Raw genomic sequence first — 72,089 nt, forward strand, 5'->3', positions numbered from 1 at the left:
GGCTTCTGATAACAAAATCAATGTGAAAAGCTGGATACTTGGCATGCGAGGTTAATAATGTCTGATGTTGACTATATGTGAAGTCAACAAGAAATTTATTAATAGAAAGCCTGTAGTTATGTTTTCATTAGATCATGATTAAAAATAGGAATACTTAAATTTTAAATTAAATTGAATAATTGTGTGTAATAATAAATGTGTTTTTCTTTGCTTTTCCATTTGATTGATTCTCCTTGATACCGAAACTGATTTTATATTTTGACTGAAGAGCAAAATTTGAGAGCCAGAGCTAATTATGTGAGGTATGATTTTCCGGTCGTTTTCCATTTTAACGTATGCGGATTGCTGAGTGTGGTTTCCTGTTTTGTTGGCTTCTGATAACAAAATCAATGTGAAAAGCTGGATACTTCGCATGCGAGGTAAATAATGTCTGATATTGACTATATGTGAAGTCAACAAGAAATGGATTAATAGAAAGCCTGTAGTTATATTTTCATTACAGCATGATTAAAAATTGGAATATTTAAATTTGAAATTAAATTGAATAAATATGTGTAAAAATAAATGGGTTTTTCTTTGCTTTTCCGCTTGATTGATTCTCCTTGATCCCGAAACTGATTTTATATTTTGACTGAAGAGCAAAATTTCAGAGCCAGAGCTAATTACGTGAGGTATGATTTTCCGGTCGTTTTCCATTTTAACGTGTGCGGACTGCTGAGTGTGGTTTCATGTTTTGTTGGCTTCTGATAACAAACGCAATGTGAAAAGCTGGATACTTGGCATGCGAGGTTAATAATGTCTGATATTGACTATATGTGAAGTCAACAAGAAATCGATTAATAGAAAGCCTGTAGTTTTGTTTTCATTAGAGCATGATTAAAAATAGGAATACTTAAATTTTAAATTAAATTGAATAATTGTGTGTAATAATAAATGTGTTTTTCTTTGCTTTTCCATTTGATTGATTCTCCTTGATACCGAAACTGATTTTATATTTTGACTGAAGAGCAAAATTTGAGAGCCAGAGCTAATTATGTGAGGTATGATTTTCCGGTCGTTTTCCATTTTAACGTATGCGGATTGCTGAGTGTGGTTTCCTGTTTTGTTGGCTTCTGATAACAAAATCAATGTGAAAAGCTGGATACTTCGCATGCGAGGTAAATAATGTCTGATATTGACTATATGTGAAGTCAACAAGAAATGGATTAATAGAAAGCCTGTAGTTATATTTTCATTACAGCATGATTAAAAATTGGAATATTTAAATTTGAAATTAAATTGAATAAATATGTGTAATAATAAATGGGTTTTCCTTTGCTTTTCCGCTTGATTGATTCTCCTTGATCCCGAAACTGATTTTATATTTTGACTGAAGAGCAAAATTTGAGAGCCAGAGCTAATTACGTGAGGTATGATTTTCCGGTCGTTTTCCATTTTAACGTGTGAGGACTGCTGAGTGTGGTTTCCTGTTTTGTTGGCTTCTGATAACAAAAGCAATGTGAAAAGCTGGATACTTGGCATGCGAGGTTAATAATGTCTGAAATTGACTATATGTGAAGTCAACAAGAAATTGATTAATAGAAAGCCTGTAGTTATGTTTTCATTAGAGCATGATTCGAAATAGGAATATTTAAATTTTAAATTAAATTGAATAAATGTGTGTAATAATAAATGTGTTTTTCTTTGCTTTTCCATTTGATTGATTCTCCTTGATACCGAAACTGATTTTATATTTTGACTGAAGAACAAAATTTGAGAGCCAGAGCTAATTATGTGAGGTATGGTTTTTCGGTCGTTTTCCATTTTAACGTATGCGGACTACTGAGTGTGGTTTCCTGTTTTGTTGTCTTCTGATAACAAAATCAATGTGAAAAGCTGGATACTTAGCATGCGAGGTTAGTAATGTCTGATATTGACTATATGTGAAGTCAACAAGAGATGGATTAATAGAAAGCCTGTAGTTATGTTTTCATTACAGCATGATCAAAAATTGGAATATTTAAATTTTAAATTAAATTGAATAAATATGTGTAATAATAAATGTGTTTTTCTTTGCTTTTCCGCTTGATTGATTCTCCTTGATCCCGAAACTGATTTTATATTTTGACTGAAGAGCAAAATTTGAGAGCCAGAGCTAATTATGTGAGGTATGATTTTCCGGTCATTTTCCATTTTAACGTATGCGGACTACTGAGTGTGGTTTCCTGTTTTGTTGGGTTCTGATAACAAAAGCAATGTGAAAAGCTGGATACTTAGCATGCGAGGTTAATAATGTCTGATGTTGTCTGTATGTGAAGTCAACAAGAAATTGATTAATAGAAAGCCTGTAGTTATATTTTCATTACAGCATGATAAAAAATTGGAATATTTAAATTTGAAATTAAATTGAATAAATATATGTAATAATAAATGTGTTTTTCATTGCTTTTCCGCTTGATTGATTCTCCTTGATACCGAAAATGATATTATATTTTAACTGAAGAGCAAAATTTGAGAGCCAGAGCTAAATATGTAAGGTATGATTTTCCGGTCGTTTTCCATTTTAACGTATGCGGACTGCTGACTGTGGTTTCCTGTTTTGTTGTCTTCTGATAAGAAAATCAATGTGAAAAGCTGGATACTTGGCATGCGAGGTTAATAATGTCTGATATTGACTCTATGCAGTGGCGTAGGGAAGGGGGGGGCCCGGAGGGGCCGGGCCCCCCCCAAAGAGGTCCGACAATGTACTTTGGTACTTTGATGTTTGTAATTTTTTTATATATTTTTATGTTTATAAATTTTTTTGTTTGTAATTTTTCTATATGCACCTATAACAGCACTTGCCCCCCCCCCCAAACACACATCCTGGCTACGCTACTGACTCTATGTGAAGTCAACAAGAAATGGATTAATAGAAAGCCTGTAGTTATGTTTTTACTAGAGCATGATTCAAAATTGGAATATTTAAATTTTAAATTAAATTGAATAAATATGTGTAATAATAAATGGGTTTTTCATTGCTTTTCCACTTGATTGATTCTCCTTGATACCGAAACTGATTTTATATTTTGACTGAAGGGCAAAATTTGAGAGCCAGAGCTAATTATGTAAGGTATGATTTTTCGGTCGTTTTTCATTTTAACGTATGCGGAGTGCTGAGTGTGGTTTCCTGTTTTGTTGGCTTCTGATAACAAAATCAATGTGAAAAGCTGGATACTTAGTATGTGAGGTTAATAATGTCTGATATTGACTATATGTGAAGTCAACAAGAAATTGAATAATAGAAAGATTAATAATTTGCATATATTGGACATATTTTTTGATGATATAAAAAAGGATTAAAATATAAATTAGTAATTTAGAATTAGTATTGAGTTCTAGAAATTGTTGGAGTATGTACTTATTATTGTATGGTGTGTTTGCTATCATCAGGATTGATAATAAACTTAATTAAATAAGTATTAAACATTATTACGAAAGGGATATTTGAGATTTGATTATTTAGTTTTTGATCACTGCCACCCTGCTTATGTTTTCAACAACATATTTGTATCTTCCCTTCGGTGTGAAATTCTTATAATATTTCATTGCACAATGGCTGGTAAGGCGTCTGTTAAGTCGGAATTGATGTGCAAAGAAGAAATTGCCTATGACTTACCTAGTGATGATCCGCTCGAAGGGAGAGGGTGGACATACGAACTAATGAATGACAACAAAGAGTTAATATTATCTACAACGGAAGGAGATGTATCAGTGGACAAGGATAAAGCTATGTGCTCTTTGGATGTGAAACTAAACGTTGATAGGGTAAAACCAGAATTAGCACTAGAAGAAGATCCTGCATTTGAAAGTAATATAGAAACGCTAAGAAAAATTGTGGTTCAGGAGACTTGCGCGTCGTATTCTAATGACTCCCAACAATTAATAACAAAAAGTTTAAATTCAGTTCGGCCAGCAAGGTAATGTTCAATTTTTCATTAACTAATTGGCTCAGATTGATAATACGGTTACATGGTTTCGGAAATTTTGTTGGTTAAAAGCAATACTTCTCGAGAAATATTTAGGTATGGGAGACATCATGAACGTAAGTTAGTAGCCTACAATTTGGAAATGACATGGCACAGATAGACAAGCTGTATACCAAATAAAAATAATAACAAGATTGATACGATCCATACAATTCTTATGTAGTTCATATCTTGATAAATTAATCATTTCTTTATTATTGGTTACACATTTCTCACTAATTGTTCACATATTTAAAATATGGGTGCTCGACGATATTGTTTTATTTATAAAGAGACTTATGTAAAATACCAAATAATGAGAATGGTAATAATCCTAAAATTTTACAAATGTAAACCTGTAATGTATTATATTCGAACATAAACTATGGACGTTTGTGATTTTATTTTGATTTAGCTCAAATGGGTCTAGCTTGATTTTTCCGGCTGGCTTCGAAAGACATAAGTAAAATACAAGATAAAGAATATTTTAACCAACAATGGATGTTCGTTATTTGTAGAGGTCCATACAACAGTCCATTTCATAACTGCGCTCATTTTTTCAAGGAAGTCGACTTTTTACATTCCCAGGAATCTTTTTTAGGGTATGGACCTGCATTTTTCAATATGGGATCACTTCAGGGGCTTGATAGACGTACATAATATATGAATTATTGTAAAAACAACGCTAATCAGCATGTGCTAGATGACCGGTAAAAATAAGATTGCTATGCAGATTAGGGCATTACGCAGAATGTGGGTAAACATGGATAGCGCAAAATTCTGTATTTAGGATGACTTACATGTCTTACGTTTTGAATGTGTTCTTGTACATTCCTAAGTATTTTATAGGTAACATGCTGAAATGCTTTCTTTGCTTGTATATTTGTGTTCCATAGTAACACAATACTTTAGGGACGTAACTTCTTAATTATATGGATCCCTTCATTCCCAAACATTTTCATAGTTCCGTGTTATGATTTGCCACACTAAATTTTCATACTTCATTTCGCTTACAGTGGTTACTAGCTACCTTGACAAGGGGTTACTTTGCACATCGGGCATTACTTCGCACAAAATATGAAGAGAGTTTCACAGTCCTCCGTCGGTAAAACCATGAACTGTATACTCGAAGTTTAACTACCCCCTACGATAGAACATGTAACTTTATTATGGTGTTAATGTTGGGGTCAGCATCAGTTCCAATTACAGGGAGGCTTTGTTGTTGTAGTGGCGTGAAAAACAGTCACTGCCCACACAGCAATGAAATATTTTCAAAACGTTTCTAAAACGTGCCATCATTTTCCTTCAGAAAATGTATCCTACTTCCCTTAAGGAAATATATTCCATATGTTTTTGAAAACATTTTCCACATAATACTGAAAACATTATCTGAATATACTCAAAAAACGTTGTAGAAATATTTTATACGCCGTTAGAGAAGATTTCCAAAAAAATGTTTCCTGTACGATTTCCAAACATTACTGAAAATGTTTTTGAAACGTTTTATACAATGTTAACGGAATGGTTTTTAAAATGTTTCTCATGGAATATTTTAAAATTATTTACCAGTAACACAGACAATATTTTCCTACATATGCCAAAATATATTTAGTGAATATTTTTTGTACATCTCAGAAAATATTTAGAGAATAGTTTCTGTGCATGACAAAATATTTAGGGAATATTTTCTGTACATGACAAAATATTTACAGAATATTTTCTGTACATGATAGATTGCGAAGCCCATAGGCCAACCCGGTTACCATTGCAGATACGGAAACAAGGTAAGATATAGAAGGAAATTTTTAAAATGCAGCAAGTTTTGTATTTATATTAGTATACTGCCCAATAGTAACGTGAAGTACAAAGCTGCCACTGCTGGATAACACTGAATGAAAGAAAGTGTGGTTTGAATTTATTTGGACCAAAGGGAACGGAAAGACACAATGAAAAATATAGTGCAAGACCCAATTTCGCGTCCTTCGAATCTGCTCTTCCTCCCCCCCCCCCCTCCAACACCGTGGTTGCTACGCCACTGGCGTAGATATTGCATTTGCATGTTTATCCTTCACTGTGTCTCCTTTCAATTCTTCTCGGTGTAGCTAATTTTAAACCACACATTATTTCATTCGTGTAGCCCAACATGATGTATGGTAACGCATTTTCTTTATTGAGCGGTACAATAGTACAAAAACAAAAGTGTTGCTGGAATTTAAAAGTGTCCTTACATATCTAACCTTGTTTTCATATCTGCAATAGTAACCGAGTTGGCCTATGGGCTCCAGCCTTTTGCGTCATTGTGTATATATAATGGCTTCTTGCTGGGAACAAATAGTGGGTCGAAAACAAGGCGGCCATACTGTGACATAGCAGCTGGAAGAAAACATAATATTCTTCTGTCCAATTTTACCTGCTTAGACGCCTTTGCCTCACTCTGTCTTCATGACGAAAAACCATTGCGGCCCACAGACTCAGACAAAATAAATAAATAAATTAATAAGTAAAAATAAAATAAAAAAAATATTAATAATAATAATAATAATAATAATAAAGAGTGTAAATTGTAACTACAATAATGTTAGCTTGTTCTCATAATTTTAAGCATTATTTCTTACTGAAAATCTTATTTATACAAATGGTTTCTGGGTGTTCCACTGGTGCTACTGGTATATGGCCACGTCGTGCATATATGTTGGGGTGTCTTATGTGACTTACGAGATTCAAACTGGATATCAGTGTGTTCATAATCGTCGCCTGCCAGTTTTGAAAGCGGCTGTATTGGATCCAAAAAAAAAAAAAAAAAATGAGGTTTAGACATCCAATTCAAGAAACAATTGTTGGCAAACCTTTTCCTATCTTAAAAATAATAAATGCAATATAGCCGCTTTGAAAACTGGCACGCGATGATTGTGAAGACTAATTTGCAGTCTGAAACTCGCAATATGACATAAGACACCCCAACATACATACACGGCGTGGCCACATACCAGTAGTAGCAGTGGAACACCCAGAAACATTCTGTGCATAAATAAGATTTTGAGGACAAAAAAAATATGAGAGCAAGCTAATATTATGTAGTTATAATTTACACTGTCCACTATAATAAATATGCATATATATCAGTTTATATCGGTTAGTAGTTAAATAAAAATATAAATGTACACTATACTGGTTTTATTTATTTAAATTCTCTTCAGCAGAATCTTCATGCTGCTCGTATTATTTGTTTCTATACATTAAGAACAATCTTCTCAAATATCAGAAATTCACATTTTAACTTGTAAAAACTTGTTCCAGGAAATTATGTCACTGACACGCTAATTCAATAAAAATCAACAACAACAATATTTATGGATGTTGCAAAAAATATGTTCCTTAAATCTACGGCGCATGGGGAATAGATCTTTTCACGAAATGTCAGTTTTTTGCTACTTTCAAGAAATATCACATTGCTGAATAACAAGAAATACTCATTTGCTTCTGTATAATCTCACTTTTGATTACCACAACTAACTCTAATTTCGACGCTGGGAATTGTCACTCCAAGTTCTGTGGAACTGCAGCTGAATTCTTAACTGATTTTCTTGTTCGTCTCTGTATGGCATGTTGAAGCCAAATCCCAATAATCTACGCGATCTCATCGTTAGTTACGTTTCTCTCGTGTTGCAGTTTCTGAAAATAAAAACAATAGGCAGTGTTTAATAACATAATAACAGCAGGGAATGATTAGAGATCAATTATTACAATTTTTTTTTATACAATATTTTAAACATAGTGTATCCCTCTTCAAATGACAACTTCTATATTTTTTCAACTCAGAAAATGAGATTAAAGAACAGTAGGGAGAGTTTCTTACCTATTATTGTGTTAGTGGTTAACGAGGAAAGCTCTTTCCTTTTGCAACGTGCCAACTAAATTGCTCAGCTATTGCACTTGTCTTTTTCATGATGTTTCTTGTGATGGCTTCTAAGCTGTGGCCTCCCAGTTTTTCATTTCTTAGACCTGTAATGAAATACATATTAAGCACTCAAGTAATAGTAATGGAAATTTAGAGCATACAACTGATGCCCTTAAACAAATTACATTGATTTCAGACGACAGTCTCACCGAGTCAGTTGCAATTGGCGCATCCTCAAAAATTAATATTTGCACTGACGTTTTATTTTTCCAATAAAAGAAAAATTACATACTAATTTTCAAGCAGTTGTACAGGTTTGGCAAAAACCATGGTTTTTATTGAAAAAAAAGTTTTTTTTGTTTAAATAATTTACTCTATGTATTTATATTAGATATGGACAGAAATTAATTTGTTTCGTCTTGGTGTTATTATGCAACAACAAGGTTATGCTGAAAGGGAATCCAAACCGCTTCTCGGCTTACATCCAAGAGAAATTGTCCATTTCGACACGAAACCGGGATTAATTGGTCATAAGTGAGATTGTCGACTCACTCACGAAGGACTCCTGATAAAAAAGTACGTTATACTGATCTTTACATAGGCCTAGTTGTTAATATAATTGTCAAGAGTCATTTCGGAAGGACAAAAAGATAATTAGTTACAGAAGTAAAAACATTATACAGAATTACATATAAATCAAGAAACTCCCGCCTTAGCCATTGGGAAAATCCTATTATTAGTTTAAATGTATTTGTATGTAAAATTTTAAGTTCAACGTATCATATTAAATGACAAATTTATTATGTAGATAACATTCAACAAAATTAAAACAAAGTCGAATCCAAGCTGATTTTGGAAGCTACGTAGGCAGTTGATACATTTTGCCAATTTCTATCAATATATTTAAGCAACCTTGGCTTCTTTATAAAACAACAGGCATTCAGGCAAGTAGAAATATACAATTTGGTTTCGTTTCGTATGTTTAGACTTAACATCCTTATGAAATACAAAAGTTATCACGAAGAAGACTTTCGCTTAAAGGGACACCTAATCGCTACTTGGTTTACACTTGAAAGATGGGTTGTTGTTCGACCGAGAATTGAACACGGGACCCCTTGGTTAAAAGATGAAAAGTAGATAAACATAATGCAGTTGGTGTGATATGTGGAAACGTCACCATGAAGTTCACACGATTTAAAGCATTTTTCGTTCGTTCTTTCTTTTTTTGGTTTAAACCTGTTGGGTTTTTTGAAAAAAAAAACAGCTGTTTAAACCAGCCAACCCTGCCGTAGTAAATCAGAAATTGATGAAAGCAACGTTTCTATAAAAAATATTACGAAATCTACAGGAAGACGAGGAATAATTTAAGTTTTAGAATATACACGTTGGTTGTAAAGTCAATACCTATTTTTAATCTAGATTATCCTAGAAACTGGCATCAGCTTAGCTGGCCAGTTAACATTTTAGAAGTTGTAGAAAATGCGGGTGCATACGTTGCAATGTAACTTAATAACCAAATGGTGCACTCTAATAATGTATTCGATGAAAATAAAACTGTGATAAGTTGTTTAGTTTTAGAAATATTCATTGTTACAAATAAGAACTGACTTTACACCCACGCTGTATTCAGGGAGTAGTAATGCAGAAAACAAACTATTCGCGAACATGGATAAGAGATACTTTCTAGCATGCATTGTTTAACAAGTCACGTATTTCCAAACTACTTCCAAAGCAAAGCCTACACGAAGTTGTTCTATCAGAATTCATAAATATCAAATTCTGCGGAGAATTGTAGGTACTATAACGTCAGCAACCTTAAGTATCCCCACCTGTCACGCGGGAGACCGGGGTTCGATTCCCCGCCGGGGAGCCATATTACACAAATATTTAATTATATTGGATTATTACACAAATAGTAAATATGTTAACATGGATATAAATATAAATGTGATTACTACTAGTGAATAGATCACTATAATAAGTGAATTACCATGTCACGCGAGAGTGAGCGGGGATTTTTATTATTTACTACTGGTAAATAAAGATACTAGGAATCTAGTTTATTATTTATTTTTAATGAATTTGAATTGAAAGGATGAGCTTAATTGGCCCTCACAACTAAATCAATTTCTACATAAGACACGACGCGAATGTTGGCACAATACCTTGGACCAACAAGCTTATTAAACATTGACAATTATTTACAATGAAATTATATTTTTTTACTCCAGTCCATTATTTAAATAAATAACATTAGTTTGAACCATTAAGTTAAAATAGTTTTGGACATGAGTATTCAAAACCTGGATTAATTTTATATGCAAAATTAGTTAGAAAACAATGTTAAATTAAAATTACAGTCCTGGCACATGGGCCTAAGGTGCTTGAGGAATTAGTCTAGGATCTATGTTACCTCTGGTATTAATCTTATGCATGACAAGAAACAAATAAAGAACAATCCCAACTTACATGTTTCCAAATACATCCAACAGTTGAAAGGATAAACGGACAAAGTCTACGCGTGTACAGCGTACGGATACCGCGACTCGTATAGTTTTGTCCGATAATGATTTACTGACCAACTAAACGAACTGAACCCCTAGTAAATTTTTATTAGTGTTTTTGTACACAGTTTGTTTTTCTCTTTTATCTTCCTGTTCTCTATTCTTGAACTTTTTTAACCACAAAATTGTTATTTTCTGTGACGTCAATCAGGAAGTCCTTGTTTATCTCGTCACAGGTCTACCTTTCTATTGTCAGAAATAGTTCTTGTTTTTCCTTTCACTACACGTTGTTTGTTCAAATTAAGAGGATTGTTTCCGTGAATTTTTTCTAGGTATATTTTCAATCAATTGTTTTGATAAACAATAAAAAAATTTCATTTTAGTTTCTATTCACGTTACAATACACTAGTTTAGCACAGATTGAAAATATTATGTATAACTCACGAAGCAGGTATTGTACATGGAAATTAAGATGAAATGAAACATTTAGTTTAACGTCCCACGTTTATGCATCCAGGGTGAGACGCTGATGATGAGAAATGAATGAAATAGTGGAATAAAGTAAGTGGGAGGAAACGGGACAGCCCCGAGAAAACACACGCACACGGTTTGTCTACCACAAAGACCGCTTGGCGCTAGCTGGGATCGAACCAAGGACCCCATGCAGCAGAGATGAACTACGTACTTTCTAAACGTTTCAACTAGTTCTAAACGTACTCGCTTCACTGTCAGACCAACAATTGAGCCTCTTTCACTCTAATATACGGAATTTTCAAAAACTCCGGTCCGATACGGTTTAAAGTGTATATATATTTTTGCATATGTATAATGTAATGCTTTATTAACTGTTATATTTTGTCATATCGTTGTATGCAAATTAGAATAATGAAAAATTGTACCTCTCTTACTTAAATTGACGCTATTTTACTATCGAATGTAGATTTAAATGTATAAATATGTACACATTCAATGTTCTTGTGACGTGTCCAACTCATACGTTCATGTTGTGAACAATTTGTATGAAAACGTGTGAAAATAAATACAATACAATCAGTGTTTGAAAAACCCGGACTTTTTTGAAAAAGCCCAACACACCTGGACCCATATGGGGTTTTTCGGGATTAATTGTTTTTTCTTTGGGTTTGAGGTTTTTTTTAAAAAATATTCCAATGCCTTTAGGGTAAAAGTGTTAAAATGTGATTTATATTTCAAGATTATGATTGTCACAAATTGCAACAATTTCACTGCTGTTTTGAAAAATGACTGTCATTTTGAAATTTTACGTTGGATCGCCGCCAAAATATATACAGTTAATTTAGAGTGTCTTGTGCTTCTACTCTGAAAATTTCAACTTGAAGAACTGAAAATTGCGGCGTGGATACCCGCTATTTTGAAATTTTAGGTTGGTATGCCGCCAAAATCTGAACATGAGAAATTTAGTTTGTCTCGTACTTGTACCCTGAAAATTTAAACTTAAAAGACGGAAAGTGGTACCCTGTTGTACGCGTGGTACAGGCAGACGAACGAACAAATATAGAACGAATCAGCCTAATACCCTCACTGACATTCGCCAAATATATTAATTGAGAACAAATATATTAATTTAATTTAAACAAATCAATCTGTAACTCATGTTTAATAAAATAAAAGTTTCAAAATGTCTTAAATAAAATTAAATATTTTCTAGCGTAAAATAAATGGTTCTATTGTTGAAGTTCACTTCCGATACTTTGTGCGTTGAATTACGGGAATTTCCCGAGCACTTGTTGCAAGACCGTTCTCCCAGAAAATTAATTTAAAACAATTAACATATATGTAGGGTGTTTCAAAGCAACACCGACACCGGTTTGGGAGGTGATACCTGACACCAACGTAAGACAAAAAGTATAGATCAACCCAGGTGAACAAATGCTTCCTTTCGGAGTTATAAGCTGCCGAAAACATGAACAAGAGGTAGTTGGCCAGTACTCCAAATTATATGCCAGTAGCAAGGCTAGCTCTATAAAAATTGTTGCGTGAGTACCGCAGGATTCTGAAACGCATATTTTTTGAGAGTGTACATCCCAGTTTTTAAGTGAAGTCTCGACACGACTACGGTAGGTACCACAGTTTTGGCGCTATAGACCTTTAAAGTTTATCTTTTCATATTTTCGGCAGCCTACAAGTCCGAAAGGAAGCAATTGTGCACCCAGGTTGGTCTATACTTTTTGTCTTATTTTGCTGTCAGGAATCATCTCAAAAACGTTGTCGATGTTGTTTTGAAACACCCTGTATAATTCAATTTCATAAAGTAAATGTTTCAATATGTCTTAAATGAAACTAAATATCGTACAGCGTAAAATAAACAGTTTTATTAGGGACGCGGTGGCTCAGTGATAGAGCGTTCACCTCCGGTGCTTGGGGACCCTGGTTCGATTCCAGCTCGCGCCGTGTCGACTTCTTGGTGGATAAACACCGTGCTCGTGAGTTTTCTCGGGTTCTTCCGTTTCCTCTCACTTGGTTCATTCCACCATTTCATTCATTTCTCATAATCACGGTCTCCTTTAGCTTAACAGGCATAACCGTGGGACGTAAAACTGAAAGATTTCATTTCATTTTTTTCAAATAGTTTTATTGTTGAAGTATTCAGTTCCAATGCTTTGTGCGTTTAACTGCTGAAAATTCCCGAGCACTTCTTTCGCGACGAAGGTTTATTATTATTTTCCGAAAATGCAAGCTTTCTTTACTGTACATCGAAACTTCCACTAGTACAAAGTTTGAATTCAGGACTTGAAATAGTAAGCGTTACGCACCCTTCGAAACTCCGAGCACTAAGATTCTTAAATTTGACACGAATTTTTACGCTATTACTGCTGTTGATTCTACAGAAAGCTAGTTGAAAAGTAGCAACAAATAACTAAACTAAACTGTTGTTGGAAAACCAAACTCTACTGAAGATTACCAGTGTTACCATCAAAGATAATAAAAAATAATACTAATAGTTTTATTAATACACTACATATTTACTAGTACTACCAGCACCTATGGCACTAAATCCATCAGATGTATGAGGGATAATGTCCTTCGGCGTCGCTAAGTAAGCGAGCACACTATTCACGAAAAGTATTTTCTAAAATATAAAATTGCATATTTTACTTGAAATAGGATATAAGCACATTCCATAAATTAATTTGTTCTATAATTATCTCAATCTAAGGTACGGCTTTTTAAAATGCATTCAGTGCATTAAGAACTTTATAAAGGCCTCACTTTGGATGTTGTATACCTTAACCTGAAAGCACCTAATTTGCCCAAGGAAAGTCCAAAATCTGATAAGAATCACTTCCAATGTGATCACGTTAATTGCACCAATAATATACTAACGAAAATCTCAAAAACCCAGGTGGGTCCAACCCGAAAAAACCCGGTGTTTTTTTCCGGGCTGGACCCACTTGGGCAAACCCTGAATACAATACAATACAATACAAGAATAATTGTAATTTTTCGGCAAATCTAGTCTGATGGCCCCCTTTATGCTAGGTGACATATTTACATTTGCCTGCCGCAAATCACTTAAGAGACAATAACAAAATTAGCGAAAGAATTATAATTTTTCAACAAATATTTCGAGCGGCACGCCAATAGTAAATCTGCACACAGAATTAGGCAATACTCTAGCAGGCTGTTGTACCAAATTTTGACGCATTTCTTGCATCTTTCAGTTTCTTTTTGCAGAACATGCACTAAATGAAAAATCCTTAAGTTTCACGTCCCACGCTTATGCCGCTTAGGCTAAAGAAGACGGTGATAATGAGAAATGAAGAAAGTGGGGGGAAACGGGAGAACCCCGAGAAAACCCACGAGCACGACGTTTGTTCACCACAAAGTCGACACGGCGCGAGCTGGCATCGAACCAGGGACCCCAAGAACCGGAGGTGAACGCTCTAGCACTAAGCAACCGCGCCGCCTTATGCACTAAATGAGGAGCTCTAAAAGAAAAGGCGAAACAACTTGTGATAGGTGGCCAGTAAAAAAACAAGAACGCTATTTAACCGAGTCAAGGCAAAAGCACAGCAGGGAGGCCCGAGCGACAGCGTAGGGAGCAAAAACATCAGCGACAAAGGGGTGGGGGGTACGCATAAAAGAGGATGGTCATTCACAATATTTGTAATTATTCTTATCTTCAAAAACACTTAATTTCGATCCTTTAAAAAAAAAATTTCACAGCTATTACACGTGTGTTACACCCCCTTTCTTTCTCACCTTTACGACTGAAAATAGTGTATGCAGGGCTATTGCCTCTGTTCTGAATTTTTCTTCGTGAATACATCTTTTCCACACTTTGCGCAGTTGATTTTACGCGCTTCACCATACCATGACTCTGCATAAACTTTATAATCCTTCTCTCTTTACTACACAATTCTTTAAAAAAAAATCACATTACGGCCATCGCAGATGTTCACAGCTGACGTATGAACCTAAAATTCCCGTCGCTTACTCTTACCCTATTTGCATTCAAAATCCATTTCAATAAGCTGTGCAATGACAGAAATAACTTACATTCACACTCTTATTCCTTCACGAAAAATACTTCACATTTTACCTATAAATTTTGCTCTCGGTGTAAACGTCTGGTCGAATGAACCCCACAATTATTATAACCCAGTGGTGTATTTAAGGGGGGCTTCCGGGTTTAAGCCCATTGAAATTGTACTTACTATATTAAAGTAAATAAATTATCTTACAGAATTTTTTCATCTCCAGGAACAAAGTTAGCCAAGCGTCTGTCCCCTAAAAAAATCGAGAATACGTCATTAAAATGGTAATATACGCGCCATTATCCCTTGATCAAAATAGGAGAGTACGTGTCTGCTCCCTTCGGAAGCACCCCCTTGGGCCCCCGCCTTCACCCTCCATGACTCGGTTAGATGGTATTCGTGCTTTTTAGTAGCCCCCTAACACAGATTGATTTCTATTTTTTGTACTGTACTTCCTATCCACACATCAGGACTCAGTATAAATACGCAAATCGTAAAAGAATTGTAACTTTTCGACAATTAATTCTGACGGTCTCCTTGAATTTTATCTATGCCAAGTGAAAAATTTATACTTCGCTTGGCGAAAATCATTGAATACACAACAAGAAAGAAAGTGGCGAAAGAATTATATCTCAGAAAGTATTTCGAGCAGCGTTTCTTCCAGACCGGTTTTTCTGAGGGCAGTGCCCCCCGGAGCATCCAAAACAATACGTTTACAATAATAACTAGAATAGTATTAGCAATGCCCCCGGAACATTACTTCTGAAAGAAACAGAGATTTCGAGTGGCACGCCAGAAGTAAATCTACACGCAGAATTATTATAACCTGTCATTAAAATGGTAATATACGCCTGGTAACTCCTTACTTTGGGCAAGGTAGTAATATAAAATACAAATCGCCGAGCGAGCGTTAGCGATTGAAGGCGGATTAGAGCCCCGTAGGGCACGTTATCTTCTGTCTTTCCTTCTTGAGAACTGTAACTAACTGCAGGAACAGGTTCAGATGAATTGTTTATTGCCACTGCCTTGCCTAAATTAAAGACTTGCCCACATCTTTTCCCTTTGGAAAGCATCTACTTGCTCCTGTTGTCCTCCACTTTCGCCCTGTTCTGATTCAGATAGTATTGTTGCGGGAAGTTTCTAGAACACAGGTCCCCATATAGGTTAACAGATTTCTTTCTCTGTACCAAAGTAAAGTATTTAATTCACATAGTATTGCCGAGTGACCGTTAGCAAGTGAAAGCGGGTTAGAGCCCCGCAGGGCACGTTGATTTCTGTATATATTACATATAAATGGGAAGGGAGACCTGTGTTCTAGAGCCCTGCCTATTGGTGTTTTTTAGTGGCCACGTAGGCTGATTTGTATTTTTTGCACTATAGTTTTTACGTGATACATCCGGCCCCGTATATATATACGCAAATCATAAAATAATAACTGTAATTTTTCGACAATTACTTCTGACGCTCCCTTAGAATCTCATCCATGCCATGTGACGTATTTCAAATCGCCTATCGAAAATCACTTAGGAGACAATAAAAAGAAAGTTATTAAAATAATTCATTTTTCAGCAATTATTTCGAATGGTGAGCCAAAAGAAACCTGCACGGTATTTTATGTATAATCATAAACAATGGAAATCTAGCCTCCCACATGAATTTATTACAGACAATAAAGCTAAATTATTTTATATAATCGTTCTACTTACCGACTTTTGTTGTAAGCTTCATTTCATTTCGGCCTTCAATTGGACACCTTCTTCATAGGCACGACCGTTCAGATCCAGATGCCTTCTTCCTATTTATATAATAAATATAACTAAAATGGTAACATTCGAATTAGTGTTTCACATGAATCTTTGATCTTTCGAATTCCCGAGATTCTGTCACAACTTCACAGGAACAGATCAACATCGCGCAAGTAATGCTGGTACTTTTGAGAAACAAATGACGGTTGATGTAGCGATGCTATTTTGCGATCTGAAATAAATGCCTGTGCGATGTCACCAAGATATTATAAATTTCAAATTTTTAACAAATATATTTATTTGATGCTGCTATAATTAGTATAATGATTGGTAATAATGCTACTACGATACTCTTGTGAGAGAATTGATTCAACATTCGATAAAATATTCTGGAAATAATTCTAAAATATTGCATGAAAATATTTCATTTAAGTTACAGGACAAGGTAACAAAAACATTTCCATACAAAATTAATAGGCGTTTTAAAAATATTTCTGAAAAATATTTCTCATATTACGAACGAATTTATTTTTAAAATATTCGAATATTTTAAAAATTATATTTCATATGTTTTCTTGTAAGAATAGAAAAGATTGCATATGACATGTTGGAAAACATTTTATTCTGTTCACAGGCCTATTCTGTTTTCTTTATGATGTATTCCCTATGTAAAACATTTTTAGTGTTACTTCGAAAACATTTTCTCTTTCAACTAGAGGTAAAAAGTGCGGGGGGATGCCGCCCCCAGCTGGAAAAAATATGTATGGCGTCTCCCCAGTTCCTAAAAAAAATACAGTGGTCAAAGATAGTCAGGGGCAAAGGCGTGACGTCATCCGCTACCTACCGTCCCCCACCTTTTCAAATCCACTTTTACCCCTGCTCTCAACATTGAAAACATATTACATTACATTCAACACAATATTTCTATTACAATTTGTGAAAATTTTCCTTACATTATTTTCTACTAATGTTCTAAAAATGCGCATCCTGTCAGTGGCGTATTTTGTTTCGTGGAGGAATTTTTGCTAACTTTATTCCTGGACATGTGAAAATTGTGCAGGATATTTTATTTACTTTAATATAGTAAAACATATTTTGGTGGGACTTAAGCCCGGAAAGCTTATTTAACGCCACTGCTTCCTGTACTTCATTAAATGTTCTCCAAACACATTTTAAAAAATATTTCCGGCAAATATTTGGGATACTTCTCAGATCTAACAAGGAATATGTTTTCTCTAATAACGGAAGAGTATATACTGAAAACAATGTAAAAATGTTTCTATAATAGACCTATATCAGAAAATGTTGTTCACTAAAGACACAAAATATTTTCCAAAACAGAATGGAAAACATTTTTCTATTCATTTTTAATGTTTCCTTTTATCTGCTTTAAGGGTTTATATTCAAAATTTGATAAAATATTCTGGAAATAATACTAAAATATCATACGAAAATATTTAATTTAAGTTATAGAAGAAGATTACCAAAATACTTTTGTAAAAATTAAGTAAACCTTTTAAAAACATTTCTGAAAAATATTTCTTATATTACGAAATATTTTTTTAAATATTCTAAATGTTTTTATAATATATATTTAATACGTTTTCTCGTAAAAATAGAAAATATTGCAAATAACGTATTAGAAAACATTTTTTAAATATGTGGAGTATATTTCGTTTCATTGTTTTCCGTATGACATATGGAAAACATTTTTAGTATCATTTCAAAAATATTTCCCTTCTCAACAGTGAAAATATATTAAATTAGATCCAAAACAATATTTCTAATATATTTTGTGAATATTTTCCTGGATTTACTTTCCGGCAAGCATTCTCAAAATGTACTCCAGGTAATTTCTGAAATGTTTTACAAACATTTTTGGGAAAATATTTTCGGGAAATATTTGGAATACATTGGGGAAACCAGCATGGAAATGTACAGAGAAGGAAAATCTTTTGGAAACCAAGGAAAATATTTTCTTTTGATTGAGGAAATATTCCTTGCTGTGTGGGTGTAAGGACCGCCAAATTTTAAAAGAATTTCCGTCAATGTTAAGTCAGTTTCGTTATATTATACATTGTAACTTGCATTGTACAACGTAACTAATAACCGTTTGAACATTTTAATACAAATAAATTAGTAAAACGGCGGTTAAGCCTTACGGAGCGCCATACAGATTAATGAATTGGATCCTAAAACCAACGGTGCGGACAATCTCTTACAGTTGAAACTTGCAGAGTCCCTGACGATTCGGATGAATCGCTTCTACCCCAAGACCTTACATACCACCCTAGTTGCATGCCTTCGGTATTCAAGTCATGACAAATCAGGGTTAATTTCCTAACCCCAATTGGGCTGTAAACTTTCAGGCCTTGAGGAGGCAGTTTAAGAAAATAAATATAATGAAAAGGACGACAAGAAATACACCCTGGGAGGAGATTTAATGCTACAGCCTCACATTTCAATTCATCAATTTTTTAATCATTAGTATTACTTCAGGCCCGCTCGTACCTACAAAATTGGTAGGTTTGCAAATGTAAACTTTTAAAGAGCGCTAGCTAATACTTATGTGTGGCTTACTAGCAATTGCACTTATCTTTATCGAGAATAAAGTCACATCCGAGAGAATTTGTCACAATAGTGAAACACAAGATAACAGTAATATTAACTTGTTCATTAAACATTATTGTTGTTCAGGGCCTACTGGTACGTAGCAATCTTAATATGTTCTCATAACATAAACCTTAGTTTTACCGTATACTGCGTAAATGACGTAGGCACTCCGTACTATCGATACATCATAGTATCCGGTGTTTATCGTAGTAAAGGGTAACGTGGAATCGTAAACGTGCTTCCCTTTTCCTTTTTCTCGAGATCGGTTTATGATTCCCGGCACAAGAATACTTCAAAGAAGAGTTATTTTCAAATATCAAAAAGAATAACATTTAATTTACTTTCTCTAAATGCAAATCAAAACTCTAATTATTTTCTATAAATCCAAATCAAAACTAATTATTATATCAAAATCTAAAATCCGAACATCAATTTTATTACTATTATACTTTTCTCCAATTATGCCAAACATTAAACATTAGAACAAAATTTTGAAATTTTAGTAAATTCCGAATCTGCACATTAACTGGGACCCAATCAGGCGTCGGACTGGTTTCATCACTTTAATTTTATAACGAAAGTAAAGATGTCCCTAGGGGATGAACTATATTTTAACCTTCAACTCTTCTTAACTTATAATATCGCTTTCTCTGAAGTCAATTAACTTCTGTTATCATTAGTCACATTGAATACACATTGACTTTCCATAGTAGATTTCATATATATATCGAACGACGAACAAATCAACGAGCAACTTTATCAAATTCAAGGTTGTTGTCAATTACTTTCAATATTATACTAAATTGTGTTTAACTTACAGTATTTTGACGGCGACTTGATCTTACGTTACAAATTTCGCATATTTTCACATTATACAATCACAATCAGATGAAAAACTTCACTATCTGAAGAGCACATTTTTTTAATTACCCAAATTTTAACTTTATGATTAATTGTAGTTATTACTAGTACTTCTCTAATTATGTTCGTAATTATATCTAATTGCCTAACATGTCTCTAAATGCTTGATTGTATGGGGAGAGTTAATGTTAATATAAACATAAAGGAGAATGATTAAAAACTCAAGCAAAATTTGATAATAAAATTTTATTATGAAATATGGTTCCCAAAACTGGAAAGACCTGAAAAAAAAAAAATACAAAACTTAAACATCCTAATACTAATTCGATACTGAAAGTCCGCATCCAAAACGGGATAGCCATACTTTTCAATAGTGGTGCGGTATTATTACAATTTCAAAGTCCGAAATCGCGTTCTAAATCAATTACCTGTTTAAAATTTTCAATGCTGTCTTTCCTCTTCTTTCCACATTCATCTTTCATCTCCAAATGCTGTAAGGAAACCATAAAATATGACATCTAAGTAAACGTACCTGATTATAAGGCGATATTGTTGGTTTCTTGGACTGGTGCGTCAGTGGCGGTGGGCGCACACTTTGATTCTGAAAAGTAACCTTCGAAATTCGGGGAAATAATCAAATAAATAAACAGTAATCCTTTTTTCATAATCTAAAAGTTTAAAAGTTCAAATTCGGTATTTCTGATTTCTCATCTCTTCCGGAGTTTAACCCGAGTTGGGGTGAAGTTCACGCTTTTTTGTGCTAAGATTTTAATTTTCCATCTGTGCCGGTTACGCTTGTAAGCTGTAATTTAGCACGGTTACGTGTACTTTTCCAGTTAGTTTGTTTAATTTCGGAACTTTTCTCCTTTTTACAGCGTATTTACTAAACTTCCACTTAATGACACGCCTTCCTTTGCGACGTTTGGATTTACGCTGCATTGCGATACCTGCCACAAATTTCTTTTTAGATTTGCGCTTACTATTAGTATATTTTGCCATGTAGTTTACTATACAATGTTCGTACGTGTTTTCGCTTAAGCTTTTTAGTGCTCTTCGGAGTCGATGTATACTTCTTCCGCATGTTTGACTCGAAATAACCCTCCTACAGCTCGACTTTAATTTGCATGTAGTTCGTCTTTGACCGAGTTTAGTGCGTTCCGAATTACGCTTACCAAAGCACTTTCCTTTTATTCTCAACTTACTTCCTTCTGCACGTCTAATGTGTGGTTGTGCGTGCTGAGAATACGCTGTACGTGGAGGTCGACGCACATTGTTCTTATCATGAGCAATCAACATGTCTACATTTTGTGTAGCACTACACTTAAATTTTCGCTTTTTACAATTTCGCAATAGTGAAGTACTAGCTTGAAAATTCAAACATTTCGGCAACTTAAAACTAATAAATGTTGCATCTGATGTACTGATATTGTCACGTCTGTTCATTTTAATTCTACTGATTATGCTCCTCGAAATCGAGTTTACGTTAATAATGTATTAGGAAAACTCAACTGGGTATCATTGGCCATCTTATTTTTCTTCTTAACTTTGGTGTTACGTTTCGGTTCTATAACGGAAATATACTTTCGACTGCGTGTGCTTTATTGGAAGTGTTACGCTTGTTTACGGTAAACATTTCCGACCGATATATTATGTACTAGACCTTCACTACGTAAAACAGAATTCGCTTGGCGGGCCTATTGTGAATTTGAAGTCGTTTCTTTCTACAATACTCAAAGCTGATAAAGTCGGAATGGATTTGCAGCACTAAAATGCAACTTACGTTAGACATACACTGTTACAAAGGCAAATTTGAATTTGTTAATTCGCGCAAAACCATTTGCCTGCGACACAAAACCGACAACACTGTAACTTCGTTATCACACACAATCATCAATTGAACTCTCAAGCCTTCCCTGGCTTTCTCGAGAGGGCGGATACGCGCAACCTGAAGGCTACCGCGTATCACGTGTGAAACATCGGTATCCCTTGCCGGCAAAACAATTACATTAGAAACAATTGTCTACAGGTACGCGTAACGATTCTTCTTTTTCGCTATCTCTACACTGCATATTTCCTTTTCCTGACTGTAATTGACTTTCTGATTTATTTGGCACATATCTTTCACAACGTGGGCCGGCTCGAATTTAAGAGTATTTACGGTTTCTTTTCCGCCTTGCACTCTTTTATTTTGTTGGTTTGCCTACACTCAAACTGTGCCGTTCGCATTTATTCATAGAACACAGTGAGACCTTTCTTTCATTCCACTACACTATTTTTAAACTCAGCAGTTACTGAATCAACATGATTGGCCGCGTTAACTAATTCAGAGAGTATTGAGTTAAGGAGTTATTGGCTACTTTGATATTAATACGTAAGCTGTCTACTTTGGCATTCAATTCCCTCTTTCCTATGCTCCCAAATCGTTTCTGTTACAGGCTTTTGAAGTTCACCTACTGATTCATGTATTTTTTGTCCTAGGCATCCAATATTCATTACCATTTTTGAGCAATGGTTTGTAATTTTTCTCTAATTCTTCTGTCAACATTGCTTGAAATTGTTCTAAAACACTAGCCTCCATATTGATATGAGATACGAGCAACTAATTCAAAGTACAAAATTATAAATGTCTGAGTTTAATACGAAAATAAGAAACATGCACTTAAAACGTGAAACACTAAGAATTTTGATATTACGACCATTAACAACCAATCCTTCTTTTCACAACTCAGGTTTCATTTTGCGAAGTGCTTCAATATAAAATTAACACAGATATAAACTAGTACCATATATAAAATATTTTTTATAACTATTCTATCAGCCTTTGATTCCATTTTGTACTAATACACAATAACACATTCAGCAAGGCCATGTGATAATATTTGAAAAACAGTATCACGTGACAGTTTCTACACAATAACTGTGACTTCATCAGACTTCCACTCCTTCTGGTTGCTGGGAGTTGGTCATCAGTTATATATACTGTACGGAGATCAATTTTAATTAGGTTCCGCCCATTCTTTCAAAAATAACACTTGTCTGGTTTTCACTTGCACTTTTTAGCTGCACACGTGTCCAATTAAAGGTTTACTTTTTTCCGCTGGATGTGTCCTGTCCTCTAATTATCCTTATTATCCTTGTTATTTTGTTCCTCTTTCTTTCTTCTTCCTTTTTATTCCTTCTTCTTTAAGCAGAATCTTCTCTCACTCCTTATTTATCGAGAATCTTGCATTCCAGTTCATCACCTTGCGTTCTGCTTTCATAATCTCTCTGGCTTTCTTCCATTTTCTCACCAAAGTCCTGTTCTCTACTTCTATGACCTCTGCTCCTTCCCACCCTATCCTGTGGTTTGTTTCTTTCTGATGCTTGTATATCGCATTGTTGTCCATTTTCAGTCTTACAACGTCCTGGTGCTGCTTAATCCTTTTTTTTTTTTTTTTTGCATTTTTTTTGTTTCTCCTATGAAAATTTTGTTACACTCCTCGCATCCTACTCTATATATTAATACCCCTTGATCTTTGTTCGCTATTGCTTTTCTCTTTTTTCTTCTGACTAGTTCAATTATTCTGCTTCCTCTTTTCCTGTACGCCCTAATTCCTGCTTTCCGAAACATTCTCTATATGTTCTCTGTTTGTTTGCACAGTTATTGTGTTGAAACTGTCAGTGATTCTGTTTTCTTTTTACACATTATCACATAGCCTTGCTCAGTGTGTTATTGTGTATTAGTATTAAAACATTTACACTTATTCATAAATGCACATGAAGGTTCATAGTGTAAAACATGTATGAATGTGTGTATACTCAATCAGCTGTTTGCTATCCACTCACAACTACATAGAATTAAAAATCAACAAGAAAAAAATTTATGAGCTACATTAATCTCTCTGTTGCTCTCAAGGTCAAAACATATTTACTTAACTTACATGAAAAATCTACATTACTCAGTTCTTGTTTTTATCTATCACTCTGCTTTATTTTTAATTAATAGTGTTCGCCGAGGATCTGATAGAAATTGACTGTCGACACTAGGTTAATCAGATCCAAACTCAACATGTTATCTGTATAACTAATGGTATTGTAAAAGCAGTTGTAGGAAGATTACTATAATTTAATCCGGAAAACGGTCGCCATGTGTTTGAAATCGTGTTTTTTGGTAGTTGTTAGGTTCTTGTAAATATAATCGTAACCTTCACATTGATTTTCGTCTTTTTCCCAAGATTTGTCACTTGTTTATTGCATTTATCCCAGCTTTGCTAAGGCAGTGTGACGTAATATTGAGGTCTCAAATATTCAGTAATAATAGTAATAATAATAATAGTATAGGTAACAAATTCCGTATGAGGACACATTGTATTCAAGCCTGTAAAATAACCCGTAGCGTAAGCCATAAGTTACAAAATAGTCGGGATTGGAGAGAAGTGTCAGGACCAACAGCACATACCCTCTCGATACGTTCCTACAACTAGCTACATGTTATAACGGAAGGTTTCCCTACAACTAGCTAAATGTTATAAAGGAAAGTTAAATGTTATAACGGAAACTTTCGAGGTAATTTTCGTGTAGAAAGTAGGGATTCTGAACTCACAAGAGCCGTAATTACAGTTGTTTTTAACTAATGGTTATGCTGGCTAAGCTACAGAAGATGTCGAAGGGATTTCGGGAAAGGGGTTCCGTACCATCATGAGACACCTCTACAGCTACTCAAATTTAAACGAAAGATTTCCGCTAATATTTCGTGTAGAATATATTCTACTGTACGTTTTCAGGAAAAAAACTGTAAAAAGAGGAACTGAATATAATTGAAAACTAAAGCTTGTAATAAACTAACTTGTGAAATTTGCAGATTTAATTAAAAAAACTTTGCTACAAAAATATATACACAGATCATAATTCAGTGAGCTCTGAAATCTTATCAAAATGATGTATAAGATTCAGTCTACAGAGCAATTGTTGCTTAAAGAGTGGCATACACTATTTCTAGAATCTAGATAAGATGAGAAATGTTTACGATAGTTTTGGTCTCGTCTCGATTCTCATCTCAAAAGCATGACTATAGTGTAAGTTAAACTTGTCCTGTCTCGAATTAGAATGTTTCGTCCCAATTTTGTTTGGTTTGTTTTAGAATCGAAATGAGAAATTCGTCTTTTCATGGGCAACATTACACAAAACCGAAATATTTTATTTGCCTAATATCACGTTTCTGCTTGTAATGGTACGACCTGAGCGATAATAAGTTTTTAGTTTTTAAATATTCATCGAGAATATTGTTATTATTATGAGTATTACTCCTGAAATTTTGATAGTTCAAGTGCTGAAACAAACGAGTATTCAAATATTTGAATGTAGTGAAGCGTGTGTTATCGCCGATCTATTTCCATCAAAATTCCTAAAGTAAAAAAAAAAATTCTTGACGTGTATTTGATCGAAGATCCTCGAGATTACTGGTCAAGCCCCTAGACCACTGAACCACGATCACAACGCTGTAAATGATTCGTCTTTAGTCTTGTTACACTAAGTTTTTATACCTCAGCTTGGAAAGTTGTATGTAATTTTTTAAATGGTTTCAAAACGTCTTTCGTGTTCCTCTTATGATGATATAAGTGAATTACCTTCGGTACAGTTTCTATTAATACGTTGAGTTGTTCTTAAACCTTTGGATCGCAAGTTGCTTTTTTCTCCACACGAATCTACAGATAAGACAGAATTAATTCTCATACTGTGCATTTGTGACAAGACAGCCGACAATACCTGGTCATAGGCTTATGTCCGCCACGATATAAATGATAGTTTAATTTGATATAGTGAAACAAACTACAGCAACTTATTTTGAGACAATAGTGATATAGTACTCCATTTCATATTTCTACAATATTTAATGTAATAAAACATGTAATATAGCGAATGATTACATGTTTTCTTGCTACTTAATCATTATCTCTATTTACATTTCATTGTTTGTTGACTTTGTTACAGGCGCGATAACATCTTTGCTTTCCACGGAGAAGGGAATACGTTTACTACATTAAATAAATCCATTTCTCATTCTTGTGAAGAATCTGATACTTCGATGCAGTTTGGCAAAGGATTTCATCGATCACGTTTGACAAAAAATATGGTGACACGTGAAAGTGAAAAGCGTCATACGTCCCAAACTAATGATAAACGCTCTAGTCAAAGTTTAACTATGTCAAGTTGTGAGTTAGTGCATTCAGGTGAAAAATCTCACATATGTGGAGTATGTGGAAAGGAATTTAGAGTATGTTCAAGTTTGGCTACGCATATGGTGATTCATACAGGAGGAAAACCTCACACGTGCCAAGAGTGTGGTAAGGCATTTACTGAAAGTTCACATTTGGCTAGACACATGTTAATCCACACAGGAGAAAAACCTCACACGTGCAAAGAGTGTGGTAGGGCATTTAATCTTCGTTCGAATTTGGCTAGACACATGTTAATCCACAAAGGAGAAAAACCTCACACGTGCAAAGAGTGTGGTAAGGCATTTAGTAGACATTCAGATTTGGCTAGACACATGTTAATCCACAAAGGAGAAAAACCTCACACGTGCAAAGAGTGTGGTAAGGCATTTACTCATCGTTCATATTTGGCTACACACATTTCAATTCACACAGAAGAAAAACCTTACTTATGCCATGAGTGTGGTAAGGCATTTTATCGTCGTTCAAATTTGGCTACACACATGTTAATCCATATAGGAGGAAAACCTCACACGTGCAAAGAGTGTGGTAAGGCATTTACTGAACTTTCAAAGTTGGCTGAACACATGTTTATCCACACAGGAGAAAAACCTCACACGTGCCAAGAGTGTGGCAAGGCATTTACTCATCGTTCTACTTTGGCTACACACATGTTAATCCACACAGGAGAAAAGCCTCAGTTGTGCCAAGAGTGTGGTAAGGCATTTACTCATCGTTCGACTTTGGCTAAACACATGTTAATCCACACAGGAGAAAAACCTCACTTGTTCCAAGAGTGTGGTAGGGCATTTAATCTTCGTTCGAATTTGGCTAGACACATGTTAATGCACAGTGGAGAAAAACCTCGCACGTGCCAAGAGTGTGGTAAGGCATTTTATCAACGTTCGGCTTTGGCTACAAACATGTTAGTCCGTACAGGAGGAAAACCTCACACGTTCCAAGAGTGTGGTAAGGCATTTACTCGTCGTTCATATTTGGATGTAGAGGTCCAGTTAGGCTTCACACATGGTACTCTTTAGAGAAACAAAATATCACACATGCTACGAGTGTGACGGCGAATTTAAATATCGTTATGTTTGGTTACACACATGTTAATCCATACAGGAAAAAGAGGTCACGTATGCTAAGAGGATGGTTAGAAGTTTAATCGAAGCTCAACTCTGGCTACACATGTTAATATGCATTAATATGCCCTGAGTGTGGTATGTCATTTGATAAACGTTGAAGTTTGGCTAGAGAAGTGTTAACCCACACAGCAGTAAAACATCACACTTGTCAAGAGTGTGGTAAGGCATTTAATCTAAGTTCGAAATTGGCTACACATATGTGAATCCAAACCGTAGCAAAATCTCACCTTGCAAAAATACTGGTATAGAATTTATTCAACGTTCATACGTGCTGAGCCACACAGGGTCAAAACCTCACACGTGAGAGGTGTGGAAGACGATATAGTCTACGCTCAAACGTTGAAACGAAGTTGAACACATGTCAGTCACCAAAGAGATGCAAAGATCTTAGCAAGGCGTTTACTCAAGGTTCATATTGCAAAGTAAATGATAATCCACAAAAAAGAAAAATCTCACAGGTGCGGAGAGTTTATATGTGATGTCGCATTCTGTTGGACGAATAGACATGATATAATCTACGCTGTTATTTTTACGATTGCTATGGAAATTTTACTATCCCAAATTTATGCTTGAGTAGAATAGTCGACAAAGGGATGTCATTTGTGTCTGAGGTTATTCCATGTTTAGTGTAGATCCTTATCTAAGCTGAAGTTATAGTCACCAAAATGAGGAACTTTGTCACCTTCTGACAACATCTGGAAATGTTCGTGGCATCTTTCAAGTAAACTTAGAGCACTGTTCCTATATGGTCTGCAGAAACACCCGACAAAGACTGTTTTTGGACAGACTTTCCTCTGCTCGAATAGTTTCACACTCACGTACGAGATCATTCTGTGCTCTGCTGCCCCATTAATTTTAATACTACAAAAAATCCGCCTTTATGGTCTTGCGGTCTTATTTCTATGTAGAGAATTGGTTGAGAAACGACATTCCACTGTTCCTTATTGATATTTTCAGACATGTTTCGCTCAGCACTAAACAGCCATATTTACGGCACAGCCTGTAAAATTGTTTGTAACACTTTGTAAATTTTTGTAGTATAGTTTAAAGGTGATTTTCTGTTCACTGCACTTTTGAGCAGCATTCTACTGTACATCACCACATTAAACACAGAATATAAAACATTTGATCTGGCACACTTCTCTAGCGTGGGATCACGTTTTCCAATTCACTCTCACTCTTTTCTTGCCATCTGAGTTGAACATTGTAAATTATTTTCATTGAGAGTTCCTCTACCAATAAATGATAACGATATTTCACTGCATCTCCAACTGTCAAACGCAGACTCTAGCCGTAGCCTTACTACTGGGTTCACAATTGAAATGATAAAACATAGAGATAGCACAAATATTTTTCCCGAAGCAATAGCTCGAACTTTAACTTTTCTGCGGTTTGATGCCGTATACACAAGTAGTATAATTTTTGATTATCATTATGATCATTTTCACCCTTATCCTGTTCTCATCTCATAGTTTTGGATATTGTTTCAGTTCCGTTATTTTACCGCATATGATAATTGACGATGGAAAGTCTTTCATACATCCTTTGAAGATAAAATTGCCGGGGTGGCTCAGTTGTAAAGCGTTCACCTCTGATGCATGGGGTCTCGGGTCCGAACCCTGCTCCCGCCAAGTTAACTTTGTGGTGGACAAACAGCGTGTGCTTGGGTTTCCTCGGTGTTCCTCAGTTTCCTCTCACTTTCTTCATTCCACAATTTCATTCTTGCTCAGCATACTCTGAACCAAGTTCCCAGAGTTCTCGTTCTCCGATCAGTAGCAACCACCAAGCATCATCAACGAGTTCACCACCATTTAAGAAGCATACAAATGCACATAGCATCTCGAGCTCCGACTCTGACTCCAACCAACTTATCCTCCTCTGCAGCCTGTCTACAGCTTGCTACAGCAAAACTACAATCCAAAGTACTTTAGTTCGAAGGTTTTACTTCTCTAACTTTTCCAGTATCGGCAACGCAAAGATATTTCGCAAGTGGTAGAAACAAAAAAATGGATTCATCATTAAATCACAGTCGGCCAACTTCGCAAAATAATTCGTGACAATCCAGTTTCGAAATGTACAGGAAAATTGCAACTTTAACTTCTCTCAAGAACATCCGACACTAGCAACCTCAGCCAAATACCATGTCAATAGTAGTACGAGGGGTCCGTCTATCTATAACACTTGATATATAGGCTAAACTTCCTGAAGTGGGATACACCTTTAAAAAAGCATCCGTATTCGCAACAATCAGGGACCAACATGCATAGTTCGAATTCTGAGAACATCACAGGATACTATCAACGACCTTTTGCATAAACAATTCTTAATTTTCAAGAAGAGATGCCGATTTGAACAATCTTGCTCATTACGACCGATTCCTCTCCCAGGTAAACGCTGTCCAGAAAACAAAGTACATCCTACTAACAGGTGCAACCTATGATCCTGTTATCCTACAAAGAGGTGCACACTTTTCCTTTTGCTATGAAAACTGTCCGAATCTGCAAAAAGTTCCAATCTGCAACACTTGGTATCAATTCCCGCCTCCAAGATACAGCTACAAGCGCAAGTCTCGGCTAGCTCCAGAAGAATTCAGGCCGAAACTTGTAGTACCACTATTGACTCATTATGTTCAAAATCGAAAAGGTGAGACTTCGAAAGACTAATCGATTTCTTTATATGCATAAACTATTAGCATTTGTCACCCACACTCTTCAAAACGTTCGTCTTTTGCACAACCATTAATATTAAAACACGTTCAGCACGCAGCTCGCAACATTCTTCACCTCGATTTTCATGACACAGTGGTTCGTACGTGCACTTTCATGTATCTCCACCCGAAACAACTATTTAACTTCATAGTGGTCATGTATTTGACTATGACTTTTATTTCTATTTCTCAACATTCTCTTGTACTTACCTCATAAACTCATATTTTAACAACTACTACACGAGGAACAATTTGACACATTACTTATCAGTAAAACGCATTTCACTCCCAAACTTAATTGCAAATTTACCGGCTATCAACTCATTCCACACGATATGAAGCTTCCGGCTCGATGCGCCACTATCGGCGTTACAATACTATTTTATCCTTACACATGTAATATTTTCCATAAGTAGAAGCTTTGCTTTATATATACTTAAACACAAACAAAATATTTGCTGACCAAAACAATTTGTTCACATAAAAATATTACATACGTGTTACAGTTTCGCCAACTAACATTTTGGCTTCATCAGACACTATGAGGTACATGAGAAACGTCCAGTCTTACATGCACACAAGATCTGAGATATCTTCCTTCTGATTGGCTCCTGGCAGCAACCAATTCAATTTAAGTATTCTAATTCGTATTTCCCTATACCGAGTCTTCCTATCTGTTGTAAATTACACACACACATCAAAAGGATGATCTTGGCACAACTAATCTAAACTAACAAATAATTTGCATAAATAAATAAATAATATTATAAATATATATAAATACACATAAATAAATAAATATATAAATAAACAGATAAACATACAATTACTCATACGCTTAAAAAGACGACACACACATACAGTATATACTAGTGGTAGGTACAGAAACCGGTTTTTCCGTTTCCGATTTCCAAGAAAAACCTAATCCGTTCAAAATTTTCAAAAAAAACTGTTTTCACCGAAACCGGTTTTCTCCAAAAAAACCGGTTTCGTTTTTTTTTTAAAAAAAAGGGTATCGGTTTTTTTCAGAACCCGGTTTCGGTTTTCTTCAAAAAACCGGTCTCGTTTGACCGAAACCGGTTTAGGTTTTCTTCATTTTCGGTTCAGTTTTAATCGAAACCGGTTTCGGTTTTCTCCAAAACCGGTTCTTGTTATCTTCAAAAAACCGGTACGGTTTTTGTACTGTAACCGATTTCGGTTTTCTTCATAACCGGTTCAGTTTTTCATCAAAACCTGTATCAGTTTATCAAAACTGGTTCTATTTCTGACTAGAAACTTTTTAGTAGTTCTCCGGAACCCATTTCCTTTCCACAGATAGTATATTGTGTTTTCCAGAACAGTTTTGAGTTTTAGTCTTTACTAAAACCATTGCGATGTTTACCGAATCCGGTATTGGTTCCTTGAGAATCTACATATGTCTTAGATCTTCAAATCGGCTTAGTTTTCTATAAAATTGGCTTCCGTTTTCATCAAGAACTACCTTTGAGCTTCTACTTAAATCCAGTTTGAACTTTCATCAAAACCCACTTGAGATTTTTGTTATAACGGTACTTTATCATTATTATTATTATTATTATTATTATTATTATTATTATTATTATTATTAGTTACGCTTAAAAATATGTTTTTCCTTGAATTCAATATTCACTCTTCTGTAAAACTCTAGTTTTTTCGAATACAATTACCTTCCTTATTATCAATAAATTTTCAGAACCTGGATTTATTTTAATTAAACTAGCTTAACCTGCACTCTCTATACAGCGCATCATTCACATATGAGCATGAATCTCCTTGTCATTTTTCACAACATCTGTACATGTCCCCTTATAGACACAAATGAAAGACGTCTTGATAAAAATCGGCAAGGAGTACCACAAAGGAGAGATTTTTTCGATTATTTTTTCAATATCTCGCACCGTTTGCAAGATTGAGCCTACTTCTGGTTGGAATTTCTAATTCATGTATGATCAGTGCTTTCTTTCTTCTTGCATTCAGTATGTAATAAGCAAATACATTACATACACAATTTATTACAATGCCACTGATATATGGTGTTCATTAGCAAAACATTCTAAATATTAAAGATTCTCCATCACTCGAGAAATAGTTTTCTTCGATTTTCATTATCAATTGGTCATGAAACAAACGCGTGAGAAATATACAACCACTGTATACAAAAATGTTGTGTTGGAGTGTATAACTTATAGAATGTGTTATTTTTTAAAATGTCAACATTTCCAGTGTACCCTAAAAAATGTATTAAAGAAATAATGGCCACGTTTTTTAAATATTCAATTGGAACTGGGCCAATCTACACAAAATTTGGAATCGACCAGCAAAAATGGCACGATTCTAGCAGTTGTGGTTTTCGAGATCTCATTGTCAAAAGGATTGGAGACAAATATATAAACTTTTCTTTGCACACAAACATATAAACTATGCTTTTTAATATATAGATATTTATAGTCACAAGTGATCAATTTAATGGGGAGAATACTGAAATGAAAAACTATGCCCTGTATGGTAGAATTGCGTAATATTATGTAGTAGATAGAAGAAATGGTAATACTAGTACAAAAATTGCTTGATTTATTGTCATCACGAATAAAGACAGACGCAGGCATTCCTACGAAGGCTCATCTACCGCTTTTTCAAAACTTACTGTGTATTGTTTCTTTGAAACAGCTCATTCTTAGTACCGTCGTTAATTAACCTACTATAGCGAACTTTTTGGCTTGTTTGAGAACTGGATACCGAAAGTCCGGATAACTATTTATCAGTAAGAAATTGAAATGTATGTAGGCTTATTGGTGTTCATTTCCTGGACTCAGAGTACAAAATTATTTGGAAGTCAATTTTTTCACGCGCTCTGAGCCCTCATTCACTAGCGGTTTTCGAGCTCGACACAACGTAATATTTGCGCTTAGTGTGCGGTAATGAAAATAAGCATTAATAAATAGCTTTTTTCAGTTTTGTATTGTGCTGATGTACGCACATGTTGCTTTGCATGAACACAAATCGCTACCACGCATTGGTCTCATGCAGTGACACACATCACAAATGGAGTGTTATGTCGAAGCTTCAGATTTTTAAGGATGATCCTATTTCATTCCTGTACAGTTAATGGAGAAATTTTGTGTCTTCTTTACAGGTCAAGTTGCTATGATCAAAAATACAAGAATTTTAAACCATCTAAAATGTTCTAATTTGGGGGTCATAAAAAGGGGTAAAAGTGGATCTGAAAAGGTAGGAGGACGGTAGGTAGCAGCATGACGTCACGCTTGTTCCCCTTCCTATATTTCTTCATTGTATTTTTTTAGGAACTGGGCAACGCCTACATCTTTTTTCGAAGTCGGGTCGGAGTCCTCCCGCGTTTAGAATCTATACTCTATGCTGCCGTTTATATATATATATATATATATATATATATATATATATATATATATATATATATATCAACGCACGAAATATTCATTTAGCCTCTCGTCGTCAGACAGTTTTGAATAATGGAATAACAAGGCTCCCTCTACGCGGTATGTTCTTCCTCATATAGGTATTATTTTCTCCCTTAGTGTGATTCTAGGAAAGTGAAGTGCATTTGATTTTAAAAATAAGAAAATTAAAAATAATAAATATGTAAAATAAAAATATTAGGTTCATTGTAGTTCTAAACTGGCTATGATATGCTATACCACCAATTACAGTATCAGATTTAATTTCTTGGGGACACAATCGAAGGGTAGATACATTTTACTTGAGGGGAGTTATACTGAAAAGGTTAATTTCACATTATTTGCGCAATATTAATATATACTATCAGTCTGGGGTGCAGGTATAGCCTACGGGTAGCGCCCGCCTCCTTGGCCCCCTTTGGCAATGTTACTTGTACTGGATTTGAATAACAACTCCACGTAAGGACAGTTCTATTAATATATTATTTTGTTTAAGAGATGTTAGCTTAAAACTAAAACATTGTTGTATTAAAAGATGTATCGATGTGCACAATAGCTAACATTGTTAAAATATAGCGTGGATTCGGTTCCCGGTGGGATACAGTTGAACGGAAAAAGTGGTTCAGATTCCATTATAATCAGTAAGTCCAAGTCTCTTTAGTCATCATGGCATAACCGTGGGGCCGTAAACTGAAACAAACCAAAAGTTTCGTTATTTTATTTTACCTTAAAAGTGGCTTTAAGGGATAATGGGGTGTACAGTAAGGGCAGTCTTTAAATTCGTGCTAAAAAAGTACCGGGGCCCTTCCTGGCTACCATATATATATATATAATGTGTGTATGTGTGCGGTTTAGTCAAATCTTGTAAAATTCCAGGCACTTCCATATTAAATAGAGTTGGGAAAACTTGTGCAAACACAAATCAAACAAATCTCATGACAATATAGTATTTTAACATAATGTTTATGTGAATAATAATATCAAAATAGCTGAATTTACCTCTTATAAGACAATGAATGCAGTTAAGTCACAGTAGTTTCCATAAAGCTTCCTTCGATTTTTTTCTTCTGCCTCGATTTCTTTCCTAGCAACTTGACAGGGCGGTGTTTCTTCCTTGTGATATCCAGCGCTTAACGTACAGGAGGGGTTGCGGACAATGGCGGAGCATTAATATTTATTGTCATTAAAGATGACACACTTCCAATCGATAGCGCGTTTCTAGTTGGCGTGACAACATTATTCATTACACTGAAACCCCACTCACACTCAGCATTGCTGACTAGTATCGTTTGCACACACTGCATTAGTACCTTCATTCTCCCCAAGACCTGCCTGCCTCCACTATCCTTAAAGTCGCGATAAGTTTGAATAGTTTCTCGAAAACACAAACAAAACAATTCATAATATTCTTTCAAGTCTTGTTCGCTATAATCAACACTAATATTTTCCGGCGAGTACTCAGGGTAAATAATTTTCATCATTTCGGAGTACACAGTGTCCTTCTCAGTCAAGCACCTTCTGTTCATAGAACTGTCCTTTGTTAATTTCCGAAGCGTTGTTTTTACTGCCACTCAATTTCATGGGAACTTCTTTAAAATATTTCTCTTTTATGGCTCTCTGTACTTCTCTCCAGTATATGCCTCTTCTCTCTTTATGGACCTTAAAGACCTCGATTGTTCTGTATATGAGCTTGTTTGCCTTCGGTAGGGCTATAGTATTTCCTTGCAAGGACTGAAAAGCTAGAAAGCTCACACAAGACAGTAGAAGAAAGAACTTCTTAGTTTCTGTCACTATCCGCCCCCTCCTCCCCCAAGGATTTTATAGCTCAGCTATAGCCCCTGTTGAAAAACAAATAGAAAAAAGAAAATTACCAGCAGCGACCGGAGAGAAAAGAACCTTGTTTCTGCTATTTTCTCACTCCCGGTTGCCTCAATAATTCACTTGAATTTTACATTAATATGAGCTACCGAAACAGTGAAAAAGGAAATTTAAAGTACGGATTTTATCAACATTATTTCAGATGCGGAGAAAATTTTTAAAAAAGCAACGAGAAAAGATCCGGGGCTGAGCACCGGCAACCAAAACAGTACCGGGGCTGAGCCTCGGGAGGGACACTTCTGGATGGTACACTTTTGCCGTAAATTTGCATATAGATGTACCAATCAGAAGTGTTCCTTACTGTACATAAAAGTTTGAGGCTTCTTATATTGTTATAGCCCTATGCATACTAACTAGGGTTGCCAACAGTCCGTTATTATATATTGCGGTTATTTTTATTAAGGTAAGTGACCAGTACACACTATAAACTTCTTACCAGCCTCTTTATGACCACTATTTTGAAATTTATAATCTAGAATAAAACATTAAACATCCTAATTCTTGAACAGTGTCTTATTTGCAAATACAAGTTTTCATTGTATTATACATTCGGTGATTTTTTTAAAAACCTAAGGCAGTTCTTTTTATGATTTTCATTTTGAGTTTAACATCCCTTTTAGCAGAGATGCTTATGAGTGTTCTTTTCATTTATTTAGCAAGAAATTCGATAATTAAATTTTATTGTGGAGCATTTTTTTCGACAATAGATAAAGACAGGGACGGATCCAGAACCGACTTCTGGGGGGCGGTGGGTTGTCATATTGCTACTTTTAAAGGCTCCAAACTTTGGAATAGGTTTTATTTATATATAAAAAATAAGAAAGTTTTCTCTTCTGGAGGGCGATCGCCCCCTTCCCTGGATCCGTCCCTGGATACAGAAGTGTTTAATTTTTCATAATTGTGCGGCATAAATATTGCGTGAGGATTTGACCAAAATTGACACGTACAGATTAAGATACTATTTTTTCATCTCTCGATAATTTTAAAGAAGTAGCAGTTACTGGTAAATAGAAGAAAATTATCGATACGACTTCATAACACAATGTATATATTACGCTTATAAGTGCATGTATTAAGGATATGCAGAATACGGGTCCTAATGCATTTTGTTGGCCCCGCGTAGCGAAGTCGCTAATGCTTTCGCCTTCGGTTTGAGCGGTCCTGGGTTCGATTCCTGGTGGGGGCACTCGATCGAAAAAGTGTAAAACGCTTTTTCATGTCAGCCATCCTGAATGAGGTTTTCCTGGGTTTTCCTCATTCACACCAGGCAAATGCCAGGGTGGTACCTAACTTTAAGTCCCAGGCCACTTCCTTCCTTTCCCAATCCTTTCTTCCTTCTCTTTTCCCGGATTGTGTGCTCGCCGAGGGACGTCATCCCTCAAAACGTGAAGGGCTAAATGGCCTTAAATGCCGATAGGCCAGAAATCTAAATCCTAATGCATTTTGTCCAGGATAGTACATTTCCTTCCCATGGATGGGTTCGAAGAGAGAGACTTTTCACTTAGGCCTATATCACAGGAAATTTTGAGCGGGTGCCGGTAATTTTTTTTTTTCAAAGTTGGTAACCACATTACTCACCCATTTTAATTTTACGAAAGAAGAAGCATATATGGGGATGATGGGTAACATTATGTTTGAAAACAGTTGCGCGTATACCTTACCAAAAAATTATATCCTTACTTTCATGCCCACCTGCAACGGGAGTCAAGGAGAACATTGCCCCCTGGATTATCAAAATTGGTTCGATTCCTCAAAATACATATCAAAACAAATTTGCTTATTCACACACATTACTGTAGTAAACTTACGCCATGAGCGTAAGTAATTGCTTTACATGCAGTAGAACTTATATTGTGTGTTTCAAGGGGCTTGTAATTGCAATTTTGCTTGTATCCCAAGCGGCACACCGACGTCGAAAAGACGTGTTTTTTTTTTGGTGTAAAACACCGTAAAATACACCGAACATGACGTGATTTACACGTCTTTTCCCACGTGGAAATGTCCGGGAATATGACGTGATTTTTATGACGTCTTTTACACGTGATAGAATATGACGTGATTTCTATGACGTCTTTTACACGTCATAGAAATGACGTGTAAATCACGTCTTTTTTACGTGATTTTCCCGTGTAAATCACGTCTTTTTCACACCCTTCATGTGAGTTGGGGGGGGGGGGGGCGTTCTCGAAATGAGGCGGCGAGAAGCAAAGGTGTGTAAGTGACATTTGCAATAAAGTATGGATGTCTTAAAAATGGATTCTGCACAGCTAAATATACAAACTGGATGGTGAAGCTCGTCGCAGTCCAATAGAAAGTCTACCCATGAATGCTCTACGCCGAACTTCATTATACAGTTTGTATATTTTGCTGTGTAGAATCCATTTTAGATACATACATACTCTATTGAAAATGTCACTTACACTCCTTTGCTTCTCACTGCCTCAAATGTCATGGAAGTCTGACAGGATTGTTCAGTTCCAAATGTCAAAGCCATTAGAAATTGATGTGCATCCGCAGTTTTGACATTAGGAATTTCAATCCCATGTACTACCTCGATTATTCGCCACACTTTTGAGGCTATTTATCAGCCCCTACTCAACCGTTTTGCACCAAAGTTAGAGGTTGGGCTACTAGGGCTACCTAGTTTTGGCCCCGTAAATTTTGAAATAGATCGGTTGGATAGTGGTTGAAACAAATAACCCTGAAACTGTGTCGGATAATAGAGATTCTTCTATACATAGATTGAGATTCCTAATGTCAACACTGGATACACATCAATTTATGATTATTTGGACATATGGAACTGAATAATAATAATAATAATAATAATAATAATAATAATAATAATAATAATATCTACTCTAAAACACAGCTTACAACACATTTTTTAAAAAAATGATAAAAAAGAAAATATCATATTTTTCTTTCTTCTTAACTGCGTTTTTTTTTTTTTGACAGTTCTGAACTGATCTCTGGCCGCAACACTTTTCTTGGGTTAAATAAAAAATCTACGAATAACAACTGGACAACGTTTATTATAAGTAAAAGCAATAATGAAAATAAATTTAGCCTCGTGGCTGTTGCTTGATTTTCCACCATTGTGTTGTAATTTGCATAATAATTTACAAGCTCCTATACCAGATAAGCAAGACCACTGGGTTATTGTAATAAATAACAGATCAGGATAGACCCTAAGAACCCTAGATCTTGCCACAGCGAAATGCATCACCACCCTCTTTCGGAAGCACACGTTGGGGAACGTCAAAGTATTGTGGTCTATTTGATTGGTCTGTACCAAGATTTTGGAAATTTCGCTTCTCCGAAGGTTCGTATTATCTATGGATTGGGGATTTCCATATCCAATTGACCACCTCTAGTGTTGTTGATTTCTATTTTTTTAGTATTTGGATACTAGCCTATTGAATAGTACATATTCGCCTCTTAATGTGTGGTATATTTACCTACACATTAAGAAACGGCAGCGCTTGCTCCACGAAAGGATAAATTTAAAGACATACATTAAAAAGAAAACCGAGACGCATTGGATCGACTTGAAAAACATAAAAAAAACTCGAATGTAAGACTCACCCTTGGCGGAAAAAAAAAGCCCTACATAACTTAAGAATGAGAAAAGACGAATAAACATGGTAAAAACAAAGAATGAAATGGAAAAATAAAGGAACATTGTACTTACAGCCCTAAGAAAATGAAATGAAATGAAATCTTTGAGTTTTACGTCCCACGCATATACCGGTTAGGCTAAAGGAAACGGTGATAATGAGAAATGAATGAAATGGTGGAATGAAGAAAGTGGGAGGAAACGGGAGAACCTCTAGAAAACCCACGCACGCGGTGTTTGTCCACTACAAAGTTCACTTGGCGGGGGCTGGGGTTGAACCCCAAGCAAAAGAGGTGAACGCTCTACCACTGAGCCACCGCGGCCCTTAGTACTAAGAAGAATCCACTCATTTCGTCACTGGAATTTATTCATTTGCATTTACTAGTACCTTCTTCTTAACGAAATTACGGTACAACACGTGCTTCCTTAAATTTTATAGCTATCCATTATTACGCTAGTATGCGCACACATACACACAAACACAACCACCCACATCCAACACACACTCACACACACAAGAACAATGGGTTTTATTGACAGTGCAAAATTTAGGACTAAACTTTTATAACTCCAATTTAAGACACCTTTATTTTGGAGGTGAAAAATCGAAAAAGAAAGTACATCTTAAAATTAATTAATCTCTGAGGGATGAAAGCGAAAACACATAACCATTAATTTGAATTCTACATTTATTATTTATATGTACAATGTGCACGTTTTGTCGTATAAAATAATATTCATACTGTTTGTAATGCAACAAGAAACACTGATTGTCTATATTATTTGTAATACAAACAAGAAATATGTAGACAATGCATATCTGTTGGTTATAATCTAAAACTTACAGAGATCTTTTAACAATATAAAATAAAAAGAATTAAATTTTCCTATAAATTTCGTATGAAGGAAAACATCTTTCATAGTTATTGAAAGTACAGAAATACAGCATCATATCAAAAAGCCTCACGTCCTTAAGTAGGTTAAAAATGGGGACTGCGGTAAGTATCCCACTTCTTGGTCTATTATATCAGTAGCAGTTTCTTCCATCTTCTAATTTTCGAAAGAGATGCCTTTACCTTGATTTCCAACAAAGCGAGGAGGAACAGGTCAACATGTTTCTAGCATGCCGAATCCTTTTCATCCGCAAACAACAAGACAGATGGAAGTGAATATCTTTCTACTAACGTTTTGAAGATTTGTGGCAAATGTTCATTTGAAGATCTTTATTTTTACTTACGAATGATAAGTGTCTTTAAGGCTAGTTTGCACAACGTGAACTTTGCTCTTTTTTCCGCGGGAGTTAAATTTCATCGCCAGCTCTTTGGAAACCAAGCATCAGAGAAAGGTCCCTTATCCTCCCAACGATGACAAATAGGAACACTGAAACAGAAAAAGAAAATCATGAACAATCATAGTGCAATTTTTCAGGTGCGGAGAAAATTAAAAAAAAAATAATTACAATACGTCATGTGCAACTACAATCAATACGCAATAAAACGATTAGTTACTGCACTCGCTTGCATGAAGTCACTTATTCTCAAAAATCCACTTTTAACGGCCTTCTATACAGCGAAATTAAACTACCATTAATTTTAGTTATTCTGTAATAGGTTAACTTTTGATTTTATTGCAGCTGTTAACTCTGATTGTTCAGGAGGATCAAACAAGTTGGGGGATATAAAACTTTATATATACAGATACATGACAAATAATTCTGAAAGACTCATAGAAGCCTACATTACGTATGTTCTCATAATATAAAATGCCACTCTAAGACCAACTTTAGGATGTGAGCTAAAAGTGAAGAATATTGATACGATATTACAACTGATGCAAAAAAAAAAAACTTTGAGTTTTTCGTCCTACAGTTATGTCGGCTAGGCTAAAGGAGACGGTGATGATGAAGACTGAATGAAATGGTGAAATGAAGAAAGTGGGAGAACCTCGAGTAAACCCACGCACACTGTGTTTGTCCACCACAAAGTTCACTTTGCGGGGACTGGGATTATAACTGATGGAGACTGATGTAGTAAGAATAGTTTTTATGGTATGAAACAAAGAACTTTCTAATAATAAAATAATATAGCTACTCATTTATCAAACACAACTGGACAACGATAGAAATTACATGTATTATCTTTCACTACTGCTATGTAACCCCCAAAATTAAGTCAAAATTCCGCATTTGCATATCGTGACGGAACTGCGCTATCGGATGCAGCAATCTGACAAGCTGAACACAGGTGGAACTAACCAGAAAAGGTATCCTTCTACTGTGATAAGAAATTTTATCCTGATTGGATACGATTTGGTAAGTTAAATTTATGATGCAAGACGAAACATATATTAGCATTTCAAAATATGACAAAAAATAAAGTGAATATTACAAACAAAATGGTGTATAACTTATGTATTCCGAAAAATAAAAAATTGTGAGCAAACGCTCCCTCACTTGTTACTGGAGTATTTTTAAAAAATAAGACTTCTAGAACCAGAATTCTGTCACAAGCAGTAGGGTGAAAATCGTCCCATTATTTGTTCTGAGCAGGGTTAGAAGTTGCAGCAGTTATTATTATTATTATTATTATTAATAATAATAATAATAATAATAATAATAATAATAAAAATAAAACTTCTCTTTGGTGAAAATTATATTTTACCCCTCTGTTGAGAAAAATATTTTCGGGAGGAGTACTTTTACCCATTCAAAAGAAAAAAAAAGCGCGAACACTATAACATGTGATATATTCCATATTAAAGCTTTGCTCATATATAAATAAGTCAAATAAAATAATTGCTGAAGGAATAAAAATTAATAAACAAGGAAATCTTTAAAAATCTAAAATAGTAAATAATTAAATAGAGTGTATCTGAAGAAGACAAGGGTAGTTGCTGAATCAGTTACATTTAAATAAAATTGGCGCAGCTGTGGCTCGGTGATAGAGCGTTCACCTCTGGTGCCTGGGGCCCCTGGTTCGATCCCAGCTCACTTCAAGCGGCTTTTCTTGGAGTTCTCCAATTTTTTCCCACATTCTCCATTCCACCATTTAATTCACTTCTCATCATCACCGGCTCCCTTAGCCTCAGTGCCTGATCGTGGAACGTTAAATTGAATATTTCGTTTACATAAAAGTATTGCCTTGTTCAACAATTATTTTATTTTAGTTAAGTACTAATAAAATATTACTACTTTCTTTCTTTTCTTCTTACTCGGCATTTTCTTACATGGGTATTATAAAATAACATGTCAAAAACTCACCTGTCGCAACTTTGGTATGTATGTCATCCTCCACAGTGATATTTCTAGAGCAGCTCGACGAGCAGAAAGGGGTCAGAGTTACGGCTTTCAAGTTCAGTTAAGAAAGATTCCGTGCAAGGTGGTCTGCTGTTGATCAATTCATCATTTGCAGGAGCATTGGCCACACGCTCTGGAAAGTGGGAGTACATGCAAGGCTTATTTTGGCAAATAACATGTATTTACAGCTAGGCTTATTACAACGACTAAATACATTTAACATGAAATGAAGCAGTTTAATTTCATGTAAACAGTAAAGTGAGTTTTTACTGCATTTTGTATTAAAAAAAAAAAAAAAACTGAGAGCTTATAGAGGAAAATGAGTTGGCAGGAAAGTATCAGCCATAAATTTCACATGCTTTCTGTTCTGGATATTTTCAGCGTAAAGGACGGTGTGAAGAAGAGTCTGAAATCGTCTCAACCTCGGTGCAGGAATGGTCACTTCTTAAATGGAAAGATACATAAAATAAATATTGACAAACTTGTGGACAGATAGATTTTATGGATTATTGTCTGCACGTTGTTAACAAGAACCAGGGATCGGAAAATCTTTGAGTTTTACGTCCCCCGGTTATGCCGATTAGGCTAAAGGAGACGGTGATGATGTGTAATGGATGAGATGGTGGAATAAAGAAAGTGGGAGGAAACGGGAGAACCCCGAGAAAACCCACGCACACGGTGTTTGTCCACCACAAAGTTCACTTGGCGGGGCTGGGATCGAACACGGGACCCCAGGCACCAGAGGTGAACGCTCTACCACTGAGCCACCGCGGCCCCATAAGAAGCAGGGATCGGATTTGAGAACGGAGTGAGAGCGTAAAATATCGCACCTTGAACACAAAGAACACAAATGACTACCTGCGTTTTCGAACGCGAACATTTTTTGAAAAAAAAACACCAAGACAAGTAATTTCTTGCTATGTATTGCTTCATTTAAATTCTGCAACGTGTAAAAAAAAATCTTACATTTATAATTAAGCTTGAAAAAATCAAGAGCTCCAATTCTGAGGTAGGTTTTATTTTTAAAAAAATAAAAAATATCCTACTCTGGGAGGGGCAGCAGATATGTAAGCCCCGAATCAATGAGGTATGTTTTTTTTTACTGATGGGCTGCAGTGCGTGTGGTAGAGCGTTCACTTCTAGTGCGTGGGGTCCCTGGTTCGATCCCAGCTCGTGCTAAGTGGGCTTTGTGGTGGACAAACACCATGTGCCTGAGTTTTCTCGACATTAGCCCGTTTTCGCTCACTTTCTTCATACCACCATTTTTCACATTTCATTATCACCATCTTCCTTAGGCTCGGTGCCTTTCCTGGGGAGTGAAACTAAATATTTAATTTCATTTCTTTTTAATGATGAGGAATTGGTGTTCTAACTGAAAGCAGGTTTTTGACCCAAAGAGACTTCCATTGTTAATGCTCAGCCCCCAACCACGGTCCCTTAATAAGACATTTGGTTTCCTTTGAAGCGTTTCACGATTAGCAGTGGAAATCATAATAATATAGTCATGTAAGGATACTTAATTGAGCTGGAATATATTTTTTTGAACTTCAGTGGCAACATTGATAAGTATCCATCATCACATGCTGGCACTGGAGTAAGTACTGTAATCTAAAATGCGAGGGAGCTGTCTACTCAATTAATGAACAAAATATTCGAACAGTCAAAAACCCGTTTCATTATTATGATTTCCACACCGAATTCTGTAGCACAGTTACGGTAGCCAAGTGTCTTGCAGGGCGATGGTTGCAGTTTGAGAGTGCTCTCAACTGGGGTAATATCCTCCCTCTGATTATGCACATATACAATGGGGGTACTACTTTAGCAAACGGGCCTACCAAATATTCATCGATTTTGTGGATTTTTTCACTAAATTTAAGACAGTAGTGCTACAAAAGGCTAAACAAAACATAACTGAGTGAGCGAAGGGGTTAGAACTTCCATAGGGCTCGTTGTTTCTAACTCTGAAATCATACACGATTGGCATTGCAACAATTGCCGAGGGTCATTTCCCAAAGGGGTTCACTCGAGCAGTCGGTTTTACCTAACAGGAAATTCATAGGTAACATACGATGTGAAACATATTTTTCTGAAGGAATGAAAGTGTGAATGTAAGTAATTAATGTCAATACACAGCAAATTGAAATGAATTTTGGGCATTATTCGGGCAGACGGTTCTACCAAATTTTGACATATTTCTTACAGTTTCATATCAGGTTAGAACAATGCATTTCTTTTAGCAGAGCATTAACTAAATCAGAAGCTCCATTAGTGCTTGCAGATTGACTTCAGTTCTCAGTACAAATACAGCGTGGACGTAAAGCGTAACAATTTCAGTGAATAAAACATGAACCAATTTATATCAACTCCCCACTAAAAAGCAGGAATAATATATAACCGAGTCAGGGTAGGAGCACAGCAACAGGGTCCGAGCGGCAGCGACGGGATGCGTCCGTAGGGAACAGGCGCGTCAGCGACGTCTAAACGGGAATAGTGGAAGAGCACACTTACATATACAATAATTTCACTGATCACTTAAAATTCAATTCAATATGCTGTACACTGACAGTAATTACTTATATTCACACTCTCATTCCTTCATGAAAAATGTTTCTTATAATATTTTACCTATAAATTTTCTATTTGGTAGAACCGTTTGAAGTGAAGCCGCATTTTGAGTGATAGTGAAAGCATTGTAAACGTAAGTGTGCTTTTCCACTATTTTTCTTTACGCGCATAGTCCCCGTCGCTGACGTGCCTGTTCCCTAAGAACGCACCCCCTCGTTGCCGCTCGGGCCCTCTTGCTGTGCTCCTGCACTGATTCCAATAGAATGCATTTGTGCTTTTAGTGGGCACCTAGCAAAAGTTGTTTCATATTTTATGCACTGTACTTAATATGCCACGCGTCGGGAAGGTTCTAGAACACAAGTCCCCCATATAGGTTAACAACTAGATAGGTTCTTTTCTGTACCAAAGTTTAACATTTAATTCACATGTATTGTTGAGCGAGCGTCAGCGAGTGAAGGCGGGTTAGAGCCCCGCACGGCACGTTCTTTTCAGTCTTTGTTACAATTAAGTGGGAAGGGGAACCTGTGTTCTAGAACCTTGCCCCATGCGTCTACTCTATATTTATACTAACCCCCGTGAAGGCAATCTGCAATTAGTAATGGAGCTCCTCATTTAGTGCATATTCTGCTATAGGAAATACAATGCTCTAACCTCACCTGAAAATGTAAGAAATGTATCAAAATTTAGTAGAACCGTCTGTTCCAGTAATGCCTCCAAAAGCATACATTTACTGTCATCTGGTTGTTTCCTTGTATTTAGAAATCTTTCGCCTTAACAAATAGTACCACAATGCGTGCAGTTTTTATTATACGGATCCATAGTATAAGTAGTAGTAGTAGGAACGGGTTAGAAGAAGCCCCGCGGAGGTTGGTTGGTCCTGTTCTTGACATGAAATAGGCAAACTTTTCGTATATTTTACAATCTATGGATCTGTATAGTAAAACTGCACCACAGAATGGCATACTTTCCCATGCATACTCACTCCCATGTACGGTTTATTGAGAATAATAAAACATACATTATCATTTTACTACCTTCAGTATTAATATTTTTTATAGTATTCTAACTAAAATATTTAATTTGATACAGGCGTCTGCAAATGTTAACCTAATGGAGGTATCCTCGTACTTTCTACGGTATTTTAATACACTGTAATAAGAAACCATAGGCAACGCTGTATGAGGAGATAATCTTCACAATTATAATACTCAATCTCCTGAATTTTACACAGAATGCACCTAGATAGGAATAGGATAGGAATTATACTTACTTGTCTTAAAGCTGACCTTTATCACAGGTGCCTTTAACAAAACACATTATGTATATTCACATACCATCAAAACACGATTCTGCAAATGGCTCACGATTCCCAGCATGCACTACTCGCAGTTACAGTACGGGGAACGTCCGCGCTTTTTAGCACCTAAAAAAGACGTCTATTTTTGGTGACGTTCGACACGTGATTGTTTGTACCATTCTGGCACGTGATAAACACGTACAATTTAGGTCATGTTTGACACGTCATTTTTGTTACCATTTTGGTACGTGATAAAGACGTTCCAAATTTTCAAAAGACGTCATTTTGAATTCGAACCCCCAAAAAAGACGTGTTTATGACGTGACTGTGCTACTTGGGATGTCAGCCTCCCTCCCTGGAAAAACCCCGCGGGCGTTACTGCTTAAACTACTGGTATTTAATATTGTGTGAGCAGTGATTTCATGGTGTGGCCTGACGATACTGCACCAGAACGACGAAATTTCCGTGGACATTTCTCTGATTGGGCTTAACCTATGGGAAATCAGTATTTTAGTAGTACTGTACTACTTACACTCGTTGCTTATTCAGTTTCTCCGGGGAGACTCTTCTTAACACTGCAGTACTCGCATGAAATTGTTGAAACATGAGTGCTCGCGAGGATTACAATTGTAGTCCATTTGATAAATATACATATCTTAGCGGTTATCCAATTGGTATTCTTTACATTATTTTTGTGGGTTTTCACAAGCAATAAAGAACACATTTCAGTGCAAACATTTTGTTTTTTTAATGCACAAAAAGGATTAGAAGCCAAAATTTTAGAATGCGTATGCAGTTTACTATATTTTTGTAAATGTTCGTTTATTTTCTTGCTATTTGATTAAATATCGAAATAAAAGAGGAAATTTGCATTTAAAGTGTAAAAAACTGTTATAAAAAATAAAAAAAGTTGTTAAATTATTTGCAAGTTTAACTTTTACACTTCAAAACAAGGTCAAAAGTAGGCAAACTTTTGGGTGTTTCAGTCATAAGAGTCAGTGCAAAGAGTGTGCTTGTAGTCAGAACAGATCCACTTACTGCACCTGAAACATCTTTTTCGGGTACTCTTGTTTCTTCATCTTCCACAAAAAGGTTCGATAAGTGCCATAGCCACAGATTGCAGGAAGTCTCTAAGGTTGATCATAGCATCATTGTTATTTGCTTTGAAAACAATGAGCGTTTACTTCAGCAACGTTTAACACGTGGAAGAAGAGAGTGAGTGGCCATCTTTGCGAATTCCTGGTTGTATCACACTGGCGACACAATTTGTCCAATAATTCAACTCCAAATTTAGTTTGTTTTATGGAGTAATAACTATGCAGTGTAGATATGATGTTATGACGCTGTGTTTGCGTATTTCTTTGATGCACTGGATCAATATACCATCCGGTAATTCTGCCCTTTCCAATGTAAAATTTTCCGTAAAACCTGTCTTCCTGGATAATACTGTTCCTTTCTTTATCTTCTATTTCTTCCAAATGTTACTACCACTTTCTTCAGAGTCACTCGACAACATCGTCCTCTATTTCATCTTAGTGTTCTATCCTCAAAACACTTTCGACGTCCTTTCAGTTTCTGTTAGCCACTGTCGTATCTGTTCTTGCTCTGACATTTTAAACTAACATATATATCACATATATTTGAGCGAATAATGTGAAATAATACATACAAAACGAGAACAGTTAAAACCTTAGCCAGAAAACAAACTATCACGTCAGTACACGCACGGATTACAATAGTAGTCCATGCGAAAATAACAATCCGTATAACATCAGTGCGTTGACCTTGGGTGCTATAAATCGACTAATGGTGTTCTAGAAATGGGGGAGGAAGGTAGACGACTGCTCAAAGTCACAAGTGTTGCCAACCCTCAGATACCAGAAAACTGAAACCCACTGGACTACAATAGTAATCCGCGCGAGCACTGCAGTGTTAAATCGTCAATGTGTATCTGTGTGTGTGTTTCGGCATATATCATCAGTTGTGAGAGGAACAAAGACGAGGGTCATTCAAAAAGTTACAAGGCTCATTATATTATGGAACGCTATTCTCACAAAATTTTATTTACACTATGCATGAAACACTCTCATGTGAATGCATTTGTCCCATCTACTTTTGGAAAATAGCATGGAATCAGTTTTCCGAAAGCTTGTTTCAGGTACCCATCGAAGACTTGTTGAGGCTTTGAGGTAGTGTTGGGTAAATTACTTGTAAAAATGTAACGCGCTATAAGTTACTTTACTTTCCCTTACTGCATATCGTTAACAGTAAGGGAACGTTACTTCCCCTACAAAAGTAACTGTTACCCTACTTCGAAAGCAAGACAAGTAACGCGTTACTTTTATGCCCGGAACTTTGAATATAATCATATACAAAAAACATTCTTTTCATTAAATTTTTCCTACTACTACCACTATTATTATTATTATTATTATTATTATTATTATTATTATTATTATTATTATTATTATTATTATTATTACACATTCTGATTTTTCCCGATCGTAATAAATGTTTAGAACTGTAGGTTGATAATAGTAGTACTGCTATATCCCTTCATGCGGACAGTTTAGGCTTGCTCATCAGCGTTAATTATGGCACCGATCAAACATATCTACACTAATAGCAACAATAAACAATGCGCTATTATTGAAATGCTATACTGCACTGTAAAAAGAATTGTATGCGTAAACTGCAAGTTTTGATCACTTCTTTTACATTTATATATTTGTGCAACAGAAGGATTGAGAAGCGTGTACAAAAAGTGTGAGAAATTTGCACGACTGCACGACTTGCACCCTTGGAAATTTCTGCACATTTCCCACACATTTTGTCACAATTGCACTCCTGTTGCACGCATATATATATATGTATGTATGAAAAGAAGTAATTAAACGTCGTTGCAGTTTACGCGTACATGACTTTTAGGGATTATCCCAATAAAATGATCAAAAGATTGCGATCTTGGGCAAGAACTTTAAGAATGATTAAAGGATTGCGATCTTGGCTAATAATTAGTTTCCGGACCAGGGATCACAAAATTTTTGAACGGCCTCTAAATTAAGTTTTCGTATTTTTTACGGAATGAGCACATCATACTGAGTTTAGAGATAGTTTTTGTTCAATTGGATCTAATTGGCTAAGGATAAAAGTCAATCGAGAGCTTTTGTGAACGCGGCATTGAACCTCCGGGTTCCATACGCCATAGAGTTAGTTAGTTATATGTAGTTCTCCAGAGATAAGGCATACGAGAAAATTTTTGATTGAAATATATTGGATCTTTTGGAATAATTGGATCAGGGCCTACAAAACTTTTGAACGATCCCTAAATCGAGTTTTCGTATTTTTTTACAGATTGAAAAAAATGAAATCTTTAAGTTTTACGACCCAAGGTTATGCCGGTTAGGATAAACGAGACGGTGATGATGAGTAATGGATGAAATCGTGGAATGAAGAAAGTGGGAGGAAACAGGAGAACCCCGAGAGAACCCACGCACACGGTGTTTGTCCACCACAAAGTTCGCTTGGCGGGCTCCTGGGATCGAACCCGGGACCCCAAACACCAGAGGTGAACGCTCTACCACTGAGCCACAGCGGCCCGCCTTTTACGGAATGAGCACATTATTATGAGTTAAGAGATAGTTTGGGTATGTCTATACTGCATGTAGTTCTCCAGATATAAGGCATACAAGAAAATTATCGATTTAAATATATTGGATATTTAGATCAAAAAATTGTGGGATTTTTTTACAGTGTCTGTGTTGCACTATTAGTAGTTGCTATAGCATATTGTAAACATGTTTATTTACAAATAAAATTTTTTGAAAAGTATATATATATATATATATATATATATATATATATATATACAGTGGCGTATTTAGGGGAGCTTCCAGGCTTAAGTCCCCCCTGAAATCTTACTTACTATAGTAAAGTATGTCATATCTTGCAGAATTTTCAAAACCCCCCGAAACAAAATCGTAAATACGCCACTGTATATATTGACCGCGCTTCTTAATTATTAATTTATAAGGATAATCATATCCTATAAAACATTTTATAATATTTTTTACGTCAAAGTTTTTACGTTTCGATGATTAACTTAAAACCTACTTATTCAAGTTGAAAGAGTATATAGTAGAAAATCACTGTATTATTGTCACGATAACTAACCGACATATTACTTCACCTACTTCGACACTTCCTACTTCATCTACACTCAATATACATTTCGTTTTTTTAATCTCTTGAGAAAATGAAATCTTTTTTTCTCCATATCTCTCCATATAAACAAATCTCCATAAGTATAATCAGAATAGCACTAAACAAGTATGAAGTATTGAAGAAAGTATTAATATAGTATTAGTAAGAGCACGTGTAAAGAAATTATTAACATTTGGACAATAGCTTTATCCGCAATGCTTGTGTGGGTACTGTTTCAGTATACTCTAGAAATAATAATAATAAAAAAAGCTTCAGATGTTTCTTCAAATTTGTAGACGAACTTCTGCCTATTGATAAATACCTATTTCCCGCCGGTACACTTCAAACATTTTACTTTTAAATTATGTCCTCATCCTCAGCTTTTAAGAAACAGTATTTTTTTCAAATATTTTCGTTAAGGAAAGCTAGACTATTATTGCACTTGCAGTTCACTCACTGAATGTATTAATTTAGAGCTGTAAAAATCTACTACAAAATCTTCCAGGTGCTTGGCTTGCAATCAGTACACGTGATTTCCCTGAGGTTATACTCCCCATCTGAAACCAGCAAGTGGCCCTAAGATCTTATCTGTTTCTTTGTGTGTCGGTGACTGACAGTTCATGATCCATTCTAAGAGATTTAACACAGGAGAGAAAACAAAGATTTGTTTCCGGAAAACCATACATATTTTAGTTACTCGTCCGAAATGTAACGCAAAAGAAACTAAAGCAAACTAGGTATATTCCTTAGAAATTTGTATCGCGTTACCGTTAAAGTTACTATGGAAAAAGGCTTAGCGGAATAAGGATGTGAAAGCTCCCCCAAGCATATCTGCACCAAATTTACAGTATCGATTAACATTTATGAGAAACTCGGTTTCCAAAAGTTTCAGCCCCCCAAGCGCTTTTAGAGGGGTGTTAGGAGGGGGGAAGGAAAATTGAAATTATTTTTTCCCCTCCTAAACGGCTCAACTGATTTGCATGAAAAGAGATGTTTGGTGTTCTCAGGAAGAGAAAAGTCGGAAAATATTTTTTTTTAATATTTTGAGGTTGAAAATTGGTATTTTTTGAAATTTCAAAAAAAAAAAGTAGTAGAAGACTAACTGGGACACCCACAATTTTTTGCCAGCTTGAGAGGGTCCCTAACAACATATATTGTTTTCATTTTGTTCGCAAGTGTACCTCATAGTGAAAAAAGGCAAATGTACATAGGTCAGCATCTATGTGATATACGTATGATACACATTGTGCACCACTAGGATAACCAATACTTTTGAATGGGGAAGGAGATGAAGTTGTTATAACATTGGAATCTTATGATAACAAGTATTTTTGTCTTAACGGTAATTGGTCTCTGAGGATGAAGGGGATTCTCGACCATGTTCACACCTCCTTTGGCTTCAGCACTGCTGTACATCAACTGAAATTATACATTCCCGCATTTTGTGTTAATTGTGCACATAATCAATGTTCTGTGATACATATAGAACTTCCTTTAGTAATTGTTCTTGTTTTTTTTTGTAACAGTTGGTTAATAATATGCCTGTTGTTAATAGCTACTAATGTGTTTAGTTTGTTTCGATGGTATTACTGTATATGTGTGTTTAATATGATCAAATAAAGAATGAATAGAAAGAAATTAATCCTCATCACTGTTTCCGTCCAATATTGGAACAATTTCGGTTTTCCTGAACATTAATGTTGGCTGCTGTTCTCACGTTGCTGCTATTTTGTATTATTTATCATATGCGAGGTACTTAACGAAAATCATTCGACCCGAACGAAAGAAGTTCCACATTCTGATTGTTTGTACTTCTAGTAAGTTTATATTGGTTTATCACACACAATATTTTCTAGACCGATATTTCGGTCAGAATCATAGTGCTTTGTCCAAAGTAGGGTCACGATGGCTTAGTGATAGAGCGCTTACTTCTGGTGCGAGATGGACCTCGTTCGATCCCAGGTTAAAAAAGTTCATCGTGGATACCATCGTACCAATGAGTCTCCTCGGGATTATCTAAATTCACTTATATTCTCATTTCACGAATTATTTTCTAATAATTAGCTTCCATCTATTACCTGTCTGTATTATTGGATCGGATTTGAGTTTAGCATTCCTTCGGTAGCAAAGTTATATGAGCCATGGAGCTACGAATTAACGTGAGATTCAACCCGCTTGCGTTACTGCCGGGAATCGCAGCCAGGTCTCCTATGCCAAAGTCCCGTATGCTACCCACATAGCCGTAAGTGATTTCTCTGTCTTCATTAGCCTAGAAGGCATAATATTTAAACGTTTTGGATTTCATATAATTTCAGTTCTTCCTCGATAGCCAATTCTGTACTGAGACAAAGTAGATCAATCAAATATACTTATCTTTCCTTTTTCGAATTCTAACGAGATTCTTGTAACTTGGACCACGTCCTAAGACTTTTGTTAGTTGAAACATCGTCTTTAGTTTTAGTTAGTTTAATCGTATGTCATTATACTCAACGTTTAATAAAATATCACAGGATTTCTTCAATTTCTTTGGGGTGACCCTTGCCCCCGCCCTGTGCCACATCGAGTTGTGTATTAATGGAAACTACGGCTAAAAATAATAAACATTCCCTTTCTCCCAACTTCGATCCGACATTTTGTTCTCGAGTTATGGCTTTTTTCTTTTTGCATCTTCCGACAGATTTTTGGGTGGTCATAGTACCGGAAGGAAGTATTTGTACACCCAGGTTGGTCTATACTTTTTGTCTTATCTTGGTGTCAGGAATCTGCTCCCAAACGTTGTCAGTGTTGTTTTGAAACACTGTATATTTCTATCCTGTATATTTCTATCCTTTTTCTGATTAGCTCCTGTCTGCTAAGCATCTTCCAGTTTTCCCAAAACCAACCAAAAGTGAACTACATCCACTTCATCGTCCCACTCCCCTATGCTTTCTTGTTATGTAGTACTTATTAAATACTTATATTGTAGTTGACAGAAATTGAAAATATTGATTAAAATATCTGGTTAAAATGCTAGTAGAGGAATTCTCTCTTTAGTGCAGAAATTCCCTCCTTGTATCTTATCGCATTTTAGGCGAGAAGGGATTAGGCAAGATGTGAATTCCCATCTAAATTAAAATAGCTGACATTCTTTCCTTGGAGATATCAGTGACTGATAAATCGTCAGGCGAGATGGAATGGAATCTCTTTTTCTATGGAAGATATTTTCCTTCTCTGATAACTTACTACAAGGATGCTGGTGACCAGAACGAAATCCAGTTTCCCACCACCCTAGTTTCAAGACAGCCGAAGTACGAACAAATCTCCTGAGGCAAATATGTCAAAACAACTGTTGCATCCATACCCTCTTAGTGGCTTGATGAGTCAAATAGTAATACACTGAAACAAGTTTCAATGCTTATATTCATAATTTCTTTGCTTTTGTCTTTAAAATAAGTTTATATTTAATTTGTTCATAGAATTACATTGTGATTTTTCTTAAATATAATATTGTGTCTTAATTTTCTTTTTCAACAGTACCTTTGTGGAAGCTTCCTATTCGGATAGTTCTGAAAATTCTCCTTGACCATCAGACTGTGTTGAGGCCACAAATATATCAGAAGATACTACTGTGAAAGTTTCCTGTGAAACTGTCGCCAATGACGAAACGCATGATGATGTAATTAGAGTTCCTCAAACACACAATAAAAAGCGAACGTATAAACAAAAATCAATAGTAAAGTATCTTAAAAATAGCCGGCCGTGCACACCAGAATATAAAGAACACATTACGAAAAGGATTGCAAACATGATAGTAACAGATCTACTCCCAATTTAATTTATTGAAGGGAAAGGGTTTCGGGAGTTAATGTCTTTTCTTGAAGCAAGTTATAGCGTACCGTCTAGGCGGACACTATGGAGACTCTTGCGGCTTTTCTATTCTGAACTGAAAAAGCAAGTACAACAGAGGCTACAGGAAGCAGAAGTAGTTGCTTTAACGACAGATATATGGACGTCTCGAGCAACATATTCTTACATTACAGTGACATGTCATGCTCTGTATAGGAACTTCTGTACAGAAGATTTTGTTCTCAATACAATTGAACTAGAAGAACGACATACAGCTGAAAATGCAGCTAATGCTATTAAACTGTGTATGGAGGAATGGTGCATCAAAGACAAAGTAGTGGCATTAGTTCACGACAATGCATCGAATATGATTAATGCTGGACGTTTGTTGCCGGTTTACAATGTATCATGTTTGGCACATACATTGCAGCGATCCACCTACTGACCAGTTTAGAAAAAAGCGAGGTAGCAAATATAATTTCAATCTGTAGGAAAGTGGTAGGGCACTTCAAACATAGCACCACTGCTTCAATCGCGCTTGAAAAGAAACAAGAAATTCTGAAGTTACCAGAGCATCGCCTTATTCAATATAGGCGGTTAGGGTTAAAGTCAAATCAGGAGGAGGACATTGACAAAAAGGTGGTAGTAATAGGTGATGTGACGTTGCCGGATGATGAGAAGAAAGTGTTGAGTTTAGGCTATAAGTTTAAAGTGAAAGAACACAGATTGCACGCAGAAGAGGTTATATACTCGGTAGAGCAAGCCATAGTTCAAGTTCAGGACAAGGAGATAAGGGATAAGATAAGGAGAAAGGCTAAGGTGATTGTGGAAAGGAACATAAAGAAGCCAAAGGGGAACTTTTAAAAACACGAGTACAGTGTGTTGAAGGATATAAAGAAGCGAAAAGACATATGTGTGCAACAAGCGGACAAAGGTGGTGCCAATGTGGTGATGGAAAAACAATGATACAAAGAAACATTGAATGATATCTGTGATGATACTTACGAGGTGATAGGTGAAAGATCTGTGTGTGAGAAAATTAAAGAAAAAGTTTTAGTATCACTAACAAAAGCAGGTTTTGAAAGAGGTCTTAATAAAGAAAGTAGGATACCGATAATGAAAGGTTTTCCAAAAGTACATAAGGAGGAGGTAAAACTGAGACCAGTATTAGATTGCCGAAAAAATATATTTGAACCATTGGGGGAGGAGTTAAAGAAGGTTGTAGAACTGTTAAGGAGGCAACAAGACATTAGAAGTGTGAAAAACACGGTTGAGTTAAGAAGAAGGTTGGAGGAAGTAGGACAAATCAAAGCTAAAACAATCATTTTAGTGTTGATGTGAAGGCTATGTTTCCAAGTCTAAGAAGAAACAACATTGTTGAAGTCATCACTGAATTGATGAAGGATAGGAAGATCAATGGTTGGAGTGGAGAAGGCCCTGAAGACTATATGGAATAACAGTTATTGTGTTATAAGTGATAATTTAATGAAAATCAAGGAAGGACTAAGCATAGGTTTCAGGTTGAGTCCAGTGTCAGCAGAAATTACTATGAACGACTGGGAGAAGAAAGTAAGGATGAAAGGAAGTGACAGATTAGTGTTTTTTGCTAGATATATTGACGATTGCTTGGGGATTTGGAAAGGAACTGTAAGGCAATTGGAAAAGTTTGTAAAGAAATTGAGGATATAGAGAAAAGCATACCACTGGAGCTAGAGGTAGAAAAGGAAGAGGCTATAGTTTTTCTGCATATGAGAATAAAGAGGAAACAAGGAATGATATACACAGAATGGTACCAAAAAAATTGCGCGTCGGGAAACTATTGCCACGCCCGAAGTGATGTAGATTACTCGACCAAGAGGAATTTCATCATTAACATGGAGAATAGAATTAAGCAAATAACCAGTGAAAGAGACAAGGCGGAACAGAGTATACAGTCATTCCATAAGCAGGTGGAGAATAATGGATACTATAGAAAGAGGCTAAAATACAGAAGGAGATGGGAGAAGATAAACTAAGAAAAAGAAATAATCGATGTTGTTTTGAAACAACCTATATATTTAGAAAAAACACAAAAAAAGTATTTCACCAAAGATGACATTTTCGTAGTAGCTAGTAGGCAGGGAACTTAATTATATTCGCTTTGCAGATGCTATGGCAAATAAAGTAGTGATGCTACCGAGACCAAGACTTTTATATAACGAGACGAGACAGAGACCGAGATAGACCTCTATAAATCGAGACGAGACTTAGGTCAGTCTCGGAAAATCGGTCTCGTCTCTAATATTGATAGCAATTAAAATTTCTTTTACGCAAAATTTGTTTCGTTGCTGCTAGATAATATGGGAACAGTTGACTCACGTACAGTAGCGTATTATAGGAGTGGTTATCGGACTCAACCCCCTCCCGAAATAAATTTGTGATAATTTCTTCGCATTACACTTACAACACAAATATTTTTACCCGTTCCTCAAACCTCTCTCGAAACAAAATCCAACGCTTGCATTGTGTGTCATCAACATTTCTACTGGAATGAGATGTTTCATTTTGGCAAGAACATCGCTTTTTCTTGGAAATTTGTTGCCGAAGACTGACGCATGGTTGAGTGCTGGGAGAGGGATGAATTCTTGCCTTTCGCTGTTGTTCTATCAACACTACGAGGAGATTTCACTCACAGAGCTTATGAATAAATGGAGGGAGAGGAGGGAAGGTCACCTATGAGATGATCACTAATACTAGAGTTTTGAGACTGTGTTTGTTGTTCGTCTGGCAATTCGGCAGCTGTACCTTCAGAAAAGTTCGCTTTCTCCTAAGGAGACCCCTATTACTTGAATTCTGCCCCAGTCGACACATTTGCGCTTGTTTCTTGCACCCCACCATCTGGAAGGCAGAATTGAGGGGGAAGGGGTTGTTTCGTTATTTCCCAGTTCTTCCAAAATGATCTTTTATCATTAACATATAGATATTTGAAATTAAGTTAGCAAGTTTTCCATCCTTATGTTATTCTTGCATGTAATGGCGGGTCGCGGACATAACCTCACCGACCATAAGTTCACCTATATTAATGCAAAAGCGGACAAAAGTTAACCGGACATAAGCTCACTGTAAATAATTCGGTACATCATCTATATGTTGATTTTAGAAAGGCTTACGACCCGGTTAGATGAGAAGCATTATACGACATTCTTACATAATTTGAAATACCGAAGAAGCTAATTAGATTAATTAAGATATGTCTAAATGTATAACAATAAAAAAGTCCGGATAGGAAAATTTATATCCACGAGCTTTCACGTCGAGAATGGCCTGAAACAAGGAGATGCGTTGTCGCCATTATTATTCAACTTTGCAAGATACCAACCAGGGCCTAGAGTTAAATGGGATTCACCAGGTTATGGCGTATGATGATGTAAATTTAATAGGAGATGATAGGAAAACAGTAGAAGGAAATGCAGAGGTCTTATTAAACGCTTACAGGGTCATAGGTTTAGAAGTAAATGCAGAGAAAACTAAATAGATGGAAGTTCGTCAGGATCGTAATACTGCAACTTATGGATGCGTAAAAATATGGAATAATACTTTTGATAAGGTGAATACTTTCAAATATCTGGGATCAATATTAACAGACGAAAACCATATTCACGAATAAATTAAATGTGGATTAAAAACAGGGAATTCGTGTTATTATTCAGATCAAAATCTCTTGTCGTCGCGAATTCTGTATATATTAGTTTGGGTAATGGGCAAATAGAGGCGTGAAAATTGAATTTGGAATAAACATTATCGTCTACGGGAAAAGTACGCAAATATGCAAAAATTTACTTGTTTTTTTTTAAAAAAAAAACACGATGTTTGAGTTTTTATTATATTTTTCAATTGTATTTAGTAGAACCTTTAGAAGGAGCCTATACTCGCCTTGTGGAAATATACCATTAGCGAACTACGGGTAATCAAATTTGGACCAAGTTGATATTTCAAATATAAAAGCCTAATAAGAGGCTGCTTATCACATAAGACAGATGATCGAGTGGTAAACGCAGTTGTACTGCATGCCAAAGGTCTTGGGATCGAACTCTATTCCCCCCTTACGAATTGCTTGTAAAGATAAATAAACCCAATCGTTTAGAGGTTCTAGTAAAAGCTGAAAACTTGACTAGACAATCACGACAGCTCGTCAAACTGAACGAAACGCAGTCTTGAGAATTTGTGGTGTTAAGTCCAAACGACGTGAAGCGCTTAGATGGGAATTACAAGCTACTACTAGCAAAGTCCTACTACGATGAACGCCGGAAAATACGAATTCTTCATTCCTCAAGAAACCTACGATGCAAATTATGGGGACCGTAACCAGAAAATAAAACAGATGTAGGTTTATTTGCAAACAAAACTTAAAATATTGTATTGTGCAAGTTCCGTCAACAATCCAGTTAAACCTCACCAAAAAAATAAATAAATAAATAAAATAAAAAAATACGGTGAGATTCGCTAAATGTGAGGTAAACGTTTAAGGTTACACACATGTAATTTGAACCTCTCATTTAAAATAAACAAATACGTATTTCAGCGTTCTTTGATTTTAGCTACGTAGAAGGGATTAAAAAAAGTCAGAATGGTTCGCTAAGATATCCTCCATACGTGGTGTCGTGGAGCCATTTGCTAGTACATTCATACTTCTTTATGCGTTTAAATTTGCTGCTCGTATTATCTCTTAACCTACATGCTGTTAAACAAGTAGAAAGAAAGTACGAAATAAATTACAAAACTATTTAGAAGCTTGAAAACCGATTTTATTTGTCTGCAAATTGTGGAGTTTTGTGTTGACAGATACAAGAGTTGTATTATTTTGTTTTTAAATGTTTATATATACTATTGGTACATTTTAGATGTTTATTAGGAAGATACATACGTAATAGATATATACTTCAATTCAAACTTTCTACATCTAGAATCAAAGCAAGATAAAAGAACACGCGTTGACATTGACAAAATTTGTGTACTTCAAATACATCAAGTTTCTTCATTACAAAGAAATGAAGTTGTTATTTCATTTTATGAAAAAGTTTCTTTCTAAATATTAATGCTGTGCTATGTACTTAGTTATTTTATTTTCAAAAATGCTTCACACACAAAAAATACACTACAAGAAATTGATAATTATACACAAGTAGTGTACAGGAACCAGATTTCCTAATAAATTTTACAGTCACTCACGAAGGTACAATATGAGGCTCTGGAAGTTATTTTTAGACAACTGAGCTTTTGTCCTAAAAAGGCACTGATAATGAAAACAAGAACTGATTCTTTACATATACAAATGTTTTTGTTTGCATGCAAATTTATGATCACAAGCCTGGGAATGTCATTATTTGAAATAATGTATAAATTACATAAACTTGCCAAAATTCACCAAAAGAGAAAACTGAAATACATCTAACAGATTCATGGATATATCATACCTTTATTCTTCTTATTGTCATTAGATCAAAAATTGCAAAAGCGCATCTCCTCTGTTACAAGTTTCAATAACAATGTAACATTACTAATATTACTCTTATCTTACTTCATTATCCCCTAACGTACCGTATATGCGGCGAAATAATAAAGCCCTATGCAAATATTTCACATGCATCACGTACATCAATAGAACCAAGAACTAAACTTCTGTTTACTTACGCAGCGAAAAAAAGGTGCCGCAGTTCTCACCTTGAGCTTAAACCAAAGTTTCAGATATAAGCTCCCTAAACTTATATTAATATCTGCAGGTGAAGCATTTGCCATCCGCCAATACTAGTCAAAAACAAATACAAACTGCATGTATATGCATTGATTCATTGAGATTGAAAGCGTTAGAAACAGTTAATTGAAATAAGAAAACGTTATGGATGGATATTATTATTTAGTATGGGTTTAATTTGTACTTTATGTAAATTACCGTATTCATTCTGTATTTTATACATACTTTGTCCCATGTCAACTTAAAATTCAATGCAGAAATCGACGTAATTTCTCGATCTGCGACACTGCTTAAGTAGCATCAATGTAACTACATGCTTCAAATTTCCATACTTTGCGAAAGTTATAAGTTAACGGACAGTTGTAGTTTTCTTTAATGAAGCAAGTTCAAAAATGTTCAGTAACATTCAATTGGAAAATAATAGAATGTTATCAAAAACTAAAGAAAGATATCAAATAATTATATTCATTCACCTAAAATTGAATACTTTACTTACGCCAGTAACAAAACCTACATAAAATAAACCCTAAGGACAACGACTTTTATTAGATAAACACTAGTGAATTCTATCAATTCAAAACAAGAAAAGAAACGTAAAAATTATACAGAAAGAAAACTTAAAATGGTATTGATTGATATAGGTTAAGAAACACTATCAAACTTTCACTAACCTTAAATTTTACGAGTTGAGTTTGATTGTGAACTCGTGTTTACATATTGCATTTTAAGCGTTTTTTAATTTAAAATGTAATTCACCAGTGCAACTTGTGCCAACCTATTGCGGTTTGCAAGCGAGAGTTTTTAGATTTTTGTTCAAAAATATTAATATATCTGCATTTCCAGGGAGAAGTCTAGATCTACTGGCAGTAACGATATTACCAACAAGTGAAAATACTCATTCAGATTCGACAGATGTTGCTGAAATCATCATGAATTTTTTAGCAAGTCATGCTAATTTTTGAAGCCGATTTTCGTTAAGTTTCCACCATTCAAGGCTGTTGCCACTTTGCGAAAGACACTGATCTGATTTATAAAGAGTAAGCTTATCTGTTACATTAGGACTTTTTGAACAGGATGGAAATATTCCAAGCAAATAGTCTAATGCTGATGACCTAGCGGACGATTGCTGTGATAAAACATCTTCTGATCCTTCAGATTCTACGAACATATCATGAACCAATCTATGGATCTTTGTTTGTATTTTAAAATTCAGAAATGGAAATGATTTGTAATTTGGGTCCAAGAATGTTGCTAAGAGGTAAAATTTCGGAACACTATTAGACAAAAAAATCTGATGATTCAGAATCGGATAATGCATCGAGCTGAAGACGCTTTCCTAACTCAACTGATATTGAAGATTTCAAGTTCTTAACAATTTCAGAATCTGTAGGACATTCCTTCAGGTGGTTAGAAATAAGACCATAGCCTAATGGTAAAGCAAAAGAAATGGAACACTTTTGATCACACATAACTGTTGTAGCCATTTGCAGTGGCTTCAGTACTCGAACGATATCTTCCATGATTTGCCACTTGTATTCAGTTAATTGTAAATTCCTTGCATCCATAGGTTTAGTGACATTTCTGTCAGAGAACACTGCAATTATTGCTTCTCTTTGTTCCAGCAACCGTTCGATCATCGAATATACTCTATTCCAGCGAGTCTTTGTATATTGAATAAAGCTATGCTTTGGTAACTTCAGAATTTCTTGTTTCTTTCCAAGCGCGACTGAAGCAGTGGTGCTATGTTTGAAGTGCCCTGCCACTTTGCTACAGATTGAAATTATATTTGTTACCTCGCTTTTCTCTAAACTGGTCAGTATGGATTGCTGCAATATATGTGCCAAACATGATACATTGTAAACCGGCAACACACGTCCAGCATTAATCATATTCGATGCATTGTCGTGAACTAATGCAACTACTTTGTCTTTGATGCACCATTCCTCCATACACAGTTTAATAGCATTAGCTACATTTTCAGTTGTATATCGTTCTTCTAGTTCAATTCTCTTGAGAACAAAATCTTCTGTACAGAAGTTCTTATACAGAGCATGACATGTAACTGTAATGTAAGAATCCGTTGCTTGAGACGTCCATATATCTGTCGTTAAAGCAACTACTTCTGCTTCCTGTAGCCTCTGTTGTACTTGCTCTTTCAGTTCAGAATAAAAAAGCTGCTAGCGTCTCCATAGTGTCCGCCTAGACGGTACGCTATAATTTGGTTCAAGAAAGGATATTAACTCCCGAAACACTTTCCCTTCAATAAATGAAATTGGGAGTAGATCTGTTACTATCATGTTTGCAATCCTTTTCACAATCTGTTGTTCATGTTCTGGTGTGCACGGCCGGCTATTTTTAAGATACTTTAGTATTGATCTTTGTTCATACGTTCGCTTTTTATTGTGTGTTTGAGGAACTCTAATTACATCATCACGCGTTTCGTCATTGGTGACAGTTTCACAGGAAACTTTCACAGTAGTATCTTCTGACATATTTGTGTCCTCAACACTGTCTGATGGTCCAGGAGAATCTTCAGAACTATCCGAATAGGAAGTTTCCACAAAGGTAATGTTAAAAAAGAAAATGACACAATATTATGTTTAAGAAAAATCACAATGTAATTCTATGAACAAATTAAATATAAACTTATTTTAAAGACAAAAGCAAAGAAATTATGAATATAAGCATTGTAACTTGTTTCAGTGTATTACTATTTGAATCATCAAGCCACTAAGTGGGTATGCATGCAACAGTTGTTCTAACAAATTTGCCTCAGGAGATTTGTTCGTACTTCCGCTGTCTAGAAAGTAGGGTGGTGGGAAACTGGATGGCGTTCTGGTCACCAGAATCCTTGTAGTAAGTTATCAGAGAAGGAAAAATATCTTCCATAAAAAAGGAGATTCCATTCCATCTCGCCTAACGATATATCAGTCACTGATATCTCCAAGAGAAGAATGTCAGCTATTTTAGTTGAGATGGAAATTCACATCTTGACTAATCCCTTCTCGCCTAAAATGGCGGTAAGATACAAAGAGGGAATTTCTGCACTAAAGAGAGAATTCCTCTACTAGCATTTTAGCCAGATATTTTAATCAATATTTTCAATTTCTGTCAACTACAATATAAATATTTAATAAGTACTATACAACTAGAAAGAATAGGGGCGGGGGACGATCAAGTGGATGTAGTCAGAAACAGGAGCTGACCAGAAACATGATAGAAATATACAGTGTTTCAAAACAACACTGACAATGTTTGGGAGCAGATTCCTGACACCAAGATATGACAAAAAGTATAGACCAACCTGGGTGTACAAATACTTCCTTTCGGTACTATGACCAGCCAAAAATCTGTCGGAAGATGCAAAAAACAGCCATAACTTGACACAAAATGTCGGATCGAAGTTGGGGAAAAGGGAATGTTTATTATTTTTAGCCGTAGTTTCCATTAATACACAACTCGATGTGGTACAGGGCGGGGCAAGGGTCACCCCAAAGAAATTGAAGAAATGTTGGGATATTTTATTAAACGTTGAGTATAATGACATACGATTAAACTAACTAAAACTAAAGACGATGTTTCAACTAACAAAAGTCTTAGGACGTGGTCCAAATACAAGAACCTCGTTAGAATTCGAAAAAGGAAAGATAAGTATATTTGTTTGATCTACTTTGTCTCAGTACAGAATTGGCTATCGAGGAGGAACTGAAATTATATGAAATCCAAAACGTTTAAATATTATGTCTTCTAGGCTAATGAAGACAGAGAAATCACTCACGGCTATGTGGGTAGCATACGGGACTTCGGCATAGGAGACCCGGCTCCGATTCCCGGCAGGAACGCAAGCGGTTTGAATCTCACGTTAATTCGCAGCTCCATGGCTCATATAATTTTGCTACCGAAGGAATGCTATTCTCAAATCCGACCCAATAATACAGACAGGTAACAGATGGAAGCTAATTATTGGAAAATAATTCGTGAATTGAAAATGTAAGTGAAAATAGATGATCCCGAGAAGACTCACTGGTACGATCTTATCCACCACGAACTTTTATAACCTGGGATCGAACGAGGTCCGTCTCGCACCACAAGTAAGCGCTCTATCACTAAGCCATCGTGACCCTACTTTGGAGAAAGCACTATGATTCTGACCGAAGTAGCGGTATAGAAAATATTGTGTGTGATAAACCAATATAACTTACTAGAAGTACAAACAGTCAGAATGTGGAACTTCTTTCGTTCGAGTCGAATGATTTTCTATAAGTACCTCGCATATGATAAATAATAGAAAATAGCAGAAATGTGAGAACAGCAGCCAACAGTTCTGTTCACGAAAACCGAAATTGTTCCAATATTGGACGGAAACAGTGAAGAGGATTAATTTATTTCTATTCATTCTTTATTTGATCATATTAAACACACATATACAGTAATACCATCGAAACAAACTAAACACATGAATAGCTATTAATAACAGGCACATTATTAACCAACTGTTACAAAAAAAACACAGAAAACAAGAACAATTACTAAAGAAAGATCTATATGTATCACAGAACATTGATTATGTGCACAATTAACACAAAATGCGGGAATGTATAATTTCAGTTGATGTACAGCAGTGGTGTAGCCAAAGGAGGTGTGAACATGGTCGAGAATCCCCTTCATCCTCAGAGACCAATTACCGTTAAGACAAAAAATACTTGTTATCATAAGATTCCAATGTTATAACAACTTCATCTCCTCCCCCATTCAAAGGTATTGGTTATCCTAGTGGTGTACAGTGTGTATCATACGTATACCACATAGATGCTGACCTATGTAGATTTGCCTTTTTTCACTATGGGGTACACTTGCGAACAAAATGAAAACAATGTATCTTGTTAGGGACCCTCTCAAGAAAAAGCTGGAAAAAAATTGTGGTTTTCACAGTTAGTCTTCTACACTTTTTTTTGAAAATTTCAAAAAAATACCAATTTTCAACCTCAAAATATTAAAAAAAAAGATATTTTCCGACTTTTCTCTTGCTGAGAACACCTAACATCTTTTTTCATGCACATCAGTTGAGCCGTTTAGGAGAAAAAAAAATAATTTCAATTTTCCTTCCCCCCTCCTTACACCCCTCTAAAAGCGCTTGGGGGCTGAAACATTTGGGAACCGAGTTACTCATAAATGTTAATCGATACTGTAAATTTGGTGCAGATATGCTTGGGGGAGCTTTCACATCCTTATTCCGCTAAGACCTTTTTCCAAAGTAACTGTAACGGTAACGCGTCACAAATTTCTAAGGAATATACCTAGTTTGCTTTAGTTTCTTTTCAGTTACATTTCGGACGAGTAACTATAATATGTATTGTTTTCCGGAAACTAATCTTTGTTTTCTTTCCTGTTGTAAATCCTTTAGAATGGAGCAATGGAGCATGAACTGTCAGTGATCAACAGTCACCGACACACAATGAAACAGATAAGATCTTAGGGCCACTTGCTGGTTTCAGAAGGGGAGTATAACCTCAGGGAAATCACGTGTACTGATTGCAAGCCAAGCACCTGGAAGATTTTGTAGTAGATTTCTACAGCTCTAAATCAATACATTCAGTGAGTTAACTGCAAGTGCAATGATAGTCTAGCTTTTCTTAACGAAAAAATTTGAAAAAAATACTTTTTCATAAAAGATGAGGACGAGGACATAATTTAAAAGTAAAATGTCTGAAGTGTACCGGCGGGAAATATTTATCAATAGGCAGGAGTTCGTCTACATATTTGAAGAAACATCTTTTTTTAAGAAATAATAATAAGAAAAAACTTTTTTATTATTATTATGTCTAGAGTATACCGAAACAGTACTGTGTGAAGCCGAGTTCCCTCTGCTTCATCTGCATACCAAAATGCAGATAAGTGCACATTTACATATCACTATGTTAATTTTGTGAATGAATTAATTGCTTTTAATTAGGTTTATTTTACATATTGTTTAATATTTAACACAGAGCGATATACGGTAGTATTAATACTCTTTGATATTTCTTTTATTCTTGTATATGTGCATTTATCGTATGTTTATTGATGTGAATATGTAGTTCTCATGCATCTCATTACCGGGAAGTAGTATGTAAATAGCTATATGTATGACCGTATTTGAATATTCTGCATGCAAGAGATAGGAAGAAAATATATAATATCAGTTACTTCGTATAACGCAGATTTGGATTTCTTTATGCTGAGAGAGCAAATTCAGCGATTTTTTTCTGGCGACAGCGTTCTGTCCTGAAAGTCTGTTGACAATTGCTTGCTACTATGAGGAAGAAGAAATGTCTAGGTAACTATGAAGAGGAAAAGAATATGGTATAGAAAGTATGCAGGAAACTTCCTCTGTACAGAATCCCTAGCTGGAAACATTGAGCTTGCAATGCACTGTACTCTTTGCTTAAAATATCATAAAAATTTTAGCATCGATATGCTGGATTTTGAATTTCTATACGTGTGCTTTTCACACCTTTAAAAAGAATGTCTCACCTCTAGGGCGTTGAGCGTCTATAGCAAGTGACGGTTGGTCGTCAGCCAGCGAATCTTTTTCTACTTTTCCCGAGATGCATTGCTTGTTTGAAATTGTGTATTTTATTTTGACTATCTAATATATATTTTACTAATACTATCGTATTACGCTCACAAGGTCTTGGAAAGTACGTTATAATTCATATCTTGATTTTTAAATGTGATTCCTTTCGTCAAAGACATTTAGATCTTTGGTTTGTTTTCAAAATTTCTTAGCATCAGCAAATTTTCCTTCTCTCTCCTTCTTGGAGAAATGACAGCCGGTAATAACAGAAGAAAATGGGTATGCCATGGAAAAATGAATCCCTATACTATAATTATTTAGTGTCATCAGTATATATCTGTGTAATTATATTCTGTTTTACCTTTCATATCTTTATGTATGTTTAATGATGGTTTTCTATGTTGTAAATAATATGTAATAACAAAATATGTATTTGTTTACATGTATTGCTGAAATGGAAAACTGTTTGTCCAAAAACTTTCAGAACTGTCGCTACTTGCAGTGAGGGCAGCGCCAGTCAAGTGTGGTTTGAAATATCTGTTCAGTTTTGACGGTCCTGGCCCTTGTGTCTGCACAGACCACCCAGGATTTAGCCTCCGGCTACTAAAAATTCCAAAAACAATTCCGAGAAGAGCGAGTCTCTTGCTTTTCAGCAAGAAACAGAACTATGCAGGGAAAAGGAGACAAACCGAAAGTCAGTTGTGATTAGAACCCGGAAGCGTCAGCACGACGGCTACGAGGACTTCCGTTGACTTGTATATAACAGAAGTTATATACCGTGATTCGTGTGTGTGTTCAGTTATAGTCTTCAAGTATTTATTATACTACAACTATATCATCATGAGTGTTTATATAAAAGCTTAAAACTGTGAAACAACGTTCTCCGTGCTCACACACACCATATCTTGAAGTAAAGTTTCATCGTGTTTGTTCTTTCTGCAGGAACTGTAGGCTATAATGGCCACCTATAACTTAAGATTTTCAGTGCAACGTATTTAAGTTGACATTTGCATAGTGCATCGCACTTACATTTTGATCTTTATTAGTGAAGATCTGTACTACTAGAAACATGTCTCAAAAGAGCTAATTGCCTGTCCGAGCCTATGGGCAGGGCTCTCCGGAACTTTCTTAAGGAGACAGAGAAGATAATATTTTACTTGTGCTGTCTAGCACTCCAGTGCATATTTGTAGCACTACTACTACCAGGATCTTTTCAGGTTTCCATAGACAAAACTTCAGTATGAATTGTTAGGATCCAGTGTGTTTAATCATCACATGAACTGTCCACCATCCCTTTCGAGTCCAGAGACTCTCAGCGGAAGTGGAACCTGATTCATCTTATAATAATGAAACTGTGCCTTGTAATATAGTTTGGTGAATGTTTGTTTATTTGCTTGTCCTCATATTGAAAGACGGAAAGAGACATATAAACTCTCAGGAAATGAGGATATAGAATTCATTTTCTATACGCTGTAAATTATTATGATCGGTGAAGTTTTTTTTGTTTACTTATCTATTCATATATATATATATATATATATATATATATATATATATATATATATATATATATATATAAATTGTTATATGATGTTTTGTTGTTCAGAGATTGGCGTAGCAATTGTGTACACTTTCTTTTGTGAAATTGTCGGTTTGTATTTTTATATTAAAATTTTTAACTACATTTTTCTCAGGTAATAAATCTTTAAAGGGGGCTGAGGGGTCTGCCTGAAATAAAATACCTAATTTTTTTTCGTCGTCACCTTGGCGACGAACAACTGTGACCTGTACTTTTTTGTTTTGAAGTTGTTTAGTTAAGGGTTGAATTAAGTTTTTTACTGCCGGGGACAGTTTTGTTTGTAATGAATGCTTAATTTGATTTATTAACGCTTTATCGTTAGGTTGTGTCAGAGAGCGCAATTTATTTTTATTATCCTTGTTAGGGTTTTTTTAATTTTTGTTTTCCTTGGTTCGTTTTTTATATTTGCATAAATTGGCTTTTTATTCGTGGAAGCCTTAGGTTCGAGACCAATATTTTTGTAAATTGGCTCTTTACTCGCTGAAATTTGTGATTTAGTATTTAAGTTAGCATATATGGTTCTAGGACCGATCTCAACATAAACCGTTTTATTACTACTACCAGCATAAAAAGATTGAAAGGTGGGTTTTTGCATTTCTAACGGCGTTTTAGGATCTGACAGTTTGTATTTTATAGGAAAATATAGCGCTACTGGGCTATCTGGGCCTTTTGATACACCAATATTTTTATTTTTTACACTTAACACTAAATTACTTAATCTATTTTTCTTATTAGCTAATTTATTATTATTTAAGGGATTTTGGTTTGAGGGGACATTAGGCATTACACCTGCTGTTGTTTTTATTTTAATTGTTGCCTGAGGCCATTCCTGACCTGCAGTTTGGCTATTTCTAGTTTATTTTTTAAATTTACATTATTTACTAGAGTTTTTGGATCTACCCCCCGTGGGGTTTTATTTGTATTTGAATTTACATATATTGTCCTAGGAGCTGGCGTTGGTTTTTTACTTGAACCAGCGCTTTGTATTTTTGTATTATTTTTAGTTGGAATAGGGCTAGACGCGGCCAGCGGCGTTAGATCGCAGCCACTCGCCGGAGCGTCTGGAGTTTGCGGACTAGCGGTCGTTGGTTTACGATATTTTGGCTGACTCCACGTATTTAAGTATTTTGGTAATGGATTTTTTTTCCAACGGTCAAATTTAGGAGGAGAATGCCCGTGGACTTTTATTTTATTGCATTTAATACAATAATAATTATTCTACCGATTTAAAATATAATGGTGCTTACTCGTGGGCGTCTTAGGACAATGGGATTGCCCTAAATTTAATAGCTTCTCTTTTATTTTTTGCGCGAAACTCATTTTTGATAAATAAATTTGTTTTTTACAAGTTAGTGGCCTCCTACACTACAGCAGTGGGTAATTAACCTATTTTCTCTGATATAATAAGAATTTATTCACTGACAGCTACTTCCCTTGGAAATGCTACGTCAAAATTTTTTACGTATTATGCGACTTATTATTATTTTAATATCTTTATTTAACTTCCTTTGAACTGGAAATACTCAACTTCCCTTTTTTTATAAATTTTGCTTTACTTTTTAGAACGGGAAACGGAAAGTGACTAGACAGCTGTTGATAATAGATAATGCTTATTTGTTTACTTATGATGATTTTACTTTTTACTTTTATTTTTTAACTTGTTTTCCCTTTTTTTTAAATTCAATTTTTTTTGTAAAACTATGTTGTTTTTAAATTCACAAGGGGGACTTCGATTATCCAACCATTGGTTCATGTACCTGCATTTTGATTTCTGGTATTGCATTTGCATAAAGGTGAGTTTTAGGCAGTTATTTCCAGGCAGCCGTCGGGCTTGCACCCCTATTACAGAGGGGCCCTGCTGGATCTAAAGAATAACATACCTGTGACCCCCAAGCTTTGCATGGGAAAGGATTTTAGACACTTATCGCTGGACAGACTAGTTGAACTTTCATCCCGTAAAACGGGAGGTTTTGTTGTTTAGAGATAAAACTGCCTGTGATCCTCCTCAAATAAGTGGTAAGGGTATTAGCCACTTATTGCCGGATAAATTAGTTGAATTTTCATCTCGTAAAACGGGAGGTTTTGTTGACCGGAGATAAAACTGACTGTGACCCCACCAAAGCGAGTAGAAGCATACGCAGACTTAGGGTTTTGCAAGTACATGAGACAAGAGCTGAATTTTGTATTAATACTCGCGTCTTGATTTTTTTTATTTTCATTATTATACAATAAAACGTCGTGAGGTGAACTGAGTCTTGCTCTGCGGAACCTAGCAACTATTTTGCTGACTTATAACAACTTAAAGCGAGAGAAGTTGAGAATAAAAAAAAATTTTTCTTGCCACTTCACTACTTGTGAAACGCACTATTTAGAGCAGAAAACATTGTATTTGTTTATTAGAGTCATAGGCTGAACATTGCCTAGTTCAAGTACGCCACTGAACTTTATTGACTTTACATAGTACCGATATACCACTTGGCTAGTTAAAAGAAAAACTTTGCGTACAGTTTTTACTTTTATCTATTGAATGCTCTTCGGTAAAAAAAAAATCACTCCGGCTTTGCTAAAATCGCGTTTTAGGAAAACTGAGATAGTTGGTTCCCCTAAAAAGTGAATGAGCACCAGAGATTTGTTTAGAGATTTAAGAACACACAGTTGGTTACCCGGCGCCTCCACCATAAAATTGTTATATGATGTTTTGTTGTTTTGAGATTGGCGTAGGGATTGTGTACACTTTTTTTGTGAAATTGTAATTGAGATTATTTTTTTACTTTCCACCCAGTAATACAAAGTTGGTTTGGAGTTCAACTCCCTTTTAGCCTTGGTCTCGAAAACGTTTTTGGCTTACTGGTTTGAAGATGATGAGAAAGCGCACTAACAGTGGTAAAGCTTGGTACTGAAAATCGAAACCCAGGTAACATATAAAGATTGTAAGTTAAATTTAATTAGGTGGGATAGCTTAACTAAATTAAAGAAACCATTTTACTTTTTGTTTTATTAAAAAAATAAAAATAGAAATACAAATAAATTTAACAAAATTGGTTACTTGAAATTACAACTTGGTAGTTTTACTACATCATTTAAGTGGGAGCACAACTCCTATAATACTCAATGGGTGCTAAAAGGTTTTATGCTAAACCGCAATTTATTAAATATAGTGAGATATAAACTTCGTACATAGCAACTTGCATTGGCCCAAAGGGAAAACTATCAATTCTCTAAGAGGAAATTTGGTCTTAAATTGAAGGAACTTCGTATTCGTCATTAAACATTTGCAAGGTATTACTACAAATTTCAAAGTGCTCATCCCGAGTTAAAGGAGGAACTTAAAAAAAATAATCACATACCTGTTGTTTTACAAAGCGACCGGGACTAAAAAGCACACACACTCGTCGACTGTTGTCCGTAAAATCAACCGGAGCGGCGAACAGGCCTTGTTTATAAAGGCGTTTCGTCCTACGCATTTTTGCCAATTCTGACGTAGCTCAAAGACAACGTCACGAGCCTCATTAAGCTTGGAAGAAACTTCTTCACGCGCATGCTTAATAGTGGTAAAGACTTCTAGTGTTTTCTATAATTTTTCTCTATCACGCCAGGATTAAAATTCCTATTTTACATTTATTTTTACAGTTTTTATTTTACACCTAGCTCTAACTACATAATATATTTCATGCATTTATTGCTTTCGTGGTATTCCCTAAATATTGCATTTAGGACCCAGCTCTGTAATCTAAGTAAATTAAAGCTAGGATCATACCACTAATACATGCGTGTGGATTAGTATCAATGAGGCATCAGGTTGCTAAATTAATCTAACCCTCAACTGACTCCGTTTTCCCTATCTTTCTTTCCCTCATTGCTCACCCAATTTAAAAAGCGCGGGCGTCTCGCCCCATAATGTGAGTCCGGCTTAGGA

The 72,089-nt window shown here is 35.5% G+C and overlaps 2 protein-coding genes and 1 long non-coding RNA gene across 3 annotated transcripts; 1 reads left to right on the forward strand and 2 right to left on the reverse strand.

The window, feature by feature from the left end:
* Nucleotides 1-3,484: 3,484 nt before the first annotated feature.
* Nucleotides 3,485-29,382, forward strand: LOC145675975 (uncharacterized). The gene is made up of 2 exons (XM_081746804.1): nucleotides 3,485-3,938; nucleotides 26,095-29,382. Exons 1-2 carry the CDS (start codon nucleotides 3,574-3,576, stop codon nucleotides 27,356-27,358), a joined length of 1,629 nt encoding a protein of 542 aa, XP_081602930.1. The 5' UTR covers nucleotides 3,485-3,573; the 3' UTR covers nucleotides 27,359-29,382.
* Nucleotides 5,849-16,690, reverse strand: LOC145675976 (uncharacterized). Its single transcript, XR_014129256.1, has 3 exons — nucleotides 16,612-16,690; nucleotides 7,843-7,988; nucleotides 5,849-7,658 (listed from the first exon to the last, which is right to left on the reverse strand). It is a non-coding gene; the product is annotated as an uncharacterized LOC145675976 (long non-coding RNA).
* Nucleotides 29,383-61,315: 31,933 nt separating the features above from the next.
* LOC145675340 (zinc finger BED domain-containing protein 4-like) lies at nucleotides 61,316-61,987 on the reverse strand. The gene has a single exon (XM_081745739.1). It carries the CDS (start codon nucleotides 61,985-61,987, stop codon nucleotides 61,316-61,318), a length of 672 nt encoding a protein of 223 aa, XP_081601865.1.
* Nucleotides 61,988-72,089: the final 10,102 nt, after the last annotated feature.

This window comes from Thermobia domestica, chromosome 18, assembly GCF_964235325.1.
Source record: "Thermobia domestica chromosome 18, izTheDome1.hap1.1, whole genome shotgun sequence".
Taxonomy (NCBI): Eukaryota; Metazoa; Arthropoda; class Insecta; order Zygentoma; family Lepismatidae; genus Thermobia; species Thermobia domestica.

Coding starts and splice junctions, on each gene's coding strand:
- LOC145675975 (XM_081746804.1), top strand. CDS start 3,574: ATGGCTGGTAAGGCGTCTGTTAAGTCGGAATTGATGTGCAAAGAAGAA. Junction 3,939..26,094: donor AATTCAGTTCGGCCAGCAAG/GTAATGTTCAAT, acceptor ACTTTGTTACAG/GCGCGATAACATCTTTGCTT.
- LOC145675340 (XM_081745739.1), bottom strand. CDS start 61,987: ATGGAGGAATGGTGCATCAAAGACAAAGTAGTTGCATTAGTTCACGAC.